The following is a 52,856-nucleotide window of genomic DNA, read 5'->3' as shown; positions in this document are numbered from 1 at the left end:
TTTTAAAAATATACATTCAACCATAGTTAATCACACAATAATAATTGGTCAAAACCTCCAATGCCTTTTGTCCTTGGTTTTATTTCATATTATTCCCCTTTATATGCTTTCTGTTACAGTCAAAATGACCTGGTAGATGTTCCCCATATAAAATATTCCTGGACCTTTGGCCAGGTTGTCCCCCATGTCTGGAATGTTCTCTCTCCCCTCCTCCACCTAGTAAAATTCTTAGCTCCTTTCCAAAAACAGCGAAGGTGCCACCTCCTCCAGGAGCCTCTCCTGATCTGGATTGCTTGTGCTCTCTCCCCACTAAATTATTCTGTATTTCCTTTGTATATATTTATCTACATGTTTATATCCCACCCTGGGCCCTAAAATGAGCTCTTTGAAGATAGGAATTGTTTTCTTTTTGCCTTGGTACGCCCAGGCAGGTACAATTCGCTGCAGGTAGTGATTTAATAAGAGCTTTTAATTAAATCAAAGGCTATGCCAGGAGCACACAAATTCTGGTAGGTTCTGTCAAGCTAGAAAGTCATAGGATCATAGATTTAGGAGTACATGGAGGTACCTCAGGGATAAAAACTCTGGTCCAACTGAAGTTAAGAAAGGTGAAATAACTTAGCCAGATTGAAGACAGATAGGATTTGAACCCAGACCATTTGGTTTCAGGTGTACTGTTCTTTCCAGTGTACCACACACTACACTTGGTGCTGCCAAACAGACAGCCTTGCTAAGAGCAGAGAAGCTCCTTGCCAGCATGGCCAGACTGATGCATTGATGAGGAATGAAAGGCACAGGGTGCTCAGATCTGTGCTGATGGAAGGAGTTTCCACACTGATGAAACCACTAATCCTTGGAATATTGAAATATAAATGCATTATTATCTATCTCCTGACAGAGAGCTGATGGACTCCATTTACAGGAGAAGAAACACATTTTGGGACACAAAATTTGGGACAGCAAAAATTTGTTTTGCTTGACTATGCATGTTTGTTACAAGGGTTCTGTTTTTGTTTTTGTATTTTTTCCGTGGGGGTTGGGGAGGATTGGGAGGGAAAATAAAAGCTTGTTCATTGAAAAGAATTAATTAAAAAATACCAGTGCATTAGAGGATTGCAATGTGCAGCCTGAGGGTATTGTGTGGGGAGAGATTCTGAAAGGATGTATTTGAATTGAGCTTTAAAGGAAGTTTAAGGACAAAAGAGGTGGGGAGGGATGGGGAGGAAGGACATTTGAGGCTGAGGGAAGAGCTGAGCAAAGACACAAAGGTGGGAGAGCCCACAAACAGAATGCTGTGCTGAAGCACAGAGTATATGGGGGCGGGGCGGGGGCGGGGGGAGAGGAGTAACATGGAATCAGGCTCCAGATCGGGGAGGACTTTGAATGTCAAATCTACTTGAGCAAAAGAACGACCTGGCCAGATCCTTGGGTAAAATTATTCAGGCAGCAATATGAAGGAGAGATGGAAGGGGAGAGAGTGGAAGCACAAGAGGATGGGTTGGGAAGGCTTTTGCAGGAATCCAAGTGGGTGGTAATGTAATACAAGGAAAATTAGGAACCCCTGAGTAACTCCTAGCTACTGACGAGCCCCCTAGGATCCGGTGACTCCTTCCTGGAATGTCAATAGATAGGACCATCCCACCTGGCAGATCCTGTCTAGCAGATATCCCTGAGACTCCTTGGCTCCTTCCTGGAATGTCAATAGATAGGACCATCCCACTGAGAGATAACTTGACAGACCCTTCCTGGGAGATATCCCTGGGACTCTGTGACTCCACCAAGGAATGTAAATGAGATTATCCCACTAGTACGATAACCTGACTGAATCTTTTGATCAGCCAGGACCTTTGTTCCTCTTCCCCCCTACTCTGTACCCCCATATCCTATATAAACGAAGCCATCACCCCAACACATTTGCCATTGATTTGTGGTGCCGTACCCCGATGGCCGCCGGCTAATAAATTCTCCACTTAAAACTTATACTCTGTGGTGTGTCTCGCTCGCTTCTGGTACAACAGTAATGGGGGCTCGTACCAGGATGGTAGCTCCCTCTGATCCTAGAGCCACCCTCCAATGGAGAACCCCAACGAACTAGTCAACAAACATTTGTTAACATGTTGCCCGCCTCCTGATTGAAAGGTGGGCTCAGAATGCACAATGAGACACATTTTTCTGGCTACAGCCAATGTGGACATCTGTTTTGATTGACTTTATGTTTGTAAGGGTTTTGTGTTTCTAGCGTTTCTCATGGGATTGGAGTGGGAGGATGAGAAGGCAGAGCTCGATTGATTAAAACAACTAGAATATTTCAAAACCAAACAAGAATTTGTTAAATGCATAAAAAGTGCCAGCACTGTGCCAAACTGGGGATTACAAGGACAAAAGTGAAACAATCCCTGCCCTCAAGGAGCTGACATTCTATTCCAGGAGACAATATGCATGTGTCTAAGTAGACGCACATATATTTATAGGCATAGAAATGCAAGGTCATTTAGGAGGGCACTAACAGTGGGGGAAATTAGGAAAGGCCCCAGGTTGGCAATTGAATGAGCTTTGAAGGAAACTAGGAACTCCAACAGGCCAAGGTGAGGAGGAAATCCATTCCAGGCCTGTGGGATGGCTTGTGCAAAGAATGAAGGCTGGACCAGGGGTGGGGAACCTGCAGCCTTGAGGCCACATGTGGCCCTCTAGGTGCTTGAGTATGGCCCTTTGACTAAGTCCAAACTTCACAGGTCAAATCCCCCGTAATAAAAGGATCTGTTCTGTAAAACTAGGACTCAGTAAAAAGGCCACACCCAAGGCCGAAGGTTCCCTGCCCCTGGGCTGGACCATAAAGTTCATGATGTAATATATTTGTGGTTGTTGCTGTTTAGTTGTGTCTAACTCCATTTGGGGTTTTCTTGGCAGAGATACTGGAGTGGTTCGCCATTTCCTTCTTCAGCTCATTTTGCAGATAAGGAAACTGAGGCAAAATGGACTAAGTGATTTGCCCAAGGTCACAAGGGTAGTAAGCCTCGGAAGTGGGATTTGAACCCACTCCAAAGGAATTAGTGTTCTTTTCGCTGTATAGAAGATAGGTCAGAAAAGGTAAAGACTTGAGTCAGGGAGGGAGACTTTTGTTAAAAATTAAATTGATTTGAGGGCAGCTTGGTGGTGCAGTGAGTAGAACATGGGTCCTGGAGTTAGGAGGACCTGAGTTCGAATCCTACGTCAGATACTTGACACATTTTGCTAGCTGTGTGACCTTGGGCAAGTCACTTAACCCCAATTGCCCTGCCTTCCCCCCTCCAAAAAAAATTAAATTAATTTATTCTTAGTTTTCAGTATTCACTTTTATAAGATTGAGTTCTAAATTTTTCCCCCTCCCAGGGAAGGAGACTTTTGCAATAGTCCAGGGGAGTGAGAGGGGATGAGTGGTGAGTGGAAAGGAGACGTGGAGGAAGCATTGACAAGGCTTAACTGATTAGATGTGTGAGGCGAGGGAGACTTTTTAAGGAGACAGAGTTAAAAATGACTTCCTTAAGTGGCTAGAAGCATAGTGATACACCTTTCAAAATAAACAAGTTCAGAAAAGGAATACATTTGGGGCTAAAGATGGTAAATTTTGTTTCAGACATAGGATAATAGATTGGGAGCTGAAAGGGACCTTACGAGCCATGTTGTCTAACCCCCTCACTTAACAGAAGAGGAAACTGAGGCAGTATCCCTGGTGGCATTCGAGAAAGACCTTCCTAAGTCCCAGGTCTCAGCTCTCCATGCATGATACCATCTTGTTGCTGTTTGGTTGTTTAGCTGTGTCCCTCTTCATGACTGGGTGGATGATATCATGACAACACTGTCTGTGGGGGTTGTTGGTAAAGATACCGGAATGGTTTGCAATTTCCATTTCCAGTATTACACCACCTAGCTGCCTCCAAATTCAGAGTTCAAAATACCTTTGGGTGTCCCCTCTCTCTTGCTGTGCCCATCCAAAGCACACCCAACTGTACACTAGAGATTCTTGCCTGCCTGGCCTCATAGTGAAATCCTGAATTCCTCCAATGCATTGCTTGATAGATTGGGAATCAGGAAATCTGGGTCCTAGTCCCGGCCTTGTTATTCCCTTCTCTTAATCAAGTTTCCTCTTCCTCTTCTAGGACAATGAGTTCCTTTCTCTTTTTTTTAAAGGGGAGTTGAGGGGGGTGGGACCGGTAAGGTAGGATGAGTCTGGACCCTTTGATTTTACCTGTTTTACACTAGGAAACTCCTGCTATGAAACATCCTCCTAGCCCCAAGCAGATCTGCAACTCATCTGGATTCTTCAAGAGAGTTGCCTGAGGCACTCCAAGGTTGCCAGTGGTTTGAGCTAGAATGTGTCAAAGATGGAAATTGATCCATCCTCTGTCAAATGAGAGAAAGCGTGCAAAACACTTTGCAAGCCTTGGAGATTTATACAGATTAATATTCTCACACTGCGTATGTGCTTAATCAATGTAGAATCGAAAAAATAGAAATGAAACATGCTTGCTCTCCCTCACAGCTGTTTTGAGAATCAAATAACATTGTTTTATTTCATTTGTGAGGGAGGAAGAGATGATAGGAATAATTGTTTCATTTTACAGATAGGGAAACTGGAGTCTTGTAAGGATCTTGGGGAAGCCAAGGACAAACTGCAAACCATTGTTCTTGCTGGAGAGAGGTCAGCAGATATGGACTGAATCCCCTGCCCTGCCACTAACAGCGTGACTTTGGGCTAGTGACTTAAGCTCTCTGGGACTCATTTTCCTCCCTGGAGACTACATTGTTTCCAAGGTCACTTTCAACTGTCATTTAAAAAAAAAAACAACCCACTTTTATTTTATTTTGTTTTTAAATTAACAAGCATTATTTTCTTTCTCTTCACTGTCTGAAAAATGAAAAAAAAACCCTTGTAGTAAACATCCACAGTGAAGCAAAACAAATTTCCACATTGGTCATGTCCAAAAACATATATCCATTCTACATTTTGAAGCCATCACCAGCATGCTTCATCATCCACCCTCTGGAATCATAGATTTCACTGCATTGATCAGAGTTTCTAAGTCTTTCAAAGTTGTTGTTACAATGTTGTCATTGTGTAAATTGGCTTCTGCTCACTTCACTTCATCAGTTTATACAAGTCTTCTCAGGGTTCTCCGAAACCCTAGGGTATCACCTTAGGGTGAAATAATATTCCATTACATTCATATACCATAATTTGTTAGCCATTTCTCTAATTTATGGGCAACTAGGTGGCACAGTGGGTAGAATGCTGGGCCTAGAGTCAGGAAGACTCACCTTCCTGAGTTCAAATCTGGCCTTAATGCCTTTTAAGAGGTTCATGGACCCCTCTAGAACTGAAGTACAAAAGAGGGTTGTCTGGAATGAATTCACAGACTTGAGCATTCTTTAAGTCAAGGTGGCAAAGGTTTATTGTAACCCCAATATGGCAGGCTGAGCTCCTTAAGCAACTTGCAACTTAACAGGAATGATGCTAAAGCTCATATAGGAAAAGCAATAGGTTATCTGGCAGACATGCTAATTGGGTGATAACATAAACCTTGGTCACCGACATCATTCACTAGTGGAAAAGGGGGAAGGGGGAGGAGGGGGATTAAGGGATATAATTTTGTTCCGTTATATCTGTAGCAAGATAGCTTTGAGAGTTGATGTCTATTGACCACTGGATTGTATAACTGTGGGAATCAATACATGATAATTTTGCTGGTACAAGATAGTCCTGTTTTTACAAGGGAAATTCTACAGAGATCAGCTTGTTCTTGTGTCTTACCTGGGCCCACTCCTGAGTTGTTGCTAGGCATAGTATCCTTGGGCTAGGGAGAAAACTGTCAGGGATAGTGTTTTGAAGCTAGGGAGAAATGTGATTTTGGAAGTGGCGTCCAAGCACAAGCACCCAAGCACCACATCAGCCTCAGACATTCAGGGGCTATATGATCCTGGGCAAATCACTTCACCGTTTGCCTCAGTTTCCTGGTCTGTAAAATGATCTGGAGAAGGAAATGGCAAATCACTCCAGTATCTCTGCCAAGAAAACTCCAAACGGCGTTGCAAATAGTTGGACACAATTGATGGGCACCACTCTCCTCCCTAGTTTCTAGTCCTTCACCCCTACAAAAAGAGCCACTATAAATATATTTAGACATTTATAACTACGAAGTGGGGTATAAGCCTAGTAGTGACATAGCTAGGTAAAAGGGTGGGCGGTCAATCAATTAACATTTATTAAGTGCCTACGATGTGCTGGAAGGAGAAGGAAATGGCAAACCACTCCAGTATCTTTGACAAGGAAACTTCAAATGGGGTCATGAAGAGTTGGGTACGACCGAAAGTACAGAAAAACAACAATGTTCCCGGTATAGCGCCGGCCCTCAAGGAGCTTGTACTCTAGACGCAAACACTTGTTTTCAATGAATAAATGCAAACATTTATATTCAAAGCAAGTAAGTAGTTAGCAGAGAGAAGGCACTGGAATGAAGAGGGATTGGGGAAGGCTTGCTGTAGTGCAGGAGCTTAAAGAAGGATGCCCAGCTTGGGCGCCTGCTTTCCCCTCCACGCTCTGCCCGGGTGCATACCTGTCTGCGGTTTCCGTACCCGCCCCCCAGCCCTTCACCCTCCCTCCTCCCCTCTCTTTCTCGTCAGTTCCACCCTCGATTTCAGGGACCGCCCCTTCTCTCCCTCCCCCCCCTTTTCCCGTTGACTCTCGCGAGATCAGGAAGCGGAAGTCTCGTGCGCTCCGGGACTAGCGCCGCCGCACGTGCGTGGTCTCCGCGGTTGTTGCCGGCGCCGCTGCTGCCGGGGTTGAGGGGTCTGAGAAGCGGCGCTATGGGGAGGCTGCGGCGGCGCTACAACATGAAAGGGCGGCAGCAGCCGCAGCCGCCGCCGGGGCCTGAGGTTCAGCGGCCGGGCGTCCAGGTGCAGCTGGAGCTGGACGGTAAGGGCTCCCGGAGCGGGCCTTCCCTTCTCTGAACCTCGGTTTACCCATCCGTAAAACGGGTGCAAAGCAGCTGCGTTGTGCGGGTGCCTTCCCCTCCAAGCCTCATGAAATGTGCCTAAAGAAGCTGTGTTCTCTGAGTACCTTTCCCTTTCTGAGCCTTGGTTTACTCCCCTGTAAAACGGGCGTGAAGGAGCTTCATCCTCTAAACCCTTTCCCTTTTCTGGGCCTCAGTTTACCAGTCTGCAAAGTGGGGTTAAAGGTTCTGGGCCCCTAAGTCTGTTCGCTTCCCCGGACCTCAGTGTGCTGATCTGTGAGATGGGGATGTAGGTAGTCCGCCCTCTCTCCTGCTTCACTGGGTTGGCCCTGCGGAAACCGTTCTGTTTCTTGAAGCCATAAAGAAATGGGAGGGGTGAGTGAGGACCGTTATTTATCATCATTGTTTGCTCCTTGTGACCTTGGACCAGTCACTTCTCTTTGAGCCAGCTTGACGTCCCTTAGGTGTCTACACGGCTTTGGGCTGTGGGTTTATCAGTCTTGTCAAAGCGGTTCTTAAGAATCACAGATTCTCAGAGTTGGAGGAGTCCCTGGGGGACACCTTAGAGGTCATTGATCCAGACCTGTCATTTTACAGATGGGGAAACTGAGGCCAGAGAGGTGAGGTGGGCTTGCCCAGAGTCACAGAAGCAGTGGGTGGCCGTGCTGGGGTTTGAATCGGGGTCCCAAGTCCGAACCTGATATTCTTTAGACTGTGCTTTTCTACGGTATGGGATAATCTTTTGCCTTTCCTTGTATGCCCAATACCTGGCACATAGTAGGCACTTAAATGATAGTCGACTGACTAAATGACTTTCCATTGAGCCACACTGCCCCCCAGACCGTCCAGGCTAGTTCAGGAATCCCCTTGCACCACATACAAGCCCCCCGCCGATGGGGAAGACTGGCTCTGAGCAGCCCCTACCATGGGACACTCACGGAGTTTTCCCGCTTTGTGAGCCCAAATATTTGTCTCAGCAGCTTCCTCCCATTCCTTCCAGGACCAGACAAGGCAGATCTTCATCTCCCCCTGCCCCCCAACCTTTCACTTAAAGGTTTGCCGTCACTAACCCCTTCAACACTATTTCCCACCCCGCTCCGTGTTCAACAGACCCCTTTGCCTTTGGCTGACCCTCCTGTAGGTCCAAGATTCTGGTCCGGACACTATCCCAGCCCCTCTTCCTGTGGTCACTTATTGGGGTGCCTAGAAGGGACCACCTTGCTCTAGATGCGTCTGTCGTCTCTTGTCAGTTTGTGGTCCTGGACCATGAGCCTCTTAATGCAGCCTGAGATGGCGATCCTGGAGTGCCGGTCAGCCTCACACAGCTGACTGACTGTGTGCTTACATTTCTAGAAAACCCTGTTTTGTCCTACTCGAATTGTTGTCCAGATACATCTCCCTGTGCCATGCTTGTATGGCGATGTTATTTCTGAACCTGAATATGTGTGTATGTGTGTTTACATGTATACGTGCACATGTATGTATGCCTGCGTGTATGAGGATGTGTGCTGTGTATATGATATACATGCATACATATGTGTATATATAGATTTATAGCATATAGATCACCAGGCCTAGAGTCGGAAGACCTGAGTTCCAATCCAGCCGCAGACGAGTACTAGCCGTGTGACCTTGGGCAAGTCACTTCACCATGTTGGCCTCAGTTTCCTTATCTGTAAAATGATCTGGAGAAGGAAATGGCAAACTGCTCTAGCATCTTTGCCAAGAAAATCCCAAATGGGGTCACGAAGAGTCAAACACGACTGAAACGATAGAACAACATACACACACACAAATCGGTACTTTTGTGTGTGTGTGTGTGTGTGTGTGTAGGTAGTGCAGTGGTTAGAATGCTGGGCTTGAAAGAGCTGAATTCAAATGTGGCCTCTGACACTTACTGGCTGTGTGACTCTGGGCACACCATTTAACCTCCTGTGCCGACCTCAGTGCCTTCAGGTGTCAGATGGGGATGATAACAGCACCTGCCTCCCAGGATTGTGAGGATCGGATATGATAGTTGTGAAGGCTTCACAAACCTTAGGGCACTGGGTTAAGTGCTGATTATTATTATTATAAAGGTGAATGACGTGCACTGATGATTTCTGAGGTCACTATCAATCAATGAAAGTTTATTAAGCACCTACTATGTGCCATGCTGAGTGCTGGATGATACAGAAAGAAGCAAAAGCAGCCCCCTGCCCTCAAGCAGCCCTCTAATGTCTCAAGGGACTGTTGTCCTGGAGTTGCTGCTGTCGCTTACTATTGGCTTTCTACTTCCTAAGGGGAATGGGGCAAAGGCGCGGCATGCCCTCCCCTTCCCAGGGTCCTCTCCACCATGGCATGCCTTAGGAATCCTCCACTTGGAGCTGGAAGGGACTGCTCTCATTTCACGGATGAAGGGCTGAAGCTGGAGGGGCCCAAGGGTAGATGGGTAGGAGGCATCAGAGGTGGGGTTCCCGTGGTGGCTGCTCCAGCCCTCCTCCCATTAATGGCCCCCCAGGTGGGCCCAGCCCTTCAGCTGGTCCCAAGTCCACCTAAGTATATGGTGTCTCCCAGACCTCCTCCCTCCTCTTTTCCACAAGAGTAGCATGAACTGCTTTATCGGAGGCTTTGCCAAATCTAGGTTAGCCCAGTCTCCAGTGTTCCCCTGGTGTCTCTGCCTAATTAGTTGCCCTATCAAAACCAAGAAATAAGGTTGTCCTGGTATAATTGGACGATTGTTTCTTCTTGTATAAAATCCTTCCTGATATTCGTATCTTTGCTGTCTGCGTGCTTGGGCTCGTGGGGCCACACCGGACTCTGGCCCTTCCTGTTCTGTGCCTGTCCATGCTGGCCCGCTCAATCCTGAGGCCTCTGTGGGCTGGGAGGACTTAGCCATGGGTGTCTTTCCAGACAGGGGCCTGTGGAAAGGAGTGGATGAGAGCAACGCGCTTGTCCTGCCCGGACGGAAAGAGAAGAAAAAGAAGGCCGCACCCACCTCCAAGAAGGAGAAGAAGCCTCTGACCAAGAAAGAGAAGAAACTCTTACAGAAAGTGTTGGAGCAAAAGAAAAAAAAGACTGAGGTATGACCCCCATCGGGGCAGGGGCAGCTTGGTGCGGCTCCAGCAGTGGAACAAGCAGCCACGGCCCTTCGGAGTCCTTAAACGTGCTGTCTCAATGGTGGATCTGGTGGTGGTGGCCGTTGTTTTAAAATCTCGCTCGGGTCAGTTTTGATGGCTTTCATGTAGAATGGTCCTGGGGCAAGTCACTTTCATGCTGTTACTCTTTTAATATGTTGTGTTCTGTAGAAGCACAGGTGCACAAAGTAATGGCTTTTCATAATTGTAGGGAAGTATGTAGTTGTAATTGAATGAAAAGCTATAAGCTCATCTTGGGTGGGGTCACTGCGGGCAGAGTGAGAGGGACAGTGTTTATTCATCTGGGTATCTCCAGTACCCCGAGGGGCGCTTTTCTGCCCTTGGTAGGAGATTAATAAGGCTTTGGATGAGTAAATGAATCAAACAGTCCAGTGAATGAATGAACAGATACTTCCCAAGCTACCGAGTACAGGGCCCTGTGCTTGGGCTCACTCTTGTCAAGGCCTTGGCTGTGGTTACCCTGACTTGATGTCTTACACACAGGGCCTGAGAATTAGTCCTTGCCTCTGGGAGCAGGGCTGGTAGCTGGCTGCCTGGGCCCCTCCTCCCTGGGGCTCAGGGCTACTAATTCCCAAAAGCCATCTCCCCGGACAACCTGGGTCCTTCCACCCGCCACCTTCCAAATCCATCTAGAAGGCCTGACTCTCTCCCGCTCTGTTAGAACATTTCCCTGACCATCTCTCTGATGTCTCTCTTTTTCTCCCACTCACCTGGAGGGGTAGGGAAGGACAGTAGCCCCATGTGGATGACCCCCTCCTTTCTCTCCCCCCTCTCCAGCGAGCAGAATTACTGCAGAAACTGAGTGAAGTCCAGGCCTCTGAGGCGGAAATGCGGCTTCTGTATACCACCTCCAAGCTGGGGACTGGCGAGCGGATGTACTGCAGCAAAAGGTGAGGGACCCTCTGGCCTGGGCCTCCTCCTGCCGGGAGAGCCCCTTTCAAGCCAGCGTGCAGGGTGGTACGCCAAGCATTCCCGTAGCTCACTGGGTTGAGTTTGTTTGCAGATGCTCAGAAGGAGAACTCCCTGCGGGTGTCGTGTCGGGAAATGTGTGTGTGCATGATTGTGGATGAGCAGATGTTTGCGTCGGAAAATGGACGGGTGGATGGTTGTATTGCTATGTGGATGTAATGAAATTTTTCTGCAAATCTAAGGACAGCTTCAGGGCTGATGAAAAGAATACTGGTCTTGGACTCAGGAGACTTGGGTTTGAATCCTGCCAGCGACCCTGGGAAAGCCATGTCATCTTTTTGTGTTCTCACACACCTCAGTTTCCTCATTGTGGGCCATCTTTATTTTGTTTCCTGAAGGTTTGCAAAGCACTTTCCATGTGTTACCTCATGTTGAATCGTACCACAGCCTTGTGAGTAGGTGCTCTTCACTTTACAGGCAAGGAGAAAGAGGCTCAGTACCTGCCACGGAGGAGGAGCTTAATAAATGCTGGTTGATTAGAAAGGCCAGGGGACTCAGTAGCATTTATGTAGTGCTTACAAAGCGCTTCACAAGCATTTATTTGATCCTCACGATAACCCCATGTGGTAGGTGTTATTATTATCATCCCATTTCACAGTTGAGGAACTGAGGCAAACAGGTTAAGTGATTTATACAGCGAGTAAGTGTCTGAAGCTGAGTTTGAACTCAGGTCTTCCTGACTCCAGTCCCAGCGCTCTCCACAACTGTGCCACCAACTGCCTTGTCCAGAGTGACCCGGCTGACCAGAGTCTGGGGCCTGAGGCAGGATTCAGACTTAAGTTTCCTGACTCCAAGCCTGGCACTCTACCGAGAATAACTACTGGTAATCAGGCAATTATCAATGTCAGTTATCTTCATTAATAGTGATAATTTACCTTGGTCATTACTAATAGTATGAATACAGTAGATAATTTTATTATTAAGAATAACAGTAACCTTTTCTTAACTTCTACATAAATGATCTTTCTGGGGACAGATGTCCCCCTACTGTTCAGATGTTAGTGATGGGCAAGAAGAAATAAAAGGAGGCTGGCTCACTGGAAAGGTTGGCCATCTAGGCATCACGGCCTCATAGAGGGGGCAGCCAGGAGGACCTGAGGTGCCTCGGATATTTACCAGCTGGGTGACTGCCGGGCACATCACTTAATCTCTCTCTGCCTCAGTTTCCTCATCCATAAGAGGAAGTGGTTGGGCTTGAGCTCTGGGCTCCTCATTTCATTTTTTAAAAAAATATCTGGTGTGTGTGTGTGTGTGTGTGTGTGTGTGTTGGCCTGGGGGCTGGGGTGTATGGAGGAAGAGTTGGGGGAAGGAATGTTTTGGTGGTAGTCCTGGTCCATAGGACCACCCTGGTCATATAGCTGCAGGGCGAGTCACTGCCTTTCACACTAGAGAATCACAGTATATTGACCACACAGCTAGTATTTTCTAAGACAAGGTTCAAATTCACTTCTCTCTGACTCCAAGTGTACTTGGCTCTATCCCTTGATCCATGTGATTTATCTGCTTGCCCCTCCAGGAAGATAGAAGAAAGTGGACCTGGGGGTCCGGAGAAGATTAGTAGCCTCAGTGGTGCCTACAGAAAAAGACGAAGGCAGCCATCTGAAGAGGAGCCTGAGTCCTCCAATGAGGCTGAAACAGGGAGTGAGGCCGAGGGCTCGGAATCCCCAGCATCGGCTGGAGTTAGTGCAGAGGCAGAGACAACAGCGGCCGTGAAACCCGCCGAGCCCATCAGCAAGGACGAGAGCTCTCCCTCTGGCCGCCAGCCAACCTCCACACTGGCATCTCCTCCCCCCGCTTCCCAAGCGCCATCTGCAAAGCCGGCCATTTTCGTCCCAGTGGACCGCTCTCCTGAGATCCAGGTTGGTCTCTGCTCATTCCTGGCCTCTGCTCTGTGAAATGAATGCATTGGACAAGATGATCTTGAAGGTTATTGTCAAGCCTACTGCTGTGATCCTGTTTGGAAACCGTCTCACTGATGGTTGTGACGCTGGTTTGTGTGTCATGTGGAGGCTTGCAAAGCCCTTCACATGTTCTCTCTTCTGATCTTCACCACCGCTGCAGAGTAGGTGCTGCTCGTCGTCTTTAACAGATGAGGAAACCGAGGCTGAGGCCTTGCCCATGGTCGTCAGAAGCTCTAAGGGTCCCAGGCAGGATTCAAACTCAAGTCTTTCTTACTCCCAGGTTCAGCTGGCTCTCCACAGGGCCTCTAGCCCATACGTAGACCCTTAATAAATGACTGTTGACCACATTGGATCGAGAGCAATCAGCTGGTACGTTCCTAGAGAACATGCCTTCATGGGGAAAGGAGAGGAGCCGTGTACTGCTATCTGGAAACCAGAAAGCAGAGGTGCATTTAGCCAAGTCTGCATTCTTCCAGTGAGACCTTGGCTTCGTCTGTTCCCCAGAATCCACAAGAACTCCATGGAAGGGTTCCCCGATAGAACTGATTCTCTTCCTTCCACGTAGGCAACATTTGTGCTGCAGGAACAGGTCCTTTCTTAGGTAGTGAGCTGCCAAGGATAATATTGACCAAAACTAATAGTGATAATGATGTCATCTGGCATTTATAGAGCACATGAAATTCTGTCAAGTCCTTACACAGGCCATCTCCTTTTGGCCTTCTAACGTTACCCCATGATGTGGGTACCTCAGTATTTTATCTTCTCTATTTTATGCCAAGGCAGCAGGCTCAGAGATGAGGTTCTCTATTCATAGTCACCCAGCTAGTGAGTGTCAGAGCAGGCTCCTGGAGCCCCAGAAATTCAGGTACAGAAGGGACCTAGTGCAACCCTTCCCTTGAAAAGCATCTCTGCTATGTCGTACCCAGTGAGTAACCCTCCAGAGTAGCTCTTGAGGCAGTCCATTACACTTTGGGATTGTTCTGTTTTTCTTGACATCAAGCATAAATCTGCCTTTTGCAGCCTTCATCTATTACTCTTGCTTCTTACCTCAGGGGCCAAGGAGGAATCAATAAACATTTATCAAGCACCTACTAAACACCAATCACCATTGCTGAGCCCTGGGGGCGGGGGGGCGGTACAAAGAAAGGCAAAAAGATGGTCCTTGCTCTCTCGAGGAGATCACAGTGTAATGAGGCAGACAACATGCTCCCAATTAGTACAAACTAGATGGATTTTTGATGCAGATACATACACGATAAATTGGAGATAATCAATCTTGGAAGACCAAGACCAATCTGTATCTTAAATGACAGAACTTCAGATGATTGAAAAAAGCTGCCATGTTCCCCCTGAGTCTTGTCTTCTCCATATTAACATCCCCAATACCTTCCCACCTTATGTGGCCTAAGCTTGGTCCCCTTTGCCTTACTTGTCCTCGTTGGAACACTCCATCTGATCAGTGTCCTTTCTGAAATAGAGTGCCCAGAACTGAATATAATTCACTAGATGCAGTCTGACTATGTAAAGTGAAAATGGACCATCACCTCCTAGAAATTAGGCCCTCTTTTTTACATTTTTTTTGTTATCATGGGTTTTAATAGTCAAAACAACACCATTTCGTACAGGCATACACACTAACACTGTAGCCTCTCTAAGGAAAGTGCAAAGGGAGAGAGTTGAGAAATAGCCAGAAAAAATCTTCCAGGAATCTGAGTTCCAGACTAATACTTTGGTCTTTTTACCTGAACCCCATCAGCCCCATTTTCTTTCTTTTCTCAGTAATTGCATTGATCTTTTTCCATTGTCAATCAAGCTCTGCCTTGTCATTTGTTCCTTTGAAACATCTGGTTTTCTGATCTTTTGACACATCTCGATGCCGTACTGGAGTGCAGCTTTAGGCAGAGCCTCTTTGTTGTTCATACACTCCCTGTGCTCTTCCATTGACCCAACAGTCTCTTGTTACCCTGGTCCATTTTGCCATAATCCACCTCCTCATCACTGTCCACAGCCAGGTCATCCAATCGTGACTGGATAATACTGCATAACTGGTGGACATGCCAAAGAAATCTCCTAGCTGCTTCTCATCTTGTTTCTTCAGTGATTCACCACCTTCCCAACCAGCAGAACCAGCAAACTTTTTCATGGATGGACTTAATCATCTCTTTGGCAGATCCAGAACCTTTGTCAGTGTTGTTGGGCTCATCATCCACTTTGGGTTTCTCAAAATAGCTGTGTTGCCTCTTCTCTATCTCAATCCTGCTCTCTTTCTTGGCCTTGCTTCTGGTCCTGTTCTCTCTCTCTCTCCTGTTCTTGGTCTTGGTCCCAGTCTCACTCTTGCCGTCACTCTCATTCACAGTACCACTCCTGTTCTTTTCCGCTGGGAACTTTAGTTGTTGATGGCCCCTCTTAAGGTACCCCAAGAATCTAATGAGATAAAATTTAATGGGGATACCCACTGGTGGGTATGTTATAGAGGAATGGGTTGAATTTTTAAAAAAAAATATGTTTATTTTGTTGAATATTTGCCAATTACATTTTAACTTTTTTTTAATATTCATTTTTTAAAAAATTTTGAGTTCCAAATTCTCTCCTTCCCTCCTACTCCTTTGAGAAAGGAAGCAATGTATCAGTTATACGTGTGAAGTTATGCAGAACATTTCCATATTAGTCATGTTGCAAAAACAAAAAGAAAGAAAAATAAAGAAAGTGTAAAAAGTATGCTTCAGTCTGCACTTAGACTCCATCATTCCTCTGTCTGGAGGTGGATAGCATTTTTCATAATACGTCCTTTGGAATTGTCTTGCATCACTGTCTTGATCAGAGTAACTAAGTCTTTCACAGTTGGTCATCATTATAATGCCAGTGTTACTGTATCCAGTGATCTCATGTTTCTGCTCTCTTCACTTTGTATCAGTTCATATAAGTCTTCCTAGGTTTTTCTGAAACCATCCCCCTCATCATTTCTTATAGCACCATAGTATTCCATCACAATCAGAGACCACAGCTTGTTCAGCCGTCTCCCAATTGATGGGCATCCCCTTAATTTCTAATTCTTTGCCACCATTTATAGTTGCTATAAATGTTTTTTTTCAAAGAGATCCTTTTCCCTTTTCTTAGATTTCTTTGGATTAGAGACCTAGTAGTGGTGTTTCTGGGTCAAAGGGTATGTACCGTTTTGTAGCTTTATGGACATAGTTCCAAATTGTTCTCCAGAATGGTCAGGTCAGACCAGTTCACAACTCCACCAACAATCCATTGGTCTCCCTCTTTTTCATGTCCCCTCTAACATTTATTATTTTCCTTTTCTGTCATGTTAGCCAATCTGATAGGTGTGAGGTAGTACCTCTGAGTTGTTTCAATTTGCATTTCTCTAATCAGTAATGATATGGTATTTTTTCATGTGACTGTTGATAGCTTTAATTTTTTTCTTCTGAAAACTACCTGTTCGTATCTTTGACCTTTTATTCATTGGGGAATGACTCTTATTTTTATAAATTTGGCTCTGTTCCCTATATATTTGAAAAATGAGGCCTTTATCAGAGAAACTTTCTGTAAAAAATTTCCCCCATTTTCCTACTTTCCTTGGTTTTGTTGTGCAGAACTTGTTTAATTTCATGTAATCAAAATTATCCATTTTACTTCACATGATCCTCTAACTAGTTACTGAGGTGACAGTAATAGAAATACCTAGCCCTATGTCCTGGAATTCTGAGTGGGCAGCTAATAATCTTGCTTTATTTTGAGGAGAAAAAATTGTGATGTTCTGGAAAATAAGTAACATTTTTGCAAAATAGATCTTACTTTCTCATTTACATCTGTAATTTCTGAGCAACTCTCTCTTGATTTTTGATTGAACTATAACTTCTGATACTTTTTCCCTAAGGTCAAGGGAAAGTAGAGGTCATCCATGCCAACACCCTCATTTTATATATGAGGAAATTGGACCTCAGAGAGGGGAAGTAGATGACAGAGGCAGGATTTTACCTTAGGTCCTCTGTTTCCAAGACCATTACCATGCTGCCTGCATGCCCTGTCTGCCGGTGGCATCCCTATTTGCAGATTAAAGCATCCTTTCTCAATGCAAAGGATGACCCTTTGGTTTTTCTGCTTTACAAACTCAAATTCAGCAATTTGGTGTGTCTTTTTTCTTAAAGTGGGAGCCTGCCTTTACTGTTTGGGTCCTGGCTTGGGAAGCTTCTGTTGGGGTGAGATGTTGGCATATTATGGCTGGAGTAAAGGTCTTTCTAGCCCTTGCACAGGAGAAAAGCTCAAAGGAGCCAGTTTCTATAAGAAAAGAGCAGCAGGAGAGTGTTTGGTACAGTGGATAGGCAAGTGAACATGGAGTTAGGAAAACTTTAGATACTAGAGGGCTGTGTGACCCCGGGAACGTCACTTAAATTCTCTGGGCCTCGGTTTCCTCATCTGTCAAATGATGGTATAAATAGATGATCCCGTGACATTTATGTGCCTTGGTTTCCTCGTCTTCGAAGTAGGGGGTGGGGGGCTAGCCCTCGTGGCCTCTGAGAACCCTTCCAGCTCCAGATCGGTGCTTCTTGAGTCCCATCAGTCTCTAGATCTTAATGCTGTTGTTTCTTTGGCAGGAAGCCCGGCTCAAGCTCCCCATTCTTTCAGAAGAGCAAGTGATCATGGAGGCCGTTGCTGAGAACCCCACTGTCATCGTATGTGGGGAGACAGGGAGTGGGAAGACCACCCAGGTGCCCCAGTTTCTCTATGAAGCTGGGTATAGCAGGTATATGCCAGATGACACTCACAGGACATCCCCTGCCCTGGCTTCTCAGGCTCCAACATGACCCTTAGAAGCTGTTTCCAGAGCCAGATTCTGTCTTGAAGGCTTTCTTTCATTGCAGACACATTCACACAAAGAGGATTTGCTACTTGGTGGGACCCATGGATCCCAGCTTTCTGGGTCCTTGCTAGGGACGGTTTAGCGGGTAAGGTTTAGGGAGTGGGGAGAAGGGAACCATGGCAGTGGTGGCTGCTTAATGCCTACTCCGGAGAAAGTGGGATCTGGGCAGCCACAGCATCCGCACCTGGCACTGTCTTCCCATGCCTTCTGGTATGGAGGGCACCAGGTTCTCAAGGACTGGATCAGTGGATGGTTGGCTCTGGTAGGACCTGCCCAGTACAAAGACTTTGAAGAGCAGCCTAGCCCTCCAGTTGTGTCTAAAGGTCACCTAGCCACGTTCAGAGCAGCTCATCTCCACAGGGGCTTCCCCCGGGCTGAGGCTTATGGAGACCTTTACCAAGGCATAGAAGGGTTAGGATAACCTGTGTCTGTGCAGGGATCAGAGATCACTGGAGGTTTCAGAGAAGCACAATTGTCATAACTTCTCCAGAATGTGTGCCTTGGCTCAGAGATTGTATTGGGGGGAGAGGAGATTAGCACTGTTATCTCTGAGGTAGGCGCGGTTATTATATCCCTGTTTTAAGGATGGGTAAACTGAGGCAGGCCAGGGTTATCCAACTAGTAAGTGTCTTAAGGCTGCATTCGAACTCAGGTGTTCCCGACTCTAGGCCCAGTGCTCTCTGCACATGGGTGCCACCAGCTGCCTCCGGTAGTATTGAGCTGCTACGTCATGAGGGGTGGCCGCAGCTCCTGTCAGAAGGTGAGCTTCGTGGGGACGGGGACTTGGGCCTTTCTCTGGATCTCTCTCGCTTAGCGCAGCAACACTGTTGTAGCACAGTCTGACAAAATGAAAGATTCCGATGTGACGCTTTCTGGTTCTTTGTTTTCACATCTCCTTCATTTCCCTCTGTATTCTTCTCCCCTCCCCCTCACAGAGCGTCATATAGACCCTTATAATCAGTTTTCTTTTTCGTTTTTTTTGGGGGGGGTCAGGGCATTTGGGGTTAAGTGGCTTGCCCAAGGTCACACAGCTAGTAAGTGTGTCAAGTGTCTGAGGCCAGATTTGAACTCAGGTCCTCCTGACTCCAGGGCCTGTGCTCTACTCACTGCGCCACCTAGCTGCCCCATAATCATTTTTTTTTTAAAGAGGGAAGGAAAAATACTTCTGTAGAACTAATCCACTATAATCAAAAAATCTGACCTTATATGCAGTGTTCCACACCCATGGCCCCTCACTTCTGCAGAGAAGGAGGGCAAGTATCTTCTCTTGGTCTGTAGAACTAGCAAGTATTAAGTGTCTGCTAAGTTCAAAGCACTGTTGGGGAGCTGGGGATAGAGACCAAAAGGAAACAGGTCGTGACATCAGGAAGCTTACATTCAAATGTAAGTACCAGATAAGTAAATGCATGTGCATTTGTGGAAGTGAAGAACTGGGCTTTGGGTGGAGGCTTCCCAGAGGAGGGGTCACCCAAGCTAAGCTTGAAGGAAGGCTCTGGGAGGCAGAGGAGAGAAGAGACCAGGTTCATAAAGCAGGCTGGAGCCAGGCGGTGAGGGCCTTGAAAGGAGCCTTGTCCTTTGCTGTGTTTAGAAAGTCTGCTGCTTCAGGACTCTTAGCTGGGCCCCAAAATAAGGATTACAAGAAGCATCTGTGTTTCCTTTTTCCACTGAGAAATTCTTGTAACTGCTTCAGGCCAGTTCTAGCACGGCCTGGTGGAAAGAATGCTGAATTTCAGATCACAAATCCTGCCTTTGAATCCTGGTTCTGCCACCTACTTAACTTACCTGTGTGACCTTGGCCGTTAGCTAGCCCCTCAGGGCCTTATCGTCCTCATCTGGGGAATGAAGGAGGCTGGATTCTGTTACATCTAAGGTTCCTTAATAGAAATGTATGATTTATATTATATAAATATAATATATGATATGCTCTAAACATCTGATCCTGTGAAACAGCTCCTCAAGATATGTTGCCGTTTATATGCCCCAGCTGTCTGCCCCAGAGACAAGTCATTTGTGTTCTGTTCTATTCAGTGAACGTTTATTAAGTGCCTATTTAGGAAAGATACTCCTTTTCAACCTTATCTGGTCTTTGAAGTTGCTGACACAGGACAGGGCATTTTTAGAGTAAAGCAAAGCAGTTTGGTTGATTAGTTTGGGCTTTGGATCTTATTGGGGTTCAGATCATCTGAAAGGATTGTCAGCACTTAGGAAATGGTTGTTTCTTGATTGCTTGGTAGGCAAAGAGGTTTCTTGTTTGCCATATCTGTGCCCCATGTGGATAATGGAAATGGCTATGTGCTGTGTCATTTGTGGCATACTCGCTGTGTTCGCTGAAGAGGAGCCGCCAGCTTACAACTAATTCTTTCCCTTTCACTGAGCAGCGATGGCCTCATCGGGATTACTGAGCCTCGCCGAGTGGCTGCTGTGGCCATGTCCCAGCGGGTGGCCAAGGAGATGAACCTTTCCCAGAGGTGAGAGTGAAAGCTTGGGTCCTTCCTGGCCTTGCCAGGAGCATTGTGGTGGGGGCTGGGGAGTGGGTGGAAGGGGATCAGAACTTGGTTCTTTTATGTCCTTTTTCTATCATGAGAAAAGTTAGGAAGTTGTCTCTAGTTCATGGCCTAACCAAGTTAACACAGCCCTCATTAGAGCAGTGATCCCGCACTTCTCTGGGCTCAGCACTAGGCCAGGCCCCTGGCAGGAGTCACAGAATTCTGTAGTCCAGCCTGTAGAATGCAAAGATGCCCCAGTGAGTAATATGGCAGCTGAAAAAGCTAATGGAATGTCAGACTGCATTAACTGAGGCATATCAGCTTGGAACAAGGAGACAGTAGTCTCATCAGACATTCAAGCCACATCTTGAGGATGGTGTCCAAGATTTGGGTCCACAGTTTAGAAAAGGCATTGTTGGGCTGTCGTGCCTCTAGAGAAAAGCAGCCAAATGGTGGAAGGCCACACACGGATTCAATGAAGGTGTTTGGCTAAGAGAAGGGAAAGAGGCAGGATGGGGGAGGGGAGCTGTCATGTGACAGACTGTGTGAGCCATGAGGCCAGAACCAGGGGAGAGGGAGCCAAGTATTTAGGCTTGGTACAAGAAAAAACTTGTAACGATTAGAAGCACGGACTCTTCCTCATTGGAAGACTTCAAGCAGAAGCTGCTTCCCAGAATTTCAGAACTGGCTGGGTCCTGAGAGCCCATCTATTCAGGTAGAGACCCGAATAAGAATCCTCATCACAACTCGTTCACCAAGGGGTGCTGCAGCCTCTGCCTGAAGATGCCCAGCCAGGGGGGAGCCTCCTGTCATGCTTCTGGGCGGCACCCGCCCTCAAAGAGGGGACAGTCTATTGGGGGACATATGGGGCAGGCAGCCGAAAGCTAGAGAAAATGACAAAACAGCTTGGAAGAGAGAAAAGAAGCTGGGATTGTTAGGAGGTGACCTAGGGCTTCTTGGAGAGGATTTTTGAGTGAGGCGCAGGGGAGCCGAGCGGCCTCCTGGGCTATCTAGCTGGCCATGAGCTAAAGAGCCTTTCTGGCTCAGGGTGTGCCTTCCCCCCTGAATTCTGGCTGGTTCTTTGGGAGACATGATTGCCCTGTGGCATCTGCTGGAGAATGAGTGTGGATGTTTCCCTGGCAGGGTGGTTTCCTACCAAATCCGATATGAAGGGAATGTGACCGAGGACACCCAGATCAAGTTCATGACAGATGGGGTCTTACTCCGAGAGATCCAGAAGGTAGGCTGCTTACCATCCACTCCCTCTCCTGGTGTGGGTGATCATTCATATTTCTAGAATGCTTTGAGGTTCACAGAATTCTTTCCTAGTGTACATGTTGTCTCCTTCCGGTAGAACATTAGCTTCCAGAGGGCAGGTAATGTTGGGGGTTTTTTTGTCTTTATGCTGCCCATGCCAAAAGCAGTGCTCAGCACGCATTAGGCATTTAATAAATGCTTGTTAAATTGAATTGTTGAAATTCTAAGAAGAGAGCTATGTATGGGGAGGAGGAATTGCTTGAGGGTGGGGGGCCTGGGTTTGAGCCCCATCTCCAGGACTGCCCGCCTGCTGGACTGATGTCAGTACATATTGCGTCTCTGTTTTTCTCTTACAAAATGGGAACATCTCTTCTGTTGCTCATGTAAGTCATAGAATCGTGGGAAGGGACCAGAGAGGCTGTCATGTCCAATCCCTTCGTTCTACGGAGAAAGAAACTGAGACACAGAGAGGTTCCTTGCCCAGGCTTGTTGGAGGTGGGATCTGAACCCAGGGCAGAATGTACATGATTCCCCTTTGAGAAGGTGCTGTTTTCATTTCAAATAATTATTACCAATTCATTTTCAAAATCAAATTTTTTTCAATAAATTTTAATCATCACACACAACATAGCTTGACTGAAGCTGGTGAAAGCTTGTAACTGCTTAACTCAGCACGCATACATTGCTGGGCGCATTTGTCGTCGTTCAGCCATCCAGTCGTGTCCATTTCTTTGTGACTCCATGAACCATAGCACTCCAGGGCTGTCCATGGGCTCTTCTTGGCAAAGATCCTGGAGTGCTTTGCCATTTCCTTCTCCAGTGGAGTTAGGCAAACAGAAGTCAAGTAACTTGCCTGGCGTCACAAAGCTAGTGAGTGTCTGAGGCAGGATTTAAACTCAGGTCTTCTGACTCCAGGCCCAGCTCTGTCCAGGGAGCCACCTATCTGCAGCCTGACGGTGGGTAGGTGGTTCATAAATGCTTGTTGATCGATCGGTCGATGAGTGATCTGCCAGGTATGGCACAGGGGCCTGTCGCTGAGCTGAGAAGGTGGCGTCAGGGCCAGTGGGAGGAGGGCCCCCCTGCCCACAAATCTCGTGCTCCCTTGAATATTTTGTCTTCTGTTTCTTCTGTAGGATTTCTTACTCTCCAAGTACAAAGTGGTCATCATCGATGAGGCCCATGAGAGAAGCGTCTACACGGACATTCTGATTGGGCTCTTGTCTCGAATCGTGTCTCTCCGGGCAAAGGTATGAGGGCCAGGCCAGGGCAGGGGAGGAGAAGGTGCTGGTTCTAGTGGCTCTTCTCCCGGGCCTTTCTGAGGGCTTCCTTCCTACAGTAAGGAACATAGTGATAATGGTGGACTTTCAGAAGGTGCTTCAGAGCTCTTCCAGCACTTTATTTGTTGCAGCCAGGTTTATTTGTTTTTTTAATGGAATATTTCATTTGATAAGCAGTGTTGCGCAGTGAATAGAGAGTAGGCCTCGGAGTTAGGAAGACCTAGGTTCCTATGCGGCATCTGGCCCAGCCAGGCTGTGTGACCCTGGACAAGCCACTTAACCTTTAGTTGCAGGTCATAGGATCTTCAGTTTGGAGCTGGAGAACCTTGGAGGCCATCAGGCCCCCCTCCCTCATTTTATGGAGGAAACTCAGGCCGAGGTTTAAGTACCTTGCTAATGTCTGAGGCAGGAATCGAACCCAAATTTTCTTGACGCCAAGTCTAGCACCATCATGTTTGTTATGCTGGGCTGCCTTCCTGGCTCCAGAAGCAGGAAGTCTTGTTTTACAGAAGAGAACACCAAAGCCTAGGGAGTATTCAAGGCAGAATTAGAACCCAGGCCTTCCGACTCCAGAGCAAATTTTTGAAAGGATTATCAGTGCCTTTGGTCTTTCACAGCAGTCATTGCCTGGTATCGGGTATCTCTCCTCCCATTGCCTCCTTGCCCCATTTGAACCTTTCTGTGTGACAAAGAAAAGCAGTTTAAACCAAACCAACCAACAGTGCTTGCAGCCTTTTTCTGTAGACCCCCTACTTCCAGCCAAGAGGATGGAAATAATTCAGTTAAGATCCACGTTTATTAAAAACCTTATAATCAGCAACAGAAAATGTACAAATAGAGACAATAAGAAACCAAGTCCCCCACAAAGTCAACGCTGTAAACCATTTGCATGTGGCTACAAGGGGAGATATATAGCCTTTCCCTGGCTCATCCGGTTTGGTTTGGTTTTCTGTTTGCTGGTGATGATGATTTACGTATAGGAAACACATGATGTACTCTTCAGTCACTGTCTCCATGTTGGGTGTCTGTTGCTCTGCTTCCTTTTAATTCCTCGTCTTGTGTCCATTGGATTCAGCCAGCCTTTCTCAAGGGGCCCCTTTGGGCAGAGCCCTGTGCTGGGCCCTCTGGGGTGATGGTCTTTTATTACTCCCTCCTGACTTGATGGTTAGTTGGAGGTGGGCGATGGCCTCCCCCCTAGCATGTTCAGGGGGTGAGTTTCTGATTCCAGCAGCGGGTGGGGATGCCTGGTCCTGAACTGGTGGAGCTTAGCAGTCACTGTGTCATTAAGCCTCCTGTCTCTGGCCTGGCAGGATTCCCACTTGTTCCCCTATTGCAGTGCATGGAAGCCTGAGAAGGCAAAGACCACCAGGAAGTGGAGGAAGGACCTTTGTAGAGACATGCTGCTTTCTTCTTTATAAATTTCATTTAAAAGGGAGAAAACTGTGTTCTAGCTGACTCCTCTGCAGCTACAGTGGTGGGTGGGATCCCTGTGGGGATTGGAGAATATCTGAATTTGTTAAACCACTTCTAGATGACTTAACTAAAAAGCAACTATTGAGCACTTGTTGTGTGCCAACTGTACGCGAAGGGCTAGGGATACAAATAGAGAAGCAAAAACAGCCCCTGCCCTCACGAAACTTTAAAACGCAGGTTTTTGTTTATTTGTTTTGTTTTAATATTAATTAGTTCCTCTTGGGTCCCTTCCACTCTCTCTTCCCAAAAGAGTCATTCCTTTTTTTAAAAAATTTGTTTTTAGTTTTCTTTCTTTTTTTTCTTTTTTCTTTTTGGAGGGGGAAGGCAAGGCCATTAGGGTTAAGTGACTTGCTCAAGGTCACACAACTAGTAAGTCTCAAGCGACTGAGGCTGGATTTGAATTCAGGTCCTCCTGACTCCAGGGCCTGTACTCTACTCACTGCACCACCTAGCTGTGCCCTTTATTTTTAGTATTCAACATTCACTTCCATAAGGTTTTGAGTTTCAAATTTTTCTCCCCCTCCCCCTCCCCAGGGCAGCATGCAGTCTCCTATAGTCTCTACTTATACATTCATATTAAACATATTTTCATATTAGTCATGCTGTAAAGAAGAATTAGAGCCAATGGGAGGAGCCACAAGAAAGAAGAAACAAACAAAACAACAAAAGAAAAAGAGAGTAAATGGTCCACTGCCATCTGCAGTCAGACTCCAAAGTTCTTACTTTGGTTGTGGACAGCATTTTCCATTGCGAGTCTTTCGGAGTTGAAAGGGCCATTCTTATTACAAACAGTTTTTAAGAGAGAGAGAAGTTCAGTGAATCCATCCAGCTCGTCGTGACGTCATATGCAGTATTCCACATCTGGGAGTGGGGGCTGCCCCTCTGCGGGGGAGCAGCAGGAAGGGTCTGCTCCGATCTCTTATTTGGGGCCAAGCTGGTTCTTTGTCAGTTTGTACTTCCTAGTCTTGTTCGTTTCGTGCTCGTGGTTCTTTGCATGTCCATTGTTGCTTTCCTGGTTCTGCTGACCTGGTACTCCACTTTGCATCAGTTCAAGTACCTCTTCCTACACTTCTCTATTCCTAAGGAGTTTACATTCTAATGGGCACAGACAACCCCTAGAGGGAAGTGGTGGCTGCTGGGTAGGGAGGAGAGGTCACATTTGGGAAGTCACAGGAACACCCTTTCCATTTTGCTTCAGAATGAGATAGTGGGGGTGGGAGGGGAAGGCTTGAGGAATATGGCAGCTGATTGCCTAGAAAGAATTGGGCCAGGGAAGAGAGTGCAGCCCAGCTGAGTGTGAGCTGAAGGCTCCATGAGGTCCTTCCTAATCAGGACAGTGGGCCCTGTAGTTCTTGAGTTGGAGGAAGGTAGTGTCTGGTCTAGGTGGCATGACAGTGGCTGCCTATCCAAGAGATGGCTGTTCAGTAAAGGCCAGTAATTGGAACAAAGCTCAACCCTTGGTTGTCTATTCCTAGAACCCTAGAGTCCTGGGTTCTGGTCTTGCCACTGGCCCATTCTGGCTGGGGAAATTACTTCACCTCTGTGCTCTCTAAGGCTATAAATCGCAGAGGAAATGCTGACCTTCAGGCAGAGAGTTTCCTCATCTAGGACGTCCTAACACCAGTGAAGTCACTGGTCCAACCCTCATGTGCCTTCCGTGGACCCCATAAACATTGGCTGAGTTGTATATTGAGGACCAGCTTCCCAAAGTGTGACCAGGGCCCCATTTGCTCATTCAGCTGATGCCCTGGTGCTAACCCCAGCATCCCTGTGGTGGGTCTATGTCCCTGCAGAAGCAGCAGCCCCTGAAACTGCTTATCATGTCAGCCACACTCCGAGTGGAGGACTTCACCCAGAACTTGCGGCTCTTCTCAGCACCTCCCCCTGTTGTAAAGGTAAGCCCCTCCCTCCTGTGCCAGTCCTCATGGTAGACCTTGCTCTGGGCTGGCCTGTCCTGGATGGGAAGGAAGCAGGGGAGGGCCTTGGGCTGGAGCCCCAGGAATGTTCTATTCTGACCACCTAGGAAAAACTGGGCTTTGTTTGCATTTGGTCACTGGTAGGACTTTGAATTTAGGGGTGTGGCTGACCCTGGGCAACACGCTTAGGCCCATGCCCTCTGGGCCTCAGTTTCTTGATCTGTAAAATGAGAGAGTTTCCCTTGATTACCTTTAAGGTCCTTTCAGCTCATAAGTCTGTGTTCCTTGGTAGCAAATTGAAAGACCAGAGAAACATGCATTTCCACCCACGTTATTGTCTTGGAGAGTTTGCCTGCCTTCCCCTGTCCAAGGATCCCCACCCAGTGACCATACAACTTCTACTTGGAGACCTCCAGTGTTGGGGCACTCACTGCTTCCTGATGCCGCTCAGCCATGTTGGTCTGTGCCCCCCTGACACCTACCGGTTGTTGTTGATAGGTGGACGCCAGGCAGTTCCCCGTGACTGTCCACTTTAACAAGAGGACACCGCTCCATGACTATAGTGGCGAGTGCTTCCGGAAAGTCTGTAAGATCCACCGCATGTTACCTCCAGGTGAGAAAGCCGGCCCAGGCCAGCCCACACAGTCGCCTTTGTGTCTTTGAAGCTGTCGCCATCCTAGAGAGGGGCCGGGAAGCCTGGTCCTGTCACTGGGCAGATTGTGACTCCGGACATCTCACTTACTCTCCGTTCCTTCCAGCACAGGATGCCTTTCCCTGCCCTTCGCTTTTCTCCCCTATAAAATGGAGGTGATGGCGCACACCCTCTGTGCTCTGTTAGATGATTTCACAGAACCTCGGAGCTAGAAGAGAGCCTTAAGGGTCTTCTTGACCAATCCATGCCTGAATAAGAATCCCCTTCTAGAAGGCCTCTGGTGGCAGCCAGTTGGCACAGTGGATAGAGCACCAGCCCCGAAGTCAGGAGGACCCGAGTGCAAATCCAGCCTCAGGCACTTGATACTTGCTAGCTGTGTTATCCTGGGCAAGTCACTTAACTCCTGTTGCCTCAAAGAAGAGAAAAAAGACCTCTAGTGAGGGCAGCTGTGCCCTCTGCTTTGGGGCAGCGCTGCTGTGTCAGACTCTGATTTGCCTTTGTGCCCCTTCCCTCCGTGGCTCCTAGTTATATTCTCTTTGGCCAGAGTCCATCTAATCCCTCTTCTGGGTGAGGCCTTTCAGGTGTGTGAACCATCCTCCGCCTCTTCCCCCCCATTAGTGTTCTCTCCAGCCGTGAACCCATAGGGGTAAAAGTGCTTTGGAAAGGCCAGAGCACTCTACAGCTGGCCTCCAGCTGGGCGTCTGGGCTCCCTTGCCTGTCACCAGCCGAGCTCACATCTTGTGGCCTTAGGACTTTGAGATCATCAGCTCCTGGTCTTCTTTCCCCCAGGAGGCATTTTGGTGTTCCTGACGGGGCAGGCTGAGGTGCACTCTCTCTGCCGAAGACTCCGGAGAGCCTTCCCATGCCACAGAGGCAGCACTAGAGGTACGCCAGCCTGTGGGATGCAGGGAGGAGAGGGCAGAAGTGGACATCGGGCACAGAGTATTTGTTCCCGGCCTGGGCCTCTGGGGGCACCACATCCAAGACTGGGCAGGGGGTGGGGGGTGGGCGTGGAAGACTGCCTGCGTGGTTGAAGAGTGTGCTAAGGAATCCAGCTTGGGGTTTTTTGTTTTTTTTTTAAGGAACCGAAGAGAAGGAGGATTCTGTGGAAGAGATGAGAAAATTCAAGAAGTCCCGAGGCAAGAAGGCCCCTGCGGTATGTCAGCAGCCCTGGAAGTGGTCAGGGTGGGACCTCCGCCTCAAGGTGCTCTGGGCAGCCACTTACCCAGGTGCCACTTCTCTGTGCCCCCAACCTGCCTGTGCAGCCTTGGGGGGAGACGTTTCTCCAACCTAAAAACCAAGACCTGTCCTGGGACTTTCTGCTCAGCCCTTGGCAGGAGCCTTGGTCTGTCCTCAACCTAGACTTAGCTGAGCCATGCCCTGGGGCTGCTTGTGTAAGCCCAGGCCCCTATGCCAATAGTCAGCCTGGGGTTGCCACCGAAGCCAAAGTGCTTGGTCTAGCTCTTTCCCTGTGCTGCTCACAGCCTTCTGGATGGGTCCCTTCCCCAGCTTCATTCAGTTCATTTTATTTCACCAAAACCTCAGACTCTGCACACAGAGGATTCAGCTCCCACCTCAGACACCTAATACTTTGTGACCTTGTTCAAGTCACTTAAGCTTTGTGGGCCGCAGCTTCCTCATCTGTAAAATGAGAGGAGGTTGGCCTAGAGGGCCTTTGGGGCTCCAGCTCCAGATTTCTGATCCTTTTGAGGGCCTACTATGTGTTAGGCACTGGAAATTCAAAGACACACCTAAAGTCAGCCTGGTTTTCAGGGAGCTTACATGTGTGCTTGGTGGGGGTAGGGATGAGCGCATGCACAGATTCTCTGTGTCCTGCACCTGCTCCCATCCATAACCCTGGACAGGCCCCTTTCCTCATCTTCTGCCCAGATTTGCCCTGGGAGCCACATTCCCAGGGGCGGTTATGCTTTCTATTTTGTAATGAAAATCAGATTGAAATGCTTTGAAAGCTTATAAAGCATTTATGAGCCTGTTCCCTTTTGGAACAGGTCAGTGAATATCTCTAGCAGGGAAGAAGGGCCCTTGGGAAGTTAGTCCTCCCTCTTCGCTAAGGAGCACAGTTCCCAGATCCCGTTGTGCTGGTGGGGGTTGGGTCAGTCACTGGGGCCTCCACTGAGTGGGATGCTGGCTGAAGAGCGCCCCAGTGTCCCCAGCAATGAGGAAAGTAGGCGCCACCATGCCGAGCACTAATGCAGAAGGCATTAACATTTAATATGTGGAGAGACACCTTGGGTCTGCCAACTGGGAGAGCTGCCCTCTGCAGCCTGTGCCAGAGGCATCAAAGCATCTGGGCTTCCCTTAAGTGGATAGCTCATGGATAAGTAGGTTCTCAGGCCACCAGGGCATCCTTCTGCTCGGATGATGAGAAGTCTGGCTGATTTCTCCCATGCCCTTAAAGCCACATGGACTTCTTTACCTGGAGGAGGTAGCCAGGCCTAGTATGGGGGTATCAGATGCTGAGGTTGAGAAGACACAGACATTCAAGGCTTTGGGGTTCTTAACCTGGGCTCCACAAATTTATATGGGCAAGGAACATTCCGTCTATTTTCACTAACCTCTCACTTTGAGGTTCTTCATCCGTGTGTGTCCTGGTCCTCCTGGGCAGTGTCTGGTGAAGCCTGTGGGCCCCTTCTCAGAATTATGGTTTTAAATGCATAAAATAAGCTTCCCTGGCATAGATGAGTGGATCTGTAGAGGACCAAGCTGGAAGCCCAAGTACATGTGTGATCGATTGGTGACTGATGACGAAGGAAACCAATTATATTGATGTAAAGTTATCAACATGCGTTTGATTTAAAAAAAAAAAGAAGTTCACAGACCCGGGTCAAGATCTCCTACTGTGAGAGTTACTGCTTGCTTCGATTATTTCACAGCTTTATTCTGAGAAGGGCCCATAAGACTTCACTGGGCAGACAAGCCTCCTTACAGCAAGTGCTATCGATCTCTTTTCCCCTTAGGCACTGCCCAGAATCGATTTGGATAATTACTCAGTGATGCCTGTGGATGAAGGAGATGAGGACAGGGAGTCAGAAATGGATGAGGAAGAGGATGCTGTGGGATCTGATCTCGACCTAGACCTGGGAGACGGGGAAGACGAAGAAGGTTGGTCCAGAGGGGTTTTCTCTGAAATCCCCCACAACAGTGGCCCTTCTCTGCCCCTGGGATGGGCTTCACTTGGCTTCCACAGCGCACTGGTTTTTATCCTGCTCCCCATTTCTGTGTATGGTGGTTAGAGCTCCAGGCTTCGGTCAGGAGGGAGCTGGGTTAGAATTCTACTGCATACACTTCCTAGCTGAGTGACCTTAGGCAAATGACACAGCCTTTCTGAGTGTTGATTTTCTCATCAGTAAAGTGGAGGCAATGGTACCCTCCCCCCCAGGATCACTGTGAGGATGGGATGAGATAAGGTTTACAAAGTACTTCACAAACCTTTGTATGATATCAAGGTCAGCTCATACTGTGGCATAGTAGCTAGAGCTCCTGGGCCTGGACTCAGAAGACCCCTAGCTCAAATCCTACCTCAACTGCTTATTCGACACCTGGCCCTGGGTAACTCACCTGAGTCATTTAACCTCTCTCTGCCTCAGTTTCCCTCATCTGTAAAATGGAGATAATTAGAGACCTACTGTTGTGAGGATCAAATATGCTAATGTTTGTGAAGTGCTTTGCAAGCCTATGTATGTAAATACTGGCTATGTTGCTATGCCATCCACGTACATACAGTCAGAGCTTTTCCTCCTTCATCCCTCAATGCCAGCTCTGTTCCTCTGAATGCCAGCCTCATCATGAAACATACACACTGATGGCTGAGCCTGGCCCAGAGCAAAGAGAAACCTGGTCCCTCCCACAGTCCCTGCCGTGGAGGTGCTGAGAGTCTAGGGTCGCCTCCCTGGCATACATGAATGGGCCTGTGGAGGACCGAGCCAGAAACCCAAGTCACTGCGTGATCATGGGGTTGTCAGCAGCCAAAGGCCTCCCCTACTTCCTCATTGTAGATGTATGCCTGAGCAGAGAGCGCTCCACAGTTAGGGCCTTTGCCATTTTTGGACGTGTGGATTGTTTCCAGCAGGGCTCAAGCCCCAACTCAGACCGTTCCTGGCTGTGTGACGGGGCAAGCTCCTTAACTCCTCTTACCCTCAATTTCCTCGTCTGTGAAGTGGGCATAATAAGCATTTGTCCCGCAGGGTTGTTGTGGAGATTAACCTAAATAACATTTGGAAAGTACATTGCAAAACCTTGCCACTAGGATATTCACATGCATGATTTCACTGGCAGCTGACTAACGATAAGGCTGTTAGTCTTGATGGTAAATTAACATTAGCATTCATAATTAATGCTAATAAACAAACATGGTTTTCATCATAATTAATATGTTGATATTAATAACAGCGGTCTTCAGCATACAGTCTCTGGGACCTGTAGGGAGTTCTGTGCTGGCTCCTGTGTCCTGACCTCAGTGTGTTTGTTTTCTGTAACAGATGAGAAGCCAGATGCCTCCCTCCCGCTTCATGTCCTGCCACTGTATTCGCTACTAGCTCCAGAGAAGCAAGCCCAGGTACGACTGCACATGCACATGGGCCAGGGTTGGCCTGCTTTGACCCCTGGCCACTCTGAGGGCTGCTCAGCTCCTCCTGGTGGCTGCTCCTGGGATTGCGGTGAGCTAAGGGACAGGAGCCTCTCACTTTGCCCTCTCGAGGCTGGGCAGGAGGCACCCTTCACCATGATTTTGTGTTTGGCAGAAGTTAAGCCACGTGCTTTGTCCTGGCAATATGGGGTCTCTCTTAAGAGACTGGAACGTACTTGTCCATTTGCTGCCTGGAGGCAGGGGTGGGCTAGCTGTGCTACGGAGATCCCCGCCAGCATCTTCTGTGGGCACGGGCCAGTGTGGGAATCGTTTTGCTGGGATACACATATTTATTACAAGGATTTTGTTCTTTGTTTTTGGAGAGGGAGGGGGAAGCAGCAAAAAATGCTTGTTATTTGAGGTGGGGAGATGGTGAATTTGGGGTTAAGTGGCCTGAGCTTCAGTCCCAGTTCTGCCATTTAATGGGTATGTGGCCATGCACTGCCCATTCTCCTTTTGTAAAATTAGAGGCTTAGATTAGATGGAGACCTCGAAGCTCCCTCCTCGCTCTGAGTGTATGAGCCTGTCAAACAAGATGGGGCAGCTTGGGTTTGAATCTTAGCCCCCAAGGTCAGAACCAGAGCAGTGGGTGGACATTGCTGGAGGCAGGTTAGGCTGCAGGTACAGCCCCAAAGTGAACCAGGCTGCTTGGCCAGGTGGTGCAGTCTACGGGTGGAGACCACTCTGGACAAACCAGATATAACCAGGATAAACTGGTGACGGTCTCAGAGGAAAGTCACGGGCATTAAGGGGTTGGGAAAGAAGATGGGGCTTTAGCTGAGCCTTGAAGGGGCCACGCTGGGCTGTTGTTGTGGGAGTCTCTTTGGATGTGGGTCAAACTAGACAGCTGCTGAGGGGCTGTGAAGTTCTGTGATCTGTGATATAGTACCTTTGTGACTTTGGGAAAATCTGCACTGCTAGCCCTATCTTCTTCTGGAAAATAGGAGCTTTGCATGCAAGCCGCCATCTTGGCTCTGCCCTCGAAAATGTGAGCTTTAGGCGCAGCTAGGTGGCACAGTGAGTAGAACACCGGCTCTGGAGTCAGGAGGACCTGAGTTCAAATGCAGCCTTAGACACTTGACACACTTACTAGCTGTGTGACCTTGGGCAAGTCACTTAACCCCAATTGCCCTAACTTCTCCCCTCCAAGAAAAAAAAAAGAAAGAAAGAAAATGTGAGCTTTGCATTCGATACTTTCTGAGGTTCTTTCCAGCTCTGCAGTGCTGTGGCCCTAAGTAAATTCCCACTCGCAGAGTGCTGGGGTCTAGCTCAGTCTCTAAAAGTGGAGGTCCTGTTTATACAGTGGGGCTTTGCTTTCCCTTGACTCAGGTGTTTAGAACTCCCCCAGAGGGATGCAGACTGTGCGTGGTGGCCACCAATGTGGCTGAGACGTCCCTGACCATCCCTGGCATCAAATACGTAGTCGACTGCGGCAAAGTCAAGAAGAGGTTTTATGACAAAGTGACTGGCGTGTCCTCTTTCCGAGTAACGTGGGTGTCCCAGGCATCGGCTGATCAGCGGGCAGGGAGAGCCGGGAGGACAGAGCCAGGCCACTGCTACAGGTAGGCAGCCAGCCAAGACAGTGGGGAAGGGGACAGAAGTACAGGGGGAGATGGCAGAGAGGGGATTAGAATGTTTGGAAAGAGCCCTGAGGACCATGGTTCAAATCCTGCTTCGGTCACTGACTAGTTGTGTGTCCTTGGACAAGTCACCTAAACCCTGGACCTCTTGCTTCCTGATCTGTGAAGTGAAGAGTTTGGACTAGAAGGCCTCTGGGTCCTTCTAGACCCTCGGGGTTGTCCCCAGAGCACCTCCCTCTTCATCTGGCTTAGCACTTCAAGGCTGTTTGATCCCTATATCGGCTCTCTGAAGGAGCCACTGGTTTTGGCCCCATTTTATAGATGCAGCAGCTGAGGCACTCACAGAGGTTAAGTGACTTGCCTGAGGTCCCAAAGCGAAGAAGTGGCAGAGGTGACATTGGGACCCAGGGCTGCCGGCCTCCCACGGCCAGTTTTCATTTCTGTAAATGGAGGGCGGCGACGTGAAGAATAGTTTTATCATGACCTTTTGTTATGATCTCGACAAACACGGAAGATTGCCATCCTCAGAGAAGGGTAGAAAAGACAGCTTCTGTGTGAAGCGATGAATTTTGGTTACATGGAGCTGGGGTTTTTGTGAGCGTGTGTCTGCTTCTCACTTCTGTGTGCTGCTTGAATGTTTTGTTGATGCTTACGACTCCCCCCTGTAACTCTCCCTCCTCCCTAAAGAAAAAATAAAAGTAAATATGATCCGGCCAAAGATAATGTGGGTAACCTCCCAGGACCCTCTCTTTGGCAGCCTGGCCCAGTGGTTAGAGTGCTGGATGTGGAGTCAGAAAGACCCCCGTTGGAATCCCACCAATACTTCCTGTCTGTGGAAGCCTCCATTTGCTCATCTGTAAGATGGGGCGAATGCTTTCATGAGGCTCACATGTAGTAATTCACAAAAACCTGCTGTCATGCGAGGAGGATTCTAGAAACTATCGTTGCTTGAGGCTTCTTGGGACCGATCCTGAAGTCCCCTGCACAGTGAAGGGAATGGGACATGTAGCAGGAGGAGGCATTTGCGGCCCAGCAGGGTCTTCAGCAGCTCTCTCTGTCCCCTACAGGCTATACTCATCGGCCGTTTTCAGTGACTTTGAGAAGTTTTCTCCTCCTGAAATCACCCGGCGGCCCGTCGAGGATCTGGTCCTTCAGATGAAAGCTTTGAACATAGAAAAGGTGAGAGGTGGAGAGTGTGTACGTGGGTAGCGGCGGGCTTGCAGGAGAGAAGGTGGAATTCTACAAAACAGAAGAGAGCACATGGGGCATGCCCTCTTACTGCCCTCTCTCCCGGGCCGATTTCCTGGAGGGAAAAGAAGCTTCCTAGGGTGGGAGGTTGGTTTGGAAGGAGACGTGCTTTAGGCATCTGTGTCCAAGGAGGGAGGGCGTGCGTGCTTTTCACATCTCTGGGGAAGGTGGCTAAACGCACTGGGTCACAAAGACCTCAAAATGTTGGGCTGAGCCTAAGGGGCATGTTTGCTAGGCAAAGATGCCAAGTTTTCCGTGTGGGTTCCAGAAATTAAAAAAAGCAAGTGGGCATTCATTTCATTCTTTGCAGTTTTCTCTGCAGGCCTTTGCCCACCCGGTGCCAGTCATGTAGTAGGTGATTAATACACTGTTGATTGGTTGGTCAATTGCTTGATGCCAACCAAGGATGTAGGGAGGAGTGGTGGGAGAAGGATTTAGGCTTGATAACAGGAAGAAGCTCAAGCGCAGTTAGTTATCTCAGTTAAAGGGGAGTGATAGGAGAGCCTGGGGAGGGTGGTGCCAGGAAAACCCAGGTGGGGAGGGGGATGGGCAGTGCCAGAGGCCACAGAGAAAAAGCCATCAGACGAAGAGAGTGCCTCTGCCCTGGAGAGAGGCCCTGCTCAAAGGCATGGGAGGGTGTGTGTCTGCAATGGGGAAAGACCCAGGAGCTTGGGAGAGATGGGGGGTTAGGGAATGAAATGAGTGGTTCTGCAAGGTTTTAAATGGCTGCGTAGCAGGGCCGTGCTGGGAATGCTTTCTGATGCCGCCTCTGTCCTTGGTGGGTACCGCTCATCTGGCCCAGAGCCTCAGCTCAGTGGCTTGCCTGGTTCTTACAGCGCATCCCTGGAGAATCCTGGTGTGGAAGGTATCAGAGGGTGTGCTTGTGTGGGGAGGGAGGGGGATTCCACACCTGCTACTGGCCACTGAGGCACCCGAGTCCCCGCTGGCGTGATTCCCATTTACACAGGAGCACCGCAGGGCGATTGGCCGCAGCCAGCACTAGGCATCCTTGGCTCCAGCTGGACGCTTTTCCCATTTGGCATCCATATTTCTTGATAGTAGATCAGCCAACAAGGGTCGCATCAAGTCAGCAAGCATCCGCTGAGCACCTACTATGTTCCAGACACTGCCAGGAGCTGAGGATACAAAGACAAGAAACAGTCTTTACCCTCAAAGAACTCTCAGTCTAACGGGGGAAACATTTTGCCAACGATCATGTCCAAACGGTGTAAATGGGATGACTCGGTTATTGTCACCGAGGGGCTCACTAGCGACAAGGGGCATCTTCATGTCTATTTACGGCATGGACCGTGTGGTCCACAAGAACCTTGGATGGCCCCTGGCACTTGGTGGAAGCTGGAGGTGGGGCTCCAGGTCCCTGGCCTGGAACCTCATGCAGACTTTCTGGCTGTTTCCTGCATTCATTCTCATCACTTTTCTCACCCTCGACAAATGCTTTTTCTAGGTTGTCAACTTCCCGTTTCCATCCCCTCCCCCCATGGAGGCCCTGGTCGCCGCAGAGGAGTTGTTGACGGCGCTTGGAGCTTTGCGGGAGCCCCTGCAGACAGGACGGTATGCTGGGCTTGGGTCTGCTGGGCCTCTAGGAGGAGGTGGGGCTCAGGGAGCTGAGCAGAAACCCAGGCATCCCACCCCAGCTGAACTTTCGACTGCTCTCCTTCCACTTCTTGAGCATCTCCTACAACAGACACGAAGGAAGTATTACAAGCTGAGTAAGGTCCAGGGTGACTGTGGTCAGCTGGCTGGACTGGCCTGAGTTCAGATCCTGCCTCACATACTCTCCTAGCTGGGCGAGTCACTGTCAGACGAGGAGGTTGGACTCCCGTGGTCTCCAAGTTCCTTTCCAGCTCTAAATCTATGATCCTGTAATGGCCTCCTCCCCCTCCACTGTCTTCTTCCACCTCTTCTAAAGTCACCCATGGCATCCTCTCTTCATCTTTTTCCGCAGGCTGAAGCAGCTGCAAGGGGCAAAACTGAGCTGCCCAATCACCCCCCTGGGGAGAACTATGGCCACCTTTCCAGTGGCTCCCCGTTATGCCAAGATGCTGGCCCTCAGCCAGCAGCATGAATGCCTGCCCTACGTCATCACCATCGTGGCTGCCATGACCATCCGAGAGGTGTTTGAGGAGTTAGACAGGTGGGTGATGAGCGGCCGAGGACATGAGGCTCATGGCGGAGGAGGAAGCCTAGAAGGCCACACCTGTGTCTGTTGTAGAAGGGATTCTGGGTCAGATTCAGGGGGCTGGGCATCGTGCAGGTGGCCCCTGCCTGGCTGATGCTGAGCGTAGCTGCTGCTGACTAGGTTTGTGGCCTCTCCTGAGTCTCTCGGCGCGAGTCCTTCTCAGGGGGTCTGGACCTGATGTTTCATAGATAGAAAGCCCCTTTACAACACAGGTCTCCTCTGCCACTTTCGATCTTAGCCTGGGGCACCTCAACATTCAGTGACTTGCCCAGGGTCACACAGCCAACCTTTGTGAGAGGCAGGACTTCCTGACCCGACAGCTGGCTCTCTGTGCGCCATGTCCTGCGGCCTTCACAGGGTGGCTGGAGAGGTCACATGAGACAAAGCTTGGTAATTGTGTTAGAAGGCTGGACATCCCAGAGGCTGGGGGCAGCAGCAGTGATAGCGAGGTCATCTGAATCTTCCTAACAACCACACTAATGAGAGCTGGCGTCTCCATGGTGCATTACAGTTATTATCTCATTTGGGAGGTTTGGGCTGTTACCATCCCCATTTCACAGGTGGGGAAACCGAGGCAGGCTAAAGTGCCGTGACCTGCCTAGGCTCACACAGATAGGAAGTGTCTGAGGCCAGGTCTTCGTGATTCCAGGCCCAGGGCTCCATCCGTTGTACCACCAGCTGCCTCCTATGGTGCCCCAGACCCCTTCCCTCTACTACACCTGGAGTGTGCCTTGGGGTGAGGTGGGCCCTCTTAGCCACATTGGGGGAAATGTAGAAGTGAGCTCCCCCAAGCTTTATTTTGGAGATTTTTCTTATTTGCTTTAGAAGTGGGCAGCGAGCCAGAGAGAGAAGCCGTCTGTTGCGGGGTCTGAGCCCCAGGGTCACGTCTCGTAGGAGTCAGCCCAGGGTCCTCAGTGAGGAAGCCCTGATGCCCAGAGTACCTTTTTGTCCAACGTTTTTGTGTTGGAGTGTGCCGTTACTTCCAGGCCAGGGGCTCTTAACCGAGGTCCATGAACTTGCAATGGTGTGAAATGGTGTAAAAACATGGTTCTGATGAGGGGCCCGTGGACTGCTCCAGCCTTCCTCAGGGCTCCAGGCCACACACGGGGAAGAACTTCTCCCAGGAAGTGCAAAACTCTTCACAGTCTGGCTGTACCTCGACTTTCTAGACTGAATTCACATTACTGCCCCCCCATACACACTTCCTGCCAGCCCAGTGAGCCGTCCCCTTCTCCTTTTACCCATTTCTCATCTCTGGGCCTTTGAACTAGGCTGTGCACCCTGCCTGGAAGGTCTTCCCGCCTCACTTCCACTTCTTGGAGGCCCCTCTCTGCCTTCAAGGCCCAGCTCAACTGCCAGCCCTTTTATGAGGTTATTCTTAATTCCCCCAGTTGTTAGGGCCCCATCCTGGCTTCCAGACCTCCAAAAAAATTATACTATGTATAATTTGTATGTGTGTGTATTTGTACTTATTTATCTTTGAATATGCTACGAGTTCTCCAGTCAAAGGAGAGCTGCTTCTTTGTATTCTCACTTTGTCTAGCACATAGTAGGTACTTAAAAAATGCTTGTTGAATTGACCTGAATGTAAATGGAAATTCAAAGCCATATCCTCTGAGTGGCTGGTGAGATGAGTTCCACACTTATTACACAAACCCTTCAACTTTGTTGAATTCGGGAAACCTTTTTAAAAATTAATTATTTTATATTTCTTAAGTTTACAACACTCAACTCCACAGGTTTTTGAGTTCCAAATTTTCTCCTCCCCTGTCTCCTCCCCCACAAGACGGCATGTAATCTGATGTAGGTTCTACATATACCTTCATGTTAAACTTATTTTCCCAATAATCAAGTTGTAAAGAGAAATTATAACCAATGAAATGAACCATGAGAAAGATGAAACAAAACCAAAAATCAAATTTAAAAAGGGAGAGTAAATAGTTTGCCTCAATCTGCATTCAGACTCTGTAATTCTTTCTCTGAATGTGGACAGCCTTTTCCATCATGAGTCTTTGGAGCTTTCTTAGAACCTTGCACCGCTGAGAAGAGCCGAGTCTATCAGAGTTATTTCTTACAGATACCGTATGTCTGTAATCGTGTATAATGTTCTCCTGGTTCCACTCCCTTTACTCATCATCAGATTGTATAAGTTTCGCCAGGTTCTGTTCCTCATTTCTTATAGCATGATAGTATTCCATTACATTCATATACCACCATTTCTTCAGCCATTCCCCTGTTGATGGGCATCCCCTTGATTTCCCATTCTTTGCCACCACAAACAGAGCCGCTATGAATATTTTTGTACATATGGGTCCTTTTCCCACTTGTGTGATCTCTTTGGGATACAGCCCTAGGAGTGGTATCGCTGGGTCAAAGGGTATGCACATTTTTATAGCCCTTTGGGCAGAGTTCCAAATTGCTCTCCAGAATGGCTGGATCAGTCCATAACTTCACCAACAATGCAGTAGTGTTCTAGTTTTCCCACATCTTCTCCGTCATTTATCATTTTCCTGTTTTGTCATGTTAGCCAATCTCAAAGGTGAGATGTGCTACCTAAGAGTTGTTTTGATTTGCATTTCTCTAATCAATAGAGATTTAGAGCATTTTTTCATATGACTATAGATATCCTTAATTTCTTTCTCTGAAAACTGCCTGTTCATATCCTTTGACCATTTATCGATTAGGGAATGACTTGTATTCTTATAAATTTGAATCAATTCCCTGTATATTTTAGAGATGAGGCCTTTGCCAGAGAGAGTGGTTGTAAAAATTCTTTCCCAGTTTTCTGCTTCCCTCCTAATCTTTGTTGCGTTGGCTTCATTTGTACAAAGACCTTTCAATTTAATGTAATCAAAATTATCCATTTTGCATTTTGTAATGCTCTCTATCTCTTGTTGGGTCATAAACTCTTCCCTTCTCCATGAGTCTGACAGGTTTTCCCTTCTCTCCTAGATTGCTTATAGTATCAGCCTTTATATCTAAACCATGAACCCATTTTGACTTTATTTTGGTATATGGTGTAAGATGTTGGTCTATGCCCAGTTTCTGCCATACTACTTTCCAGTTTTCTCAGGAGGTTTTGTGAAATAGTGAGTTCTTATCCAAGAAGCTGGATTCTGTGGGTTTATCGACTACTGCGCCTTGTGTACCTAGCCTAGTCCACTGATCCACCGCTCTGTTTCTTAGCCAGTACCAAGTAGTTCTGATGACTGCTGCTTTATAGTACCGTTTAATATCTGATATCAGCAAGCCTTTTAAAAGCACCTACTGTGTGCCTTCCAGGCACTGTGGGAACGATGAAGAGTCCTTGGCCCAGCTCCCAGAGCTGCCGGTTACCTCAGCTTACAGTATGGTCACAGAGAAATAAGGTGCTTTGGAAACATTTCTGTGTGAGCCTATTTGCGTGTAGATGTGTATATGCCCACATATATGTACATGGAAAGGAAGCTCACACACATACATATGTACACACATACAGCAACATATGTAAACACACATGCAGGTAGATATGTGTATAGAGATGCATGTATGTGCATATAGTGGGGGTGGGGCATAGGTGGGGTAGGGAGGGGAGAGGAAATGGCCTCTTTCAGAAGGGAGGCAGCCCCAGAGCAGAGCCTCGAAGGGGGCTGGGAGTTTCTAGTGGTACCATGATAGGGGATGGCATTCTGGGTATGGGGGGCAGACAGCCTGTGCACAGAACGGGATTGTAAAGGGGCCAGTCTGGCATGAGCACCCAGTGCCTGTGTAAGGGAGCGTTTAGAGCCAAATAGCTAAGGGCTTTCAGTGCCAACAAGAGGAGTCTGCCTTTCCTCCTTGGGGCGATGGGGAGCCCCTGACACTTCTGGAGGGGTGGAGGGCACAGTCAGCCCAGTGCCTTCTCCGTGTTTGCTCTTGCCCTGCCCAGGAGGTAGCTTGTTTACTGATGCTTGTGCCTGTGCACTCACAGACCGGCTGCCAGCGAGCAGGAACAGGTGCAGCTGAAGGGGAAGAAGGCACGTCTGACTCAGATGCAGAGACTGTGGGCCGGCCAGGGAGCCTCGCTGAAGCTGGGTGACATGATGGTGCTGCTGGGTACGTGTGCCCCTCACCCTCCTGGGCTGGTCCAGATGGGCACTCCTTGTGCATGTGGGTGAGATGGGTGGGTGAGGCCCGGCCTGGGTATGGCCCCAGTCGTGCTCCTCCTTGTCCTGTAGGTGCAGTGGGGGCCTGTGAGTACTCGGGCTGCACACCCCGATTCTGTGAAGCCAATGGACTGCGGTACAAGGCCATGATGGAGGTGCGGCGGCTTCGGGGGCAGCTGACCACAGCAGGTACCTCCCACTCTGACCTGTAGGGTGCCTTAGGAAGGGCAGGGAGGCCTTCGGTGTCCCCCTGCCCAGCCTCTTTCTGAGCCATCTCCCCTTCCTGTCCACCTTCCTCCACGTGACTCTGCTGCCCCTGCCTTTTCGAGGAGTTGGGCTTACTTTGGTCCCTGAGGTCCTGGAGCCTGAGGTTATAAGGAGAGCAGAAGAGGAGCCCGCAGAGGCTTCCAGAGGTACAGATGGGGAAACTGAGGTACAGAGAGGCTCAGGGCTCATCGATGGTTACCCCCTAGAGAAGGAAGGTTGGATCACAACCCTCCAACCTCTGGCCCTCGCTGGCTGGGTGACCCTGAGAGAGCTTAGAACCTCACTTTCCTTACCGAGAAAAGGACAGGGAAGACTGCAGTAGACATAGCCAAGGTGTAGTGGACAGGGCCAGCCTGGGAGTTGGCAAGACCTGGGTACGAATTCTGCCTCTGCTGTGTGTTGGCTCTGTCACCCTGGGCCAGTTACTGGCTAAGACAGTGACTCTCAGAGGAGTCTTCTCGCTGGGACTTCCCTGTATCAGTGGTGTCCTAGCTAGGGGACAAGTGCAAGGATTGCTGGGCCTGGAGTCAGGAAGAGCTGAGTTCACATGGGGCCTCAGACACTTACTACACTGCTAGCTAATGTCTATCTACCGCTCACTGCGTGCAGGCCTTGTGCCAAATGTTTGCCGCTCTTTCTCTCGTCTGATCCTGGGAGGCTGGTGCTATTAAATGATCTCTGTTTTTGTATTTTTTGTTACCAATTTGTTAATTTCTTTATTTTTAGTTTTCACCATTCACTTCCATAAGTTTAAAATTTTTCCCCCTCCCTCCCCAAGGCAACCTGTGATCTGAGATGGGCTCTAAACAGACATTCCTATTAAATACATTTTCACATTAGTCGTGTTACTTGGAAGAATTATAACGAATTGGAGAAACCATGAAAAAGAAAGAAAATGAAAAGAAAATAGTCTGCTTCGTGCTGCATTCCGACTCCATAGTTCTCTCCCTGGATGTGGATGGCATTTTCCATCATGAGTCCTTTGGGAAAGTTTTAGGTCCTTGCATTGCTGAGAAGGGCTAAGCCTATCAAAATCAGTCCTCGCACACTGTGGCTGTTACAGTGTATGATGTTCTCCTGGTTCTGCTCCCCTCTCCCAGCATCAGTTCATAGAAGTCTTTCCAGGTTTTCCGGAAGTCCTCCTGCTCGTCATGTCTTGATGCACAATGGTATTCCATTACATCCATGTACCACAGCTTGTTCAGCCATTCCCCAATTGATGGACATCCCCTCCATTTCCAGTTCTTTGCCACCGCATAAAGAGCTGCTGTAAATATTGTACATGTGGGGCCTTTTCCCGTTCATATGATCTCTGGGATACAGACCTAGTAGTGGTATTGCTGGGTCATATGATCCCTGTTTTACAGTTGAGGAAACTGAGGCAGACAGTTGCATTGACTTGCCCAGGGAGTGTCTGAGGCCATGTGCATCACACAGGTCATCCAGACCAAAGTCCACATCCTGTAGTCTGGTGGAAGGCTGGGCAGGTGGCATGTGCCCCTTTTCAGATCTGGAACCCAAGGCCCTGAGAGGCTCAGGGCTGGAGCCCCGGCTCCTCATTTCCCCAGCCTCAGGGGTTTTTCCCTCCTTATCTTGGCCCATTCTCTCCAGTGACCTCCATCAGTGAGCACGCCTCAGGCCTCTTTGTGGACCCCAAAATGGAGCCCCCGAACAACGACCAGGTGAATTTCCTGAGGCAGATGGTGCTGGCCGGGCTGGGCGACCACGTCGCCAGGCGTATCCAGAGCGAGGAGCTCCTTGATGAGAAGTGGAAGAACGGCTACAAGGTAGGTGCCGCCCCCAAGGCTGTGGCTTCCTGTTGTCTCCCCCTGGTGACTGTCTGAGGCAGAGAGGGGCCCCCTGGTTGCTTCTTTATTTTTTCTATCAATCTTTTAAAATTAATCGATTGTTTCATTAAAAACATTAATGCGGCCAATGAACCTCGGCTGCTGTTTACACCTGTCAGTTAATTTCATCTCATGAAGCCGCAGAGCCGTGTCTGCCCCTTCTCTCCAAGGCCCCCTCAGATCGTTTGTCCTCATTGTCTTTCCCTCCTGCCATTACAGTGAGCGTGGCCTCCATTCTCACGGTTCTGTGCTTGTTTCCTAAGGTCTTCTGGGTCTGCTCAGACTCGTCCGTCCTCATGGCATCGTGGTCATGGTATTCCGTCCCACTAATGTCCTCATCTCACCTTCATTTCTGAACAGCGCCTTCTCCCCTTCCCTCCCCATTGAGCCTTGTAACAAAGAATAGAATATAAATGGCAGTAACGGCGTATGGGAAAGATGGTGACCAGTCACGATTCCAGGAGACCCCTCGGAAAAGGCCCCGCCCTTGGCCTAGCAGAGAGGTGCTGAGCTCGGGGTGCTCGTCCCACAAGGGGCCCCTGTGCGCCTGTGTTTTGCTTGACTATAAATGTTCTTTCTCAGTCGGGGGTAGGGAGAGAAATTAGATTTTCAATGATTGAAAAAATATTAAAATTCAATTAAAAAGAAATTTAAAAAATCAGTTCAGCCACCAGCCCACACATAAAGAGCATCCAACAGCATATCAATACTACGTACCCAAAGGCCCCCACTTTTGGAAAAAAAAAATGGTGGGCACGTGCATTTTTTCCCAAACTAGGTCATTATAAGTAATGCAGCCATCATTTATTTAACCATCCTGCTGCTGTCAGGTGTCGTAAGTTGTCTCCAGTTACTGGTAACCAGACGGAAGGCTGCCGTGAGGATCTTGGAACAGAGAGCTCTTTTTGGTTGTGGTGGGACTTTCAGGACATATTTCCCACCGTGGAATATTATTTTTGTCACTTTTACTAAAGACCACCGGATTGCTCTCCCAAAAGAGCCACTAGCAATGAATGGGTGTGTGTGTTCCCTGTTTTTGTATGCTTGTTTGCTAGATGTCCAGGGGATGGAACAGAGGGCCTGAGTTCAAATCCAGCCTCAGACACTTCCTGGCACCTGCCTGGCCCCATTTCCTTATTTTTAGAATGTGGATAATAGCAGCAGTAACCTCGCGGGGTTGTTGTTAGGGTTAGGTGAGATACTTGTAAAGCTCGTAACACAGTGCCTGCCACACAGTAGGCCCTTTATGCTTGTTCCCCTCTCCTTCCTCTTTCAGCCCCTCCTTTATGGGCACGTCCGTCGGCTCATTTCAGGGTTTTCATTCTGCTCGTTAGCATCCTGATTGTGGTAAATGTGTTGGCATAAAGGGCACAGACCTTGTGCGTCCCACGCTCCGATATTGGTGGGAAACCTCCAATCTAGGAACATTCTCCATTTTCCCCAGATTATGGTATTTAGAGCTAACAGAGACCTCATGGTTGTCCAATTCACCTTCTCCATCGTACAGAGGAGGAAGCTGAGAGCTGCAGAGCTTAGGTGGAATGCCCTAGTCACATGAGCAGTGAGGTCCAAGGCAGGATCTGGCCTCAGGTGCCCTGACTCCCAGGCCAGCGTGCTCTTGCCACTGCAGCACAGGGCCCAGATCTGGCCTGGCCACACTGGGTCCCTCCTTCCTGTGTTGAGGCACTGTCATCCCCAGACCTGCTGGAGACAAAAGGGCACATTTATAGGAAGCAAAGGATGGTGCCTGTGCTCTCCCTGGAGGAGGTGCCCTGCCCCCCAGGGGGAGGCAGGGAGATGCTGCCTGGGTCCCAGATCGCCCGGGTGCATGCCCACAAGCTCAGAGTCACTAAGGGTTTTGTCCAGGGTCACTCAGCTATCCAGCACTGAGCTGGGATTCTCTGGGAAGCAGCTTGGGGTGGTGGAATGATGGGTGTGTCCTGAATCTGGGGCGAGAGGACCCGGGTTCAAATGCTGCTTTTCCCATTCGCCCTCTTTGGGTTCTTGACCGAGTCACTTCCTTCCCCTAGACCTGTTTCCTCATCTATAAAATGAGGGGACTGGACTCAGTTACCTTTAAGGCTCCTCCAACCTCCCAGCCTGGGACCTTAGAGGTTGAGTGTCTAATTGATGATTTCTTGTACTGCCTCTCTGTAGACCCCTCTGCTTGACGATCCTGTCTTCATCCACCCCAGCTCAGTCCTTTTCAAAGAGCTCCCTGAGTTTGTGGTCTATCAGGAGATCGTGGAAACCACCAAGATGTACATGAGAGGTACGGGGCTGGGGCCCTGCCGGGGATTGGCTTGGCAGGGGGTGGGGGAAGGCAGGGAGGCAGTGCCAGGCTGGGCCCTCTGACCTCAGGCTGGGCAACCTCCCAGCACTGAGCCCTGCTGGCTCCTGCCTGAGGCTTCCCTTTTCTGCTGGCCTTGGCTTGGATGGGCCCTGAGGTCCCAGGTCTCTGAGCCTAGTCCGTGTCCAGTGTCCCTGTCCTACTGGTGCTCAAATGTTCCACGACAGGGGACAACGGCAGAGCCTGTCACTGTCCTCCTGGTCTGCCTTCATGGGATGCCAGCAGCCAGACGGTGTTTATACCTCCTGTGTCCTCCTCCAGGGGTCTCCGCAGTTGAAGCCGCGTGGATCCCAGTCCTGGTGCCCTCCTACTGCCACTTTGAAAAGCCCCTCGAGGACCCTCCCCCGTCCTACTGCTCCGAGACTGGTCGGGTCGTGTGTCACCGGGCCAGCACCTTCTGTGAGTGTTGGGGAATGAAGAGGGTGGTCCCTTGTATCTCCCATGACTCTGCCTCACTAGGAGTCCTGGAGTTATCTGCATGATGGCTCACAGTGGGACGCTTGCCACCTGGGCCCCCCATGCTCTCCTGCCAGGCATGGGGGCCTGCTAACGGAGGTGTGTGCCTCCGCCTTACAGATCGCGTGGGCTGGCCGCTCCCCGCTGTACAGGTGGACTACCCTGAGGGACTCGAGCGCTACAAGTACTTTGCTAAGTTTTTTCTGGAAGGAGAGGTAAATGGCCCCCTTTTCCTTGGAAGGTGGGGGAAGGGGCCCCAGGCTGACAACAGGAGAGAGAGAGCAAACCCCTCCTTCCTCCCCCATTCAGGTCTTTAAAAAACTCGCCCGCCATAGAAGCTGCTTATTGTCCAGCCCCAGCACAATGCTCAAGACTTGGGCCAAGTGAGTGGCGTTTGTGGAGCCTGGCGTTGGAGGAGGGTGGGGCTCAGGAGAAAGGGCCGGCCTCTTCGGTCAGGCAGGGGTGTCGTATCTGTGCCCTAGCCTGGGCATCCTCGTTCTTGGTGTTTTCTCTTCCATTGTTCTTTGCTCCTTTTTCTCCCTTGATCTCCTTCCCTCCCTCCCTGCCTCAAGCCTGTCCATGACCCCCTCGTACCTTGCTTAGTCTTGACCCGGGGATGTGGAAATACCAGAACCTGCGCCAAGTGTTGTGTAGTGAATAGAGCTTTGGGCCTGGAGTCAGGCAGTCCGGAGTTCGAATCACACCTCTTACTAGCAGTGTGATCTCAAGCAAGCCACTTAACCTCGATTTACCTAAGTTTCCTTATCTATAAAATGGTGGTGACGAGCACCTACCTCCCATGGTCATTTTTATATTTGTAAAGCCCTATGCAAATGTGCTCTGTTAGCTGAACCCCTTTGTGGGCCCTGTGGTCAGCCAGGCCAGACTTGGGGAAAATACTGTGCAGATACGCACACAGGCATAGGTAATAAACTAACAGAATCAGGATTTGAACTCAGGTTTCTGGCCTCAAGTCCAGTGTCCTCCCCTTTTGTTTTCTGAGGTCATCTGAGTTAAATGACTTGCCCAAGGTCACACAGCTAATAATTGAGGGTGAATTTGACTCGGGTCCTCCTGACTCCAGGTCCAGTACTCTACCCACTGCACCACCTCGCTGTCCTGCAGTGCCCTTCCCCCATACAGTACAACATGGGGGCTAACGAATGACCCAGCACCTTTCCCTCCCTTTTCCCTTCAGGTGGGGGTGGGGAGCATCCGTCTCAGCTTGCCAGAGGCCTGAGGGGCAACTTCTCTATTATTTGCCTTCTCTGCTGGGCTTTGGGAGCAGAGCTCCTTGGGCCTATGGGCCTCGACCTCTGGGTGGGTGCCTTTTTGACCCAGGGACTGACCAGAGGAAGGCCTCCTGAGCCTCTGCCTGGCTGGCTCGGGTCTGTTGGGGTGAGGATGAGCGGAGTCTCTGCCTGGGGCCAGTTCCTGGACTGACTAGTGCTTGGGGGGGACTCTTGACCTCCAGGCTCCAGCCCAGGACGGAGAGCCTCCTGAAAGCTCTGGTGTCAAAGACAGCAGATTGCCGGGATGTTTTACAAGAGGCCTGGAAGCAGGAGCCCAAGTGTAAGTATTGGAGGAGCCTCGAATGTCCCACCCGAGCCAGGGTCTGGGCTGGAGGACACACCTCCCACCTGCATGGCCCTTCAACCCCTGAGCCAAAGGCTGGGTTTGGTTTGTTTCTCCCTTTAAAAAGAATAAGGGATGTCTCTAAGGGGTGCAGTGGATAGAGTGCCGGACCTGGCATCAGGAATATCTGAGTTCAAATCCTGCCTTAGACACTTAGGCAGCAGGATTCAGTAGAAAGATCCCTGGATCCCTGGATCAGGTGCTGTATGGGCTTGAATCCACCTGTGACAGTTGTGTGCAGCTCTCCGCCTCGGTTTCCTCCTCTGTCAGACCAGGACAAGAAGAGCACCTACCTCCCAGGGTGGTTGTGAGGCTCAAATGTGAGCCTCTGTGGAAAGCGCTTTGCAAACTGTGACACACACACTCCTTCAGTGCTGGCTCTTCTCCGAGGCTGTGACAGAAGGACGGGGTACCTCAGGAGAGCATCCATGGCTGCATTTGCAAAGCACTTCACCCTGTGAGCTCGATTGTGTAAGAGGTGTCAGGGCCCCATTTTCCAAGTGAGGAAACTGAGGTTGACATGCCCTGGGCACACAAGTAGTGTCAGAGGTGTGTGCAGACCCCCAGCTCCTGATGCCCAGGTCCGGGGCTCTTTGCACTGAATCCTGATGCCTTGTCCCCTCCCCAGACATCTAGGGACCTGTCCTAGAGAACCAGCTAGGGCTGTGGTGGGCCAGTGAGTACACGGAGGGACCCCAGGTCACTGATCCCTGGTCTCCTTTCAGATTTGCTATCTGAGTATTGCGAGTGGCTCCCCCAGGCCATGCACAACGAAGTCTCCAAACTTTGGCCCCCCTGCAGACCCTGAGCTTCCAGAACCCCCATCAGCTTTTCTGGCTATTCCCATGGCACTGGGCCCAGGGGGCAGTCCAGGCCTCTTCCTGAAAGACTCGGATGGAGCCTATCCCCCTGGCACAGAACGGGAATCCTCTTGTGCGGCCCCGTCATGCTCCAAGGAGGCAGATCTAATCCTGCAAAGCCGGGCTCCCTCTCCTCCCTATGTGACAAAGCCCACAGCAATCCTGGATTTTCTGGTCATTTTAGTAGTATTACAGCCTCGTGGCCTGGGCTCAGTAGACCTCTCTGGTTTCTCACCTCCTCGTCTCCTGCCTTGCTGGACTCCCTGTGGCTGCTCTCTTCCCTTGTCGGCCACAGGGATCTTCTAATGCCCGGATCTATGCAGGTCACTCTTCTCCTCAGGAAGCACTGGGGCCCCACATTGCCCATAAGAGATACAGATGCCTTTCTTTGCTCTAAGACCTTCACAGTTGGGCCTGACCCAGCCTGTGTCTCCAGACTGGTGACATGTTTGGGCTCTTCCCAGAAGTGATACTGTCTGATTTCTGTCTCCCCTTCTCGATGACATCACCACCCTCTCCCCCTAATGCCCAGAATGCTCTCCTCCTTCCCCGAGCCACTCGCTTTAATCAAGGCTCTAGCGCCACCGCCTTCCAGAGACCTTTCCTAATTCCCCAGCTTTTAATCCCATCCTGTCCTGTGTTGCTCCCCCACTTCACTGTGGATTTTGTATATAGTCTGTATTTACCAGACCGTGAACATCTAGTACCCCTCAGCTGGACTGCAAGCCCCTTGAGGGCTGGGACTACCTCACTTTTCTACTTAGATCTTCAGGACCTAGCATGGTGTCTGTCTTGAACTAAAACTCAGTTCTTTTCTTCTTAAATTATTTTTTAAAATTTCCAGACTTAAACAAAATGAGTATTTCTGCCCCTTCCTAACTTCATGGACCTGAGTATTCTTCTCCTCTCTCCTCCCCCCTTTCCCACTCCCTTAGATCTAAACTATTTGAGCACTAGGGACCCATCTCACACTCTCTTGAATTCCCGAGTCCCTTGCACAGACAGGCCCTCCATAAATGCTTCTTTATTCGATCCCACCCACAACCACCAAATCTTCACTCACTGGAGAGGAGGGGAGCCTGGAGAGGGACTGGTCTTCCCATTTCCCTCGTACCGCACCCCTAATCATGATGGCGCTAGGAACGAATGCCAAGAACTAAGTTATTCCTGAGAAAGGGAATCCTTCTCTTGGGCTGTCTGATATAAATAGACACTTGGTTGAAATAAATATATTTATGTAATATTCTGGACCGTGGTGTTTGTGCTTGTTTCAGGGAAGCAGGTGGTGCAGTGGGCATGAGCTCAGGGTTTGGAGCCAGCCTGGGTTCAGACCCTGGCCCTGCCACTTACTGTCTGACATGGGGCAAATCACTGGACTCCTCTAGGCCTGTAAAAGAGAGGTATTGAACTAGTCTTCTAGAGTTGGCCTTTTGGGTAGAGCAGTAAATTCGGACCTGGCAAGAATATTTTGGGTCCCTACTGTGCCCCAGTGTATTAGCTAGCCTGGCCACCTTGCCCGGATCTGCTTGTTCGTAAACGTGCCATCCATCTCTGACATTGGCCATAGAGAAGAACGTGGCTAGAGTTGGGATTTAAAGGAACTTCCCTCGACCAATTCAGGGCAGCAGCTTCTGGGCAACTTGCTGCCTTAGAGCAGAGGTTCTCAGCCTTGTTTGTGTTCTGGACCCCTTTGGCAGTCTGGCAAAGTCCGTGGACCAACTTGGGATAACATTTTTAAGGGCATAAAATACAGAGAGAAAATAGTTTGATAACTATTGCAAACAATCGGTTTCTTTGTGTTCATGTAACATCTTGACAACTGTGTACATGTGTATGTAGAGAGAGATGGCAAAATGTTTTTTTCAAAGTTCACAGACCACCCAAAAATCTGTGATCCCAACATTTAGAGGGTTACAAAGAGCACCAGATGTTCATAAGGGGACCTGCCGCGGGCCACACAATCTGCTTCGGAAGCAGGACTTGCACCCAGCCCATGTGGGGTGCAGGGCCCAATTCTCCATCGCCTCTACTTGTGTCATTTACAAGTAAGTCAATTACACACATTGATTGCAGGGGCTCAGCAATTTTTTTTTTTTTTTGCCAATATTGAGTTGCGCCACTAAAAAGGTTCGGTGGCAGTATCCTAAACCGTCCCAGGAGGACGAGGGCCCCCACGACTCGTGATTCCACATGGGGATGGATGCACAGCTTCCTGGCGGGTGCCAGGCCCAAGGTTGGGAGGTAGGGAGAGAAGAGCATCTCCAAGTTGGACCAAACCTTCCCCAGCGTGGCCTGCCGTCTCTGGCCGCTAGGGGGAGCCACAGGGCAGCAGATCCCGCCTTTCTCAGCTGTAGCCACGTTGATTTTTACCAGGACACTTAATAGTCCAGTGAGTCCCTTGCCCCTATTAGGGCTACCATGTAAGAGGGGAAAAAAAACAGCTCGCAACCTTGGAGATGCCGGGGATTGAACCCGGGGCCTCATACATGCAAAGCATGCGCTCTACCACTGAGCTACATCCCCACGCACGCGAAAAGCCTGTTCCTGCCAAGGATAGTGTAGGATTCCCCACTTTTTTTTCCTTGCACAAATTTTGGGAGGATTCCTGCTGGCAGGAAGGCGTATCTTTGCAAATGGGGAGTAGGAGGAAGTAAAGGGGTCCCACCGGCGCTAGCTGCAAGAGCCGAGGTAAATTGCGAGCCCCAGGCAAGACGTCTGAGCTCCTTCCTGCTCACACGCAGATCCGGGGCGGGGAAGGGCCGAGACCACCGTGACTACATGGAAGCTCCGGAAAACACGCGAGTAAGGCCCCTCCTCGTTAGTATAGTGGTAAGTATCCCCGCCTGTCACGCGGGAGACCGGGGTTCGATTCCCCGACGGGGAGGCCATAAGCTTGTTTTTCTTTGGACTGAAGGATGGGGAAAGGAATAAAGAAAAAGACCCGACCCGTCTGAGCTTTAGAAGTCTGGAAGACCTTGGGTGACAGTAAGCCTTCCTTTTTTTCTCCTTTTTCTTTCCTCTCCGAAAATGACGCTTCAGAAGTTGACGTTTTAATAATTAGACTATATGTTAGTGATAGATTTCGCATAATACATTACAAGGCTTATGCATTGTGGTCAGTTTCATACACTCCACCGCATTTATTAGATCATTGATACACTGTGTATAATCATTCATTCCACAGCCTTGGCCAAGTCACTTTTCCTCTTGAGCCTCATTTTATTGGTATGTAAAATAAGGTGGGGGACGGACCGGCTTGACCTCAAAGGACCCTTTCCGGCGGTCCCACGGTCACTGACAGTTCAGATCTGGGTAAACAATATAAAAAACCACTACCACAATCTTAAGGGGGAAAAAGAAACTTGAAACCAGCCTGACGTCGTTGTAAATACAACGACCAAGCTTGGCCCTGGGGAACCAGTGAGAAAACTCCGCCTGCCTCCCATCTTTCCAGAGGTGGGGAACTGCGGGTTTGCAATACTGTATATAAAGTCAGAGGAGGTCTGCTGGCTGGTTTTGCTGAACCACTGCGGGATTTTCTCTTTTTCTTTTTTGTAGCAAGGCAGGGCTGGCTTGCTGAGTAGGAAACTCTAAGAGGGCGGGGGTGGCGTAGATATATTCAGAAATAGTCATAAAAAAACCAAAAGATAACAAAAATGCAATTTAAAATATTCTAAGATATCGTATATTTATCACCGGGCTTTCCTAGCCAAAGCTTCTTACACGAGCTAGCCCCAAAGCAGACCTGTGGGCTAGATGTTATCATTAGACGTGTTATTACAGACTTTGATCGGGGTCAGATGAGTTATCTTATGTAAAGTGCTTTGCAAACCTTAAAGCAGTCTCTAAATGCTAGGGGTTGTAATTAGCTATTACATTTTACAGATGGGGAAACTGAGGCTCGGGGCAGCTCCTAAATGTCAAAGGCAGAATTGGAACCCGGGTCTCCTGGTCACTCAATCAGCACGTCTTTATTAAGTGCCTACTCTGTTCCCAGCAGTGTATTAACGTCTTCCTGGGGTGCAAAGACAAACCAGTTCCAGCCCTCAAGGAGCATACATTCTAACAGTGGGGACAGCAGCCTCCAGGACCGCTTCCGAGACACCTCCCCCCTTTGCTTCTCCCCCCTCTGCCTTGACAATGGCTCTTTCTGACCGAGCCTCAGGCCCCTCCGTACCAGTGTCTTCCTCACGTCAATCATCTCCAGTTGCTACTGTATCAAACGTGTTTGTCCATAGTCGTCTGCATATTATCTCCCCATTAGACTGGGAGCTCCTTGAAGGCAGGAACCGTCCTTTGCCCTTAGCACGGTGCCTAGCACATAGTAGGCGCTTAATAAGTACTTGTCGACCTGATTTGCTGTTCTTCAAGGTTTCATCCTTGGCCATCTTTCTCACCAATTTCCTTAGCTCCCATAACCTCTGTAGACGACTCCTGGATTTCTCTCACCATCTCTAATTATCCTCCCTGAAACTCCAACCTCGCATCTCCAAATGTTTTCAGCACTAGGTTTAACCAACCAGTAGAACGTAAGCTCCTTGAGGTCAGGACTGTTTTTCCTTTCCAAATACTTAGTGCCTAATATACTTTGGCGCAATCGATGGATCGATCAGCAAGCATTTATTAAGCACCTACTCTGTGCTGTGTACTGTTGGGGATAGAAAGTTAAAAATGAGATATTCCTTCTCCCCAGGAAGTCTGTTTAGGAACAGATAATATACAC

At 49.1% G+C, this 52,856-nt stretch overlaps 1 protein-coding gene and 2 non-coding genes across 3 annotated transcripts; 2 read left to right on the top strand and 1 right to left on the bottom strand.

Annotated features, from left to right (window-relative positions):
• The first annotated feature begins 6,728 nt into the window (after positions 1-6,728).
• Positions 6,729-49,383, top strand: DHX37 (DEAH-box helicase 37). Its single transcript, XM_036753959.1, has 27 exons — positions 6,729-6,949; positions 9,879-10,048; positions 10,901-11,013; positions 12,609-12,951; positions 17,595-17,743; positions 20,239-20,328; positions 21,490-21,586; positions 22,737-22,850; positions 26,147-26,248; positions 26,768-26,882; positions 27,711-27,806; positions 28,004-28,077; positions 29,900-30,044; positions 31,421-31,497; positions 32,896-33,128; positions 34,214-34,325; positions 35,860-35,966; positions 36,361-36,549; positions 40,544-40,668; positions 40,791-40,907; positions 42,597-42,772; positions 44,990-45,104; positions 45,444-45,581; positions 45,759-45,853; positions 45,948-46,021; positions 47,113-47,210; positions 47,999-49,383. Exons 1-27 carry the CDS (start codon positions 6,841-6,843, stop codon positions 48,079-48,081), a joined length of 3,456 nt encoding a protein of 1,151 aa, XP_036609854.1. The 5' UTR covers positions 6,729-6,840; the 3' UTR covers positions 48,082-49,383.
• Positions 49,384-50,584: 1,201 nt separating this feature from the next.
• TRNAA-UGC lies at positions 50,585-50,656 on the bottom strand. The gene has a single exon. It is a non-coding gene; the product is annotated as a tRNA-Ala (tRNA).
• A 289-nt stretch (positions 50,657-50,945) lies between these two features.
• Positions 50,946-51,017, top strand: TRNAD-GUC. Its single transcript has one exon. It is a non-coding gene; the product is annotated as a tRNA-Asp (tRNA).
• The last annotated feature ends 1,839 nt before the right edge of the window (positions 51,018-52,856 follow it).

Source organism: Trichosurus vulpecula, chromosome 1 (genome assembly GCF_011100635.1).
Source record: "Trichosurus vulpecula isolate mTriVul1 chromosome 1, mTriVul1.pri, whole genome shotgun sequence".
NCBI lineage: Eukaryota > Metazoa > Chordata > Mammalia > Diprotodontia > Phalangeridae > Trichosurus > Trichosurus vulpecula.
Note: the sequence above shows the minus strand (reverse complement) of the source record. Positions and strands in the feature narration are given on the sequence as shown.

Coding starts and splice junctions, on each gene's coding strand:
- DHX37 (XM_036753959.1), top strand. CDS start 6,841: ATGGGGAGGCTGCGGCGGCGCTACAACATGAAAGGGCGGCAGCAGCCG. Junction 20,329..21,489: donor GAGATGAACCTTTCCCAGAG/GTGAGAGTGAAA, acceptor TTTCCCTGGCAG/GGTGGTTTCCTACCAAATCC. Junction 36,550..40,543: donor GTGTTTGAGGAGTTAGACAG/GTGGGTGATGAG, acceptor GTGCACTCACAG/ACCGGCTGCCAGCGAGCAGG.